At 38.5% G+C, this 72,089-nt stretch overlaps 1 pseudogene; it reads left to right on the top strand.

Annotated features, from left to right (window-relative positions):
- Nucleotides 1–42,457: 42,457 nt before the first annotated feature.
- LOC137771003 (V-type proton ATPase subunit B, brain isoform-like) lies at nucleotides 42,458–59,859 on the top strand (annotated as a pseudogene).
- Nucleotides 59,860–72,089: the final 12,230 nt, after the last annotated feature.

Genomic DNA, 72,089 nt, shown 5'->3' with positions numbered 1-72,089 from the left:
AGCAGCTTTTCATGTGCTTCTTGGCCATCTGTATGTCTTCTTTGGAGAAATGTCTATTTAGGTCTTCTGCCCATTTTTGGATTGGGTTGTTTGTTTTTTTAATATTGAGCTGCATGAGCTGTTTATATATTTTGGAGATTAATCCTTTGTCCGTTGATTCGTTTGCAAATATTTTCTCCCATTCTGAGCATTGTCTTTTCATCTTGTTTATGGTTTCCTTTGCTGTGCAAAAGCTTTGAAGTTTCATTACGTCCCATTTGCTTATTTTGGTTTTTATTTCCATTACTCTAGGAGGTGGATCAAAGAAGATCTTGCTGTGATTTATGTCAAAGAGTGTTCTTCCTATATTTTCCTCTAAGAGTTTTATAGTGTCCGGTCTTACATTTAGGTCTCAAATCCATTTTGAGTTTATTTTTGTGTATGGTGTTAGGGAGTGTTCTAATTTCATTTTTTTACATGTAGCTGTCCAATTTTCCCAGCACCACTTGTCTTTTCTCCATTGTATATCCTTGCCTCCTTTGTCATAGATTAGTTGACCACAGGTGCGTGGGTTTATCACTGGGCTTTCTATTTTGTTCCATTGTTCTATGTTTTTGTTTTTCTGACAGTACCATATTATCTTCATTGCTGTAGCTTTGTAGTGTAGTCTGAAGTCAGGGAGTCTGATTCCTCCAGCTCCGTTTTTTTTCCCTCAAGACTGCTTTGGCTATTCGGGGTCTTTTGTGTCTCCATACAAATTTTAAGATTTTTTGTTCTAGTTCCGTAAAAAATGCTGTTCTAGTTCCGTAAATGGGTGCTGAATTTTGTCAAAAGCTTTTTCTGCATCTATTGAGATGATCATATGGTTTTTATTCTTCAATTTGTTGATATGGTGTATCACATTGATTGATTTGCGTAAATTGAAGAATCCTTGCATCCCCGGGATAAATCCCACTTGATCATGGTGTATGATCCTTTTAATGTGTTGTTGGATTCTGTTTGCTAGTATTTTGTTGACAATTTTTGCATCTATATTCATCAGTGATATTGGCCTGTAGTTTTCTTTTTTTGTAGTATCTTTGTCTGGTTTTGGTATCAGGGTGATGATGGCCTCATAGAATGAGTTTGGGAGTGTTCCTTCCTCTGCAGTTTTTTGGAAGAGTTTGAGAAGGATGGGTGTTAGCTCTTCTCTAAATGTTTCATAGAATTCACCTGTGAAGCCATCTGGTCCTGGACTTTTGTTTGTTGGAAGATTTTTAATCACAGTTTCAATTTCATTACTTGTGATTGGTCTGTTCATATTTTCTATTTCTTCCTGGTTCAGTCTTGGAAGGTTATACCTTTCTAAAAATTTGTCCATTTCTTCCAGGTTGTCCATTTTATTGGCATAGAGTTGCTTGTAGTAGTCTCTTAGGATGCTTTGTATTTCTGTGGTGTCTGTTGTAACGTCTCCTTTTTCATTTCTAATCTTATTGATTTGAGTCCTCTCCCTATTTTTCTTGATGAGTATGGCAAATGGTTTATCAATTTTGTTTATCTTCTCAAAGAACCAGCTTTTAGTTTTATTGATCTTTGCTATTGTTTTCTTTGTTTCTATTTCATTTATTTCTGCTCTTATCTTTATGATTTCTTTCCTTCTGCTAACTTTTGGTTTTGTTTGTTCTTCTCTCTCTAGTTCCTTTAGGTGTAAGGTTAGATTTTTTATTTGAGATTTTTCTTGTTTCTTGAGGTAGGCTTGTATAGCTCTGAACTTCCCTCTTAGAACTGCTTTTGCTGCATCCTATAGGTTTTGGATCATCGTGTTTTCATTGTCATTTGCCTCTAGGTACTTTTTGATTTCCTCTTTGATTTCTTATGTGATCGCTTGGTTATTTAGTAACGTATGGTTTAGCCTCCATGTGTTTGTGTTTTTTATGTTTTTTTCCCTGTAATTCATTTCTAATCTCATAGCGTTGTGGTCAGAAAAGATGCTTGATATGATTTCACTTTTCTTAAATTTACTGAGGCTTGATTTGTGACCCAAGATGTGATCTATCCTGGAGAATATTCCGTGCGCACTTGAGAAGAACGTGTAATCTGCTGTTTTTGGATGGAATGTCCTGTAAATATCAGTTAAATATATCTGGTCAACTGTGTCATTTAAAGCTTCTGTTTCCTTATTTATTTTCATGTTGGATGATCTGTCCATTGGTGTAAGTGAGGTGTTAAAGTCCCCCCTGTTATTGTGTTACTGTTGACTTCCTCTTTTATAGCTGTTAGCCGTTGCCTTATGTATTGAGGTGCTCCTATGTTGGGTGCATATATATTTATAATTGTTATATCATCTTCTTGGATTGATCCCTTGATCATTATGTAGTGTCCTTCCTTGTCTCTTGTAACATTCTTTATTTTAAAGTCTATTTTATCTGATATGAGTATAGCTACTCCCGCTTTCTTTTGATTTCCATTTGCATGGAATATCTTTTTCCATCCCCTCACTTTCAGTCTGTATGTGTCCCTAGGTCTGTAGTGGGTCTCTTGTAGCCAGCATATATATGGGTCTTGTTTTTGTATCCATTCAGTGAGCCTGTGTCTTTTGGTTGGAGCATTTAATCCATTCACGTTTAAGGTAATTATCAATATATATGTTCCTATGACCATTTTCTTAATTGTTTTGGGATTGTTTTTGTAGGTCCTATTCTTCCCTTGTGTTTCCTACTTAGAGAAGTTCCTTTAGCATTTGTTGTAGAGCTGGTTTGGTAGTGCTGAATTCTCTTAGCTTTTGCTTGTCTGTAAAGCTTTTGATTTCTCCATTGAATCTGAATGAGATCCTTTCCGGGTAGAGTAATCTTGGTTGTAGCTTCTTCCCTTTCATCACTTTAAGTATATCATGCCACTCCCTTCTGGCTTGTAGAGTTTCTGCTGAGAAATCAGCCGTTAAACTTATGGGAGTTCCCTTGTATGTTATTTGTCATTTTTCCCTTGCTGCTTTTAATAATTTTTCTGTGTCTTTAATTTTTGCCAATTTGATTACTATGTTTCTCGGCATGTTTCTCCTTGGGTTTATCCTGTGTGGGACTCGCCGTGCTTCCTCGACTTCAGTGGTTATTTCCTTTCCCATGTTAGGGAAGTTTTCGACTATAATATCTTCAAATATTTTCTCTGGTCCTTTCTCTCTCTCTTCTCTTTCTGGGACCCCTATAATGCGAATGTTGTTGCATTTAATGTTGTCCCAGAGGTCTCTTAGGCTGTCTTCATTTCTTTTCATTCTTTTTTCTTTAGTCTGTTCCGCAGCAGTGAATTCCACCATTCTGTCTTCCAGGTCACTTATCCGTTCTTCTGCCTCAGTTATTCTGCTATTGATTCCTTCTAGTGTAGTTTTCATTTCAGTTATTGTATCGGTCATCTCTGTTTGTTTGTTCTTTAATTCTTCTAGGTCTTTGTTAATCATTTCTTGCATCTTCTCAATCTTTGCCTCCATTTTTATGCCGAGGTCCTGGATCATCTTCACTATCATTATTCTGAATTCTCTTTCTGGAAGGTTGCCTATCTCCACTTTATTTAGTTGTTCTTCTGGGGTTTTATCTTTTTCCTTCATCTGGTACATAGCCCTCTGCCTTTTCATCTTGTCTATCTTTCTGTGAATGTGGTTTTTGTTCCACAGGCTGCAGGATTGTAGTTCTTCTTGCTTCTGTTATCTGCCCTCTGGTGGATGAGGCTATCTAAGAGGCTTGTGCAAGTTTCCTGATCAAGTCTTGCATTCTTAGATAACAAATTCTTAAAAGTTTTCTTGTGATGGAGGGCTTAGAAATCGTGCTCCAGGAATACTACTAATTAGGTTCCCCACCTTCCAGGGTTTTTCCTGTGGCAGAAGTCATCTCTCCTTGGAGCTGCACATGATCCCAGGCTTGGCCTCACAGACCCACTCACTCGATTTGAAATCTTACTCGCTCTGAATAGATTTTATTATTATCTATTTGCTTGTATATTTATGTTAAAAATAACCCCCCCAAATCAAACACTTTTTTTGCAATGTTTATTTTTAAGGAAAATGTTATATATGATATGTCTGTGGGAATTCAAAGCAGTTATTAAAGTAGTAAAGCAAAATCAGTTTCTTAGGTGCCATTTCCCTGAATAGGGAATGATTGATAGGTGCAGTCCTTCTCTGGCTTTGGGGACCACTGATTACATTGCTCTGATACCCGTCTGGGGCCAGGACGAAAAGCTCTGATACTTATGTGAGAAGGGATGAGTCTGCTTCGTTTCTCAAACAAGGTTATTCTCACTCTGTCAGTGGGTCAATGGAGGGAGAATGGGGGAAGAATGGTTCTCTGCAACTACCCAGGAAGCACAGGACCCCAGGGGAGAGACTTTCTTCACCAACCCCCATCTGTTATGACGTGCAGATTCAGAAAAGCTTTGGGAATTGGTACTCCAGGGCTAGAGGGACAAAGCCATGGCCAGGGGAGCTTCCTGGGGTGGGGTCTCCTGAGTGGTGCTGCAGAAGTCCATGTCCACCAGGCTTGGAAGAGCTGCCCAGAGTCCTGGAGTGCCTGGAAGCTTGTTCATTCATTCCTTAGTCATTCACCCAGCTTCTCCTCTGACTCACATTTATGTCTTCTGTATACAGAGGAGGGGACCGGGCAAGGGTGTGGATGGAGAGTGAGGCCAGGACTGAGGCCTGTAGGGAACTTAGGCTCTGTGGTCTGCGGGAGTTGGAATTTCTTGTTTTAAGAAGGAGTGAGCTGTCACAGTTGTCCCTGCTGCTGAGAAGTCAAGCACAATGCCTCCTGGAATCTAGCTCCTGGGAATGGCAAAGGCCAGGGGCACCATCGTAAGGTCTGCTTAGTGGAGTGGGGAGCCCAGAAGTCCAATGGGAGTGAGTGGAGTGGTGAGTGGAAGGTGGGGAAATGAGAAATTCTTCAAGAATTTTTGCCTGTGAAGAGTGGGAGAGAGATGGGTGCTGCAGCAGGAAGGTGACTCAGGTTAGAAAAGGAAAGCACCTGCAGGTAACTCATGACACCCATGGAGTCAGAAAGCTTCCACACTCTGAAAAGAGGAAAGCCATCTTCCCTCACTCTGATGGAAAGCCTGCCCAGCCTAAACTCTCCACATAACAACCAGAGCTAGGATTCTGTTGTCCAAATTCACATTCACTTCTAGGGAATTGGGATTTTCCCCTGGGCTCAGGAGACAGATGCTAGCTCCCAATCATGGTTCCCCCCAGGCTCTCATCTACAAAATAACAAGAACTATGAAATACCAATGCAAAGAAAAGAAGAAAAGAGCCATTGCAAAAAAACAAAAAAACAAAAAAAACAGAAGAAAATGAAGCCAAACCAAGGAAGACAGGGATAGAGAAGGTAAGACCTGATCCAAGATAATGTTTGTCCCCTGGATACAGCTGTACCTGAAGCTTGATATTGAGCATATTGGTTACACAAGGTGAGATGCCCCTCCTGCTAGAGCAGGTTTAAATTGCATCTGACATCCACATTCAAAAGAGTCCATGTTCACTAACGTATCTGTTTTTTGAAAATTCAGGAACATTCCTATTGTTGCCTGGAGTTTAATATGTCAATTTCAGGAAAAGAAACATTGTACTCCAATGACTTTGTTTTTCCTGAAAATTATCCATGAAACAAAGAAATAAAGGAACTGAACAAAATGAGGAAATTAAGTTTATGACAATATCAAACATAATCTTCAGAATGGAAAAATATAATTGCTTTATTATCCATTTACCAATAATAAGCTGTTAACATCAGTGATGACCAGCAGGTTTTCATAATTTTCTCCAAATAAATTAGTCCACTATAAATTTACTACTAGGTGTTGCCGCATGTGTTTATTTCATTATCCCATGTTTTACTTTTGCCTTTCCTTAAATCTCACCCATTAATAAAATTTTTTTTGTATTTGTTTGTTGTTCGCATTCGTTTGTTAACACCTTGTGTACAATAGCTGGCTTTTCTCCCACTTCCATTTTTAATACCTCAGATAATGTGGTGGAGATCACAGGTCACATAGTTTTCACGATGAAAGTGTTACAAGAATGACTGTTTTCTTCTGCTCTCATCTCTGTGGACATGAAATGCCAGATCTCTAAAGTATTTTGTATGTGTTTTCGACCTTGTGTTCCTGGCATATTACTGTTGCCATTGTTAGCTCTGAGATTCACAGCTCAACAAGGTTGGGGATGATCAGAGCAGATATCCCCATGGAGAACAAACCTTGCCCCAGGATCCACAGTTATCAGGAATCTTTGCTTTCTCTTCCACAGCACACACATTCTCATTCCTTTTGAAATGATTATACTTTTCCCTTCAAGGGAACTAATGATATTATGGCTCAGTTTCCATGTATAAAATCATCTGGTGGGCGCATGTTGTGAATTTAGTGCTGAATTTCAAAAGATGTGGTCTCTATCTAGGCTCTAAATCTGATTCTTTTTTTTACTAATTTTTGGAAGCCTGAAGTCTTAAACATCTCCATCAAATTGGGCAAGAGACAGGAGGTCCTGAGCCAAAGAAAAGACTGAGGGTGGGAAAGGGAATAGCGGAGTAGTTTTACCTTCGAGAAGTGAGTCTGTTGGGGACTGCTGACTGGATAGGGGTGGGGGAGGGGTGGCTCTAGTGACCCGCATGGCAGTGACCCTGCCCGCTGCTTCCCTCACCTGCTTTGGCAGATGGAACACCAACTGTTTGTACACTATCCCTAGACACATTTACTTATTTATTTTAATTCTAAAGTTCATGAAAGGATAAGCTTTCCAATTGACTACAAAGGAAGGGCTGTGAGGACCACAGACGTGACGTGATGGTTAATTTTCCTTCCCTCACTGTAATAGATAAGAGCTTTCCACATTTTTCTGTCAGTTGATTGTACTACAAACCAGCTCCTCCCTCCCAAAAAAGGACTGGAGTGGAATGAGATAATTGTAGTAAATACTTTGGGTATGTTTGCTCTGTCCCCAATTTCTCTGAGGCTTGCCACAGGTTGGCCATATTTGTATTATTTTATCCTGCGTCAGCTGAGGTGGGGTCTAAAGGGGAACAGCTGTCCCCAACTGGGCCAACCACATTCTCTCTCCAAAACTTGGGAATTGGGATTGGGAGATGCTGGTCTGTCCTTGTAGATTACTTTAGTTTAGAATATTTAAATTTGGAACCTCTGGGCTGCCATATTTGCCATGTACTCAGAAAAGTAGATAGATTCAGTCTGTAAAGCAAAGCAAAGCCAGGTGGGGAGAGGAGCTGGGAGGATAGGTCAGAGGCTTGAGGGGAGATTTACTTAGAGTGGCTGGATCAGATCCTGAGCTCTTCAGGTTCTGGTTCTGGCTCTTCTGGAAGCTTCCATGCCGTTAGAATGACGCCATTAGAAAATCTCTCCCGTTTTGGATTAAGTCACTCTGAGTGGATGTTTATTGCTTTCAAACAAAAGAGCATTAGTTAGGGTAGTAATATGGGTAGAACATTCTATGAAATAGAAAAAGAATTGAGAGCTACGTCTGGGCAGAGATGGCTTTTACACCAGTCTCCTCTGCTCCCCTCTGTGAAAATCACTTAAATAGCCTCTTAAGAATGTCTTACCTAATACTAAGGAGTAATCAGCCATTTCAAAGTTAAACTAGTTATTGTTTATTAAATAATGTGTTTAAAAGGACGAAAAGCTAAATCTTGAGGATTTCAAGGTAAGATTTGGTGAGATCACAGAATCTTAGCACTGAAGGGTCCATGCAACCGTGCACGAATCTGCCTGTGATGTCCCTCTGAGTGCTCCTCCCTCCTTGTGGAGTGAGCCCCATGCAATGTGCCCTTTATTTCATTTGCTCTGTGTCTCAGACCAGGAAGAATCAATCCAATCCCACTGTGATCCACTGCTGTGAAGCTGCTTTTTGCCATCTTTGGACCTGGTCACCTGTAAACACATATTCAGTGGTCCTGATGCTGGAACAGTGCCCAACACGATGCATGAGGCAAACGTGAGCTGGTTCTGCCCTCAGGGAGCCTCGGTGTTGGCACCCAGACATCCAGCCTCTTAGCTCTGGCTCCATAGTCTTGAGCTCGTTCTAGTCCTTGAGGAATTCTTGAGATCAGAAGTGTTCCTGCAGCCACCCACACGGAGGCATGGACACAGGGCAGCTCTAAAATCAGGTAGACCTGGGTCAGATGTGACTTCAAATCAAGTCAGAAGGCAAAATTCTTGTAATTATTTTCAAAGGTTTCTCTAATTTTTACAAATTCCTTCAATCCTACCTCCACAGCAAATCATCAAAGGCCAGAACTTGCTAAAATGTTTTTTTTTTAATTTCATTTTTTTTTAAAGCTCTTTATGCCCTTCTGCAATATGCATTTGCAGGATCTCAAAAAATCTGAACTGGTCTACTTTTGCACATTTACAACAGTGTCAACTTTTTCAAACAAACAAACATGCAAATTTTTAAATTGGGGTTTTAAATTTCAAAAACATGTTCTTATTTTTAACTGAGATAGAAATGAAAACAAAGTGTAGCAGGTGTAATAAAAAGAATTTCGCAATCTAGTGTCATTTTAAGCATAAACGTTCAATTGTGACACCAATAATCATTGGTGCACTATATTGATTATGCATTGATATAGCTGTTTCCTTTACCAGAAAAATCCAAAGATGGTTCAGAAAAAGATAAGTTTGAGCCTTTGGGGGAAGATCTGAAACAAACTGAACCTTTGAGTGACATCAGAGTAGAATTCCCTGTCATAGCTATTGGAGAACTGTATAAACCAACTGGATCGATAAATGACTGGGATTTGGCAATCAGAGGATGTTATCATATAAGTAGTGTGGTAGAATCCTGTTACTCCTCTTGATCTGACAAATTTTACTAATCATCCAGAGGGGATTTCTCCAGAGTCATGTCCTATTATGGGATGGATTGTGCCCCCCCCAACCTTAAGTTAATATTGATATGTTGAAGTCCGAACCCCCAGAAACTCAGAATGTGACCTTATTGGGAAGAAAGTTCTTTACAGAGGTTATCAAGTTAAAGTCAGGTCATTAGGGTGGGCCCTACTCCAATATGACTGGTGTCTTACTAGTAGGTCAGGTTGTTTATTTGAAATTTTTCTTGTTTCTTGAGGTAGACCTGTATTGCTATAATCTTCCCTCTAAAAACTGCTTTTGCTGCATCCCATAGATTTTGGGAAGTTACGCCTTTATTTTCATTTGTCTCAAGTTATTTTCTGATTTCCTGTTTGATTTCTTCATTGACCCATTGGTTTCTTAGTCTCCATATGTTTGTTTTTTTTCCAATTTTTCTTCAGGTAATTAATCTCTAGTTTTATACTGTTGTGGTTAAAAAAAAAACTTGATATAATTTCTATCCTCTTAAATTTGTTGACACTTGTTTTGTGGGCTAGCATGTAATTTGTCCTGGAGAATGTTCCATGTGCAGTTGAAAAGAATGTGCATTCTGCTGTTTTTGGATGGAATGTCCTATAGCTATCTATTAAGTCCAATTGGTATATGTGGTTTAAGACCACAACTTCCCTACTGATTTTCTATCTGGATGATCTGTCCTTTGATGTGAGTAGGATGTTAAAGTGATCTGCTGTTATTCCATTATTGTCCATTTCTCCTTTTATATCTGTTAATATTTGCTTTATATATTTAGGTCCTCTTATATTAGGTACGTATATGTCAACAAATTTTATATCCTCTTTTTTATTGATCCTTTCATCATTATATAATGCAATTCTTTGTATTTTGTTTTAGACTTTATTATAAATTATATTTTGTTTTTCTGTTTGCTGTGAGTATTGTTACCCCAGCTTTCTTGTTGTTTCCGTTTGCATGAAATTTTTTTTCCATCTCTTCAATTTCAGTCTTTGTGTGTCTTTACCTCCAGAGTGAGTCAGATGTAAGCAGCATATAGATGGGTTCTTTTTTTATTTACCCAGTCAGCCACCCTATATCTTTTGATTGGAGCAGTTATTCTATTTATATGTAAAATGATTATTAATAGGTATGTACTTTTAGCCATTTTGTTAGTTGTCTTCTGGTTGTTTTGTAATTCTTCTCTGTTCTTTTCTTTTTCTTTTAGCTTCTTCCCTGAGTTGATCATTTTCTTTAATAGGATAGTTGTGTTCCTTTTTCTCTAGTTTTTGTGTATCTATTGTCAGTTTTTGATTTGTGATTACCATGGAATTACCATGTTGACCTATAACTATATCTTCTTGTTTTAATATGGTAGTCATGTAAGTTAAAATGCATTCTAATAGATCTATATTTTTTCCTTCCCTCCCGTGGTCTGTTTTGTTCCTTTGTAATACAGTTTATGTAAAGAAAAGTGTTAATCCATGTTAATATTTGTGAAAATTATTGCATGCAGCAGTATCTTCTCGAGTTTCTCTTTTTCTTATGTGAATTGAACCTCTTTTCTTTTTTATTTGTAGATGTGTACTTTTTAAAAAGACAAACAAATATTGTTGTAGACCTATATGTACCAATTCCTTAGTCTCATATTATAGGTATGTTATAAGAATGGATATTTCACATGGCTTTAGAATGTTTTACAAGAAAAATAATTACATGATTATGACCTGGCTACTAAAATGCCTATATTTTTCATCATGACATTGTGTGATCCTAAATTAACAATCATTTTCATCAAAGAAAAATTAAGTGAATATATATTAGTCTTGGAAAATAATAATAGTATTATAAATTTATAAGGTTATTAAAAATATAGAAGAAATAGAGAAATACAGAAGAATGTAATTATTTTAATCATAATATTACTGGCAGGATGAGAAACAGGAGCTCCTGCTGTGGTGAACAACTTGTGGCATGTTAGAATTTCTTTTTTGATTATTTTTTCTGTCTCTGAGATAAAACAAATTATTAATTAAAATTTGTAAACTCACATATTGTTTTGTTTCAAGGCAAATTGTGCTCAGACTGAGATGGTCTTTGCCATTCTTTTATTCAACACAGGTTCACTCTGGGAATTATAATCATTTCACAGGCTAATAGCATATAGGATAATGTCTCTTAATAAGCCAATAAAGAAATAACATACTACAAACCAGCGAGGGATTAATTGCAGTATTTTTCCAGGTAAGGGGAGATGAAAGGAATACAGTCCAAATTTAGCCAAAGTGTAATTTTCTACTAGTTGCTTTTCAGGAGAGACAGCTTAGTGACCCAAAAATTGACATCCAGCTGTCGGTGCAAAGGTAAACTCCTTTGTTCGTACAGCACTGTATCTGGGAAATAAAGATGCTGATGTTGATAAACAAGATAAAATTTGCAGTTCTGCTTATGGTTTTCACAACTGCCATGTGGAGATTGGCTTTACCTAGACAGGAGCTAATGCTCCAAGGTCTGCAGAGAGCTATTCACTTCAGCAAACTTTGCCTTGCTCAGACCAAACACTCTGGAATAGTCCTCACAAACTCTCTGAATTCTTTTTCAGGTAGATTGCCTATTTCCCCTTCATTTATTTGGTCTTGTGGGTTTTTACCTTTCTCCTTCATCTAAAACATATTTCTCTGTCATCTCATTTTGCTTAACTTACTGTGTTTGTGGTCTCCTTTCTGCAGGATGCAGGGTCATTGTTCCTCTTGCTTCTGCTGTCTGCCCCCTGGTGAGTGAGGTTGTTCCAGGGGCTTGTGTATACTTCTTCGTGGGAGGGACTGGTGCCTGTGCTCTGGGGCATGGAGCTGGGTCTTGTCACTCTGATGGGCAGGGCAGCATCAGGGGGTGTGTTTTCAAGTGTCTATGAACTTAGTACAACGTTTGGCAGCCTGTCTGCTGATGGGCGGGGCTGTGTTCCTGTGTTGTTGGCTGTTTGGCCTGAGGCATCCAGCACTGGAGCTTTCAAGCAGTTGGGTGCAACCGGATCTTAGTGCCAAGATGGGTCTTAGTGCCAAGACGGGGAACTCTGGGAGAGCTCATGCCAATTAATATTCCATGGGGCCGGGAATTCTCTGGCGGTCCAGCATCCTGGACTTGGTGCTCCCACCCTGGGGTTCCAGGCCCAGCCCCCAGCCACGGGACCAAGACCCCACAATCTGCACAGCTCTGCAAAAAAAAAAAAAAGGAAAAGAAAACAAACAGTCAAACAAAACCCAAGACAAATAACAAAAACAAAAACTAACCAAAAAACAAACAAAACACACAAAGAGAAGAAAGAACAAGAAAACCACCAAACAAACCAAAGAACCCCAAAACCAAAACAAACAATAAAATCAAAGCTAACAAAACAAAAAACAAAACAAAAACAGAAAGCAAACTAAAAATATAAAGTAAAGAAAAAACAAACACACAAAATGACAAAACAAAAATAGAAAAAAAACAAAAAAGGAAAATAAAAATAGAAAAATAAAAAATATACTAAAACATTTTTTTAAATCTAAAAATTGTTTTTAAAATAAAAACAACAACAACAAAACAAAAACAAAAAATTTTTTTCCTGAGGTCTTTGCTATCATTGTCCTTGCCCCCTCAGTGAGTGACAACCAACCCCTGCTTCCCCAGGAGGCCCTAAACTTAAAACCTTTTGCCCAGCAAAAAAACCATCAACAAAACAAAAAGACAGTGTACTAAATGGGAGAAAATATTTGCGAATAATATGACTGATAAGGTCTTAATATAGAACATATATAAACAGCTCATACAACTCAACATCAAAAACAAACTAACAAACAATTTGATTAAAAAATGGGCAGAAGAACTGAATAGACATTTTTCCAAAGAGGAAATGAAGATGGCCAGCAGGCACCATGAAAATATGCTGAACATCGCTAATCATCAGGGAAATGCAAATCAAAACCACAATGAGATATCACCTCACACTTGTCAGAATTGCTATCATCAAAATGTCTGCAAATAACAAGAGTTGGTGAGGATTTTGAGAAAAGGGATCCCTTCTACACTGTTGGTGGGAATGTAAATTGGTGTGGCCACTCTAGAAAACAGTATGGAGGTTTCTCAAAAAACTAAAAATAGAACTGCCATATGACCCAGCAATTCCACTCCTGGGTATATATGTGAAAAAAACAAAGACAGTAATTTGAAAAGATACATGCACCCCAATGTTCATAGCGGATTTATTTACAATTGCCAAGATATGGAAACAACCTAAGTACCCATCAACAGATGAATGGGTAAAGAAGATGTGGTATATTTAAATACAATGGAATACTACTCAGCCATAAAAAAAAATGAGATTTTGTCAATTGCACCAACATGGACGAAATTTGAGGGCATTATGCTATGTGAAACAAGTCAGACAGATAAAGACAAATAGTGTATTATATCACCTATATGTGGAATCTAAAAAAATACAACACACCAGTGAACATAAAAAATAGAAACAGACTCACAGATATAGAGCACAAACTAGTGTTTACCAGTGGGGGTGGGGAGGAGCAATAGAGAATGGGGAAGTTGGAGGTACAAACTATTGGGTGTAAGATAGGCTCAAGGATGTATTGTACAATGTGGGGGAGTATATAGCCAACATTTTATAATAACTGTAAATGGAAAGTAACCTTTAAAAATTGTATAAAAATTAAAAATTAAAAAAAAAAAACTAAATCAGGGAGCTCAGGAGACCCAATGCACCCTGACGCCTTGGACTATCTCATTGCCCCTTCACTGGGGGAGAACATTGATATCAATGTGCCACCATTAATAGTCCCAAAATCAAAGCATAAACTGTCAGACTCTTCTTTCATGCCATGTGCTAAAGAGTGCACCAGCAATTTGGAGAAGGGACTTTTAGGTAGAGTTTTACTTCAGAGTAAAATAAATTTCTTCCTGGATCTTCGAATAAGCTAGAATGAACAACAGAATGTGGGATGCAGGAAATTAAGTTGCGCACCTCTTGGGAAAAGCATTTTCTGGTGAGGAAAGAATTGTGTGGATGTGATGGCTATCTCTCCGGGGTGGCTGCTGGATTTTGTCTAAGTGCTACATCAATGACAGCAGACATCGGCCAAAACATTGTATTGCCCAGTGAATCAAGAGCCATAAGTGGCAGCACATTCCAAATCAGTGGACAATTAACAACACAGTTTATTCTGAAATTCCAAATTAGGCCTAAAAGGTTTAGTGTAAAGAGGAAGGAAATGGAAATTCAAAAACCTGTGTTGCATTTTTAAATTTTTCATCCAAGGCCTACTTATCCATGAGGTAAGGTAGGTCAATGAAGTGGTTTAATTTTATTTATGTATTTGTTTGTTTGTTTGTTTGTTTTTTGGCTGCATTGGGTCTTTGCGGCTGTGCGTGGGCCACTCTTTGTTATGGTGCTCAGGCTTCTCATTGTGGTGGCTTCTCCTGTTGTAGAGCACAGGCTCTAGGCACGCAGGCTTCAGTAGTGTGGCTCATGGGCTCTAGAGCGCAGTCTCAGTAGCTGTGGTGTATGGGCCTTCTTGTTCCGCGGCATGTAGGGTCTTCCCAGACCAGGGCTCGAACCCGTGTCCCCTGAATTGGCAGGCAGATTCTTAACCACAGTGCCACCAGGGAAGCCTGGTTTAATTTTAATTTCTTTTAAAATTTCTTTCTCTTTCAGGAGAAAACATGAATATAATAATAATGAGTATATAATAAAAAATTAACTTGAATTATATTAGTCTTTATACTAAGGTAGTCTTACAATTTAATTTTTAATATTTTTAATTAAGGAAGTGGTCCAAAAGGCAAAAGTGCTCATTATGTTAGAGAGAATAATGGCCCCAAAGATGCCCACATCCTAATCCCCAGAACCAGTGACTCTTTTACCTTCCACAGCAAAAGGGACTTTGTACATTAAGGATCTAAGGATGGAAAGAGGATCCTGGACTATCTGGGGGGCCCAGTGTGATCACCATGGTACTTATGACACAGAGCAGATGTCAACGAGAGAGGGAGGAGATATGATGACAGGAGCAGAGGTGCGAGCAATGTGCTTCAAAGGTTGAGGATGCGGTCATGAGCCAAGGAATGTGGGCATTCAGCAAAATCTGGAAAAAGCAAGAAAATAGATTCCCCAGAGCCTCCTGCTGACACCTTGATTTTAGTTCAGAAGACTCACTTCAGACATCTGACCCCCCAAACTGTAAGATAATACATTTCTGTTGTTTTAAGGTACTAAGTTTATGAGAATAGTTACAGTAGCCAAAGGAAACTAATAAACCTATGAAAGTCATAAAACAGTCCTATTTTCAGGACTTAGGCAAAACCCTTAAACAATCTGGTTTTAATTTTCTCCTCTGTCAAATACAAGGATTGAAGGCAATCTCATTTCAAACTCAGACTATTTCAGGGGCCAGACATGCAGCATAAATTGGTGACTCTAAACCCGTGTCAGGGGAAGGAAACTGTGGGCCTGTGGCGGCGTGGTACTTGTGTGTCCAAAACACACTCAGAAGAATGTGTGTAAAGAAGGGCCCAGAGTTCCTCTTAAAATCCTCACAGACTTTTAAAGGAGACAGGTCAAATCCTCAAAACTGTACATAAACTCGGAACATTTTCACATCATATGAAATAGTAATATATACCAATGCAAGATTTTACAGTTGAATTGTTACCTGTGTGTACAAAGTGCGTTCTGAGATGTGGCAGAATATTTGGCATAATGTGTAGCCTACTGAGGAGATTACTTTGAAAAGAGAAGAAAGTCTTTAGATTAAAGGTCCGGATTTATCACAAAATCAGACCCTTTCCTATGTGCATCTGAGGTCCATCTAGTTTCACTTTGTAAAATGAGAAGTGTTTGCTTATTTGCTTTTACAAATGATTGGAAATCAACACGTTTTTGTTCCTTTAGGGAGGAAAAAGGATTCACTGAGCTCAGTTTTCTCTGTGTTCTCCCTTTCTTCTCAGAATCAAGATTGCAGTCAAGTTTATGTCTTGATACAACCAAAAATGACCCAGTCAGTATTGGCAAGCTGTGCCTTCTGCAAAATGAGAGGTCTGCATTGCAGATGAATATCACGGCTGCATTTTTCATCTGAGTGCAGTAAAGTGCAGTACGCATTTTGCAGTACAGTGCAGTACTCATTTTGATGAGTAATTTAAATATCACTTCATAACATTAAAATCAAATAAAATGTATAATTGTTGCCTAAAATCAAGCAGTCCTCAATGTCAAAATAATTCTTAAATGGCGTACTTCACCATTGTGAAAAAAAAAAAAAAGCTTTTCATTTTAAGGATTTTCTCTCTTTCTTCAGAAAAGCCAGCAAAAAATATCATTTGGATATCAGAGCTAAAAAAAGAGTTAATACAGGTGACTAGTTAAGTATTTGCCGAATATTTCCCCACTAATTAAATTGTATTATATATATGATATTGAATACAAGTTCTCCTAACCTACTTGCACTTAAATTATAATAATAGTAATGATAGATATTTTAAGCCAACTTGACTTTTCAGAACCATGTGAAAGTCAATTTCTACTATATATTAACACCTAAAATAATAAATTTAATAATGATAGGAAGATATTATGTTAAGAACAATGACAATTAAACCAGAAAATTACTTCTTAAAGTTTAAAACTTCAGTTACAAGTTTTTTCATTGATTTGGAGATTTCTTTACTAAGCCTTTCAACAATAGGACTTTTCATCAGAATCAGAAAAAAGGGAAGATGTATTATTAGTGTTTAATATCAAAGTATCTTTGGGAAAAATGTAGTTCTGCAATTACCAAAGTTATTTCAACATATGATATTTAAAATTCAGTAACAAATGAGTGGAAAATCAACAGAACCTAACATATAAAATTAGACTTTTAGTTAATTATCATTACTGAATACAAATCCTGGAAGATGAGTTTGTAGAAAATTAATATTATAATAAACCTATAAAAATATTATTATAAACCATAAATATGTTGATAGTACAAACCAAACAATAGAGAGCATACATTGGTACAATAGTTGATAGAGGCAGACTTCTAATCAGTGATCATGTCAAAGATCAATATTTGAACAGATATTTCTAAGTGCTCTCTTAACCAAAACATGAGGAATCAGTGGGGACAGAATTCAGTTGATAGCCTCATTCTTCTAACAGTATAAAATATGACGAATAAAGAAAGCTCATCATTAAATTATCTCTTTTCTAGCCATACATAGATATTTACTTGCTTGTTATAAACCATTTACATATTTTAAGGTAAATGAATTAAAGATTTAAAAAAGTCAGGTAGAACAAGATAAGAAATTGTAGGTACAAACATGTTGGAGCAAGAACACGTAAACCCCGCCGTTGCATGGTCTCAAAAATTCAGTTAGAGTTCTAAGGTCTGATTTAGGTTTCCACCTCTGGTTCATGCCATTTGCTCTACCACAACAATAGGGATGGGGTAGTATGCTAAAGTTAGGACATTAAAAAAACCATTAGAAAACAGATACCTCGCTAAACTGAATGTTTATTTGGTGTGAATTGAGGCTGTTTCTTCTTAACGATATGATTCATATTAAAACTTGTCAGGACACAGTAAATTAACTAAACGTAACTTGGGGAGAAGTTTTACTTTTTACGGAGATAAAATTAACCGTTTTAACTCGCACGATTCAATAGCATTTAGTACAGTCACCATGTTGTGCAACCCTTACTTCTATGTGGTTCAAAAATATTTTTATCGCTTTAAAGGGAAGACCTACCCATGCTTTCTTCTACCTAACCCCTGGGCAGTCACCAATCTGCTTTCTGTCTCCATAGAGACATCTATTTGGATATTTCATATAAGTGTAAATTATACAGTATGTGACCATTTATGTCTGGCTTCTTTCACATAGCATAATTTTCAAGGTTCACCCATATTGTAGTATGTATCATTACCTCATTTCTTTCTTCTTCCCATCTTTAATGAGGTATAATAGAGAAATAAAAATATATATTTAAGACATACAACTTGATGTTTTGATATACATATACATTTTTGAAATAATTGCCACAATCAAGCCAATTCACATATCCATCACCTCATATAATTACCATTTTCTTTTTTCTTTCTTTATGGTGAGAACACTTCAGATCTACCCTCTTAGCAAATTACAAGTACACAATACAGCATTGTTAACTGTATGCACATTGTTGTACACTAGATTTCCAGAACTTATTCACCTTGCCTAACTGAAACTTTGTACCTCGTGATCAATACCTGCCAATTTTCCCATCCCCTCATCTACTGTCAACCACTGTTCAGCACCCCACATCTATGACTATTTCAGATTCCACATAAAAGTAGCATTCTGAAGTGTTTGTAGCTGTCTTTCTGTATCTGGCTTATTTCACTTAGCATAATCTCTTTCAGGTTCATCCATGTTGTCACAAATAGCAGCATTTCCTTCATTTTAAAGGCTGAATAATATTCCATCGTATACAGGCATACCTTGGAGATACTGCAGGTTTGGTTCCAGACCACCAAAATAAAGCAAATATTGCAACAAAACAAGCCACATGAATTTTTTGGTTTACCCGTGCATATAAAACTTATGTGTATACTATATTATAGTGTGTTAATGTGCAATAGCATTGTGTCTAAAAAACCAATGTACTTACCTTAATTTTAAAGTAATGCTAATTGGGAAAATGGCACCAATGGACTTACTCAATGCAGGATTGCCACAAACCTTCAATCTGTAGACAACGTAGTATCTGCAAAGCACAATAAAACGAGATATGCCTGTTTATATACCACACTCTATTTATCCATTCATGAATCTACAGACACTTCGGTTGATCCAATATCTTGGCTACTGTGAAAAGTAAACATGGAAGTGCATATGTCTCTTCACGATACCGATTTCATTTCCTTTTGCTGTATACCCAGAAGTGGGATTGCTGAGTCATAAGGTAGTTGTATTTTTAATGTTTTGAGGAACTTCAATACTGTTTTCCTTAGTGGCTGTATCAATTTACATACCCAACAAAAATGCACGAGGGTTCCCTTTTCTCCACATCCTCATCAACACTTGTTATCTTTTGTCTTTTTGATAATCGCCATTGTAATAGGTGTGAGGTGATATCTCATTGTGGTTTGACTTGCATTTCTCTGACAGTTAGTGATGTTGAGCACCTTTTCATACATCTGTTGGCCATTTATATGCCTCCTTTGGAGAAATGTCTATTCAAGTCCTTTGCCCATTTTTAAAAATAAATTTATTTAATTAATTTATTTATTTTTGGCTGCGTTGGGTCTTTGTTGCTGAGCGTGGGCTTCCTCTGGTTGAGGCGAGTGGGGGCTACTGTGTTGTGGTGCACGGGCTTCTCATTGCAGTTGCTTCTCTCATTGCAGAGCACGATCTCTAGGTGTGCGGGCTTCAGGAGTTGTGGCGTGTGGACTTAGTTGCTCCATGGCACGTGGGATCTTCCCAGACCAGGGCTCAAACCCGTGTGCCCTGCATTGGCAGGCGGATTCTTAACCACTGCACCACCAGGGAAGTCCCCCATTGGGATTTTAATAGGGATTGCATTGAATCTGTGGATCACTTTGGGTAGTATGGATATTTTAATGATAGTAAATCCTCCAGTTCATGAACATGGGATGTCTTTCCATATTATCAGTGTCATCTTTAATTTTCCTCATCCATTTTTTATACTTTTCAATGTAGAGATCTTTCACCCCTTTGGCTAAATTTATTCCAAAGTATTTTATTCTTTGTAATGAAATTAAGAATGGGGTTGTTTTCTTAATTTCCTTTTTTGGGTAGGTCATTCCTTTCGTATAATGACTTCTATACGCTGATTTTATATCCTGCAACTTTACTAAACTCACTTATGAGTTCTAACAGTTTTTCGGTTTTTATTTATTTATTTATTTATTTACTTACTTACTTTTGGGTGCGTTGGGTCTTCGTTTCTGTGCGAGGGCTTTCTCTAGTTGCGGCGAGCAGGGGCCACTCTTCATCACGGTGCGTGGGCCTCTCACTATCGCGGCCTCTTGCTGCGGAGCACAGGCTCCAGACGTCCAGGCTCAGTAGCTGTGGCTCACGGTCCCATTTGCTCCATGGCATGTGTGATCTTCCCAGACCAGGGCTCGAACCCGTGTCCCCTGCATTGGCCACTGCGCCACCAGGGAAGCCCCTCTAACAGTTTTTATTGCTGTTGTTGTTGAATCGTTAGGATTTTCTACATGTATGATCATGTCATCTGCAAACAGGTAATTTTACTTCTCCCTTTCTGATTTGGATGCATTTTCTTTTTCTTGCCTAATTCCTCCGTCTTCCAGTGCTATGTTGAATAGAAGTGGTAAGTGTGGACGTTCTTGCATTCTTCCTGATATTGGAGGGACAGCTTTTAGTTTTTCACTGTTGAGTAAGATGTTTGCTGTGGTCTTTTCTTTTTCATATGCCTTTATTGTGTTGTACATTCCTTCTACACCTAATTTGTTTAGAGTTTTTATCATGAGAGGATGTTGAATTTTGTCAAATCCTTTTCTGCCTCTATTGAGATGATCATATGATTTTTCCTTCATTTTGTTAGTGTGGTGTATCACATTGGTTGATTTGTGTATGTTGAACCATCCTTGCATCCCAGGAATAAATCTGACTTGAGCATGGGGTGTGATAATTTAAATTTATTGTTAAAAGTGGTTTGCTAATACTTTGTCGAGGATTTTTGCATCTATGTCTATCAAAGATATGGGCTGTAATTTTCTTTTCTTGTAGTGTCTGTGTCTGGCTTTGGTATCGGGGTAACGCTAGCCTTGTAAAATTAGTTTGGAAGTGTTCCCTCCTATCCAATTTTTTGGATGAGTTTGAAAAGGATTGGTAGTAATTCTTCAAATATTTGGCAAAATTCACCGGGAAGCCATCTGGTCCTGGATTTTCTATTTTGCTTTTTTTTAAATGATTGATTCAATCTCCTTATTTGTTATTGGACTGTTCAGACTTTCTGTGTTATCTTGATTCAGTGTTGGTAGGTTGTATGTTTGTAGGAATTTATCCATTTCTTCTAGATTATCACATTTGTTGGCATAATTGATAATGGACCCTTATGATTCCTTTATTTCTGAGGCATCACTTATATTGTCTCCTCTTTCATTTCTGATTTTATTGAGTTGTCTTTTGGATTTTTTTCTTAATTCGTGTAGTCAAGAGTCTTTCAAATTTATCTTTCCAAAAAACACCACTTAGTTTTGTTTCTATTTTCTATTGTTTTTCTCTTCTCTGTTTGATTTATTTCTGCTCTAATCTTTACTATTTCCTTCCTTCTGCCAAATTTGAGATTACTTTTTTCTTCTTTTTCTAGTTCCTTGAGGCATAAAGTGAGATTGTTTACTTGAGGTTTTACTTCTCCTTTAATGTATGCATTCATCACTACAAACTTCTCCTGTAGTACTGCTTTTGCTGCATCCCATAAATCTTGGTGTGTTGTGTTTCACTTTAGTTTGTGTCAAGATTCTTTTAAAATTCCCTTTTGATTTTCTCTTTGACCCAATGGTTGCTCAAGACTGTATTATTCAACATGATAAATATAATTATCATTGCTGTGTGTTATGTATGAAGGTTAAGAGAGTAAATCCTAAGAGTTCTCATCACAAGGAAAACATTTTTTTCTTTTTCTTTTATTTTGTGGCCATATGAGATGATGTTCACTAAACTTACTGCGGTAATCATTTCTTTTTTTTTTTTTTTCCTCTACACTTTTAATTTTATTTATTTATTTATTTATTTATTTATGGCTGTGTTGGGTCTTCGTTTCTGTGCGAGGGCTTTCTCTAGTTGTGGCAAGTGGGTGCCACTCTTCATCGCGGTGCGTGGGCCTCTCATTATCACAGCCTCTCTTGTTGCGGAGCACAGGCTCCAGACGCGCAGGCTCAGTAATTGTGGCTCACGGGCCTAGTTGCTCTGCGGCATATGGAATCTTCCCAGACCAGGGCTCGAACCCGTGTCCCCTGCATTGGCAGGCAGATTCTCAACCACTGCGCCACCAGGGAAGCCCGGTAATCATTTCTTGATGTACATAAGTCATATCTTTATGCTGTACACCTAAAATTATGCAGGGCTCTATGGCAGTTATATCTCAGTAAAAGTGGAACAGGGGAAAAGAGTATATTGTTTAGTTTCCACATATTGGTAAATTTTCTTGTTTTCTTTTCTTTATTAAAATTTTGTTTTTAATTTAATTCTTTGCTGTGTTGGGTCTTCGTCACTGCATGCAGGCTTTCTCTAGTTGCAGTGAGCAGGGGCTACTCTTTGTTGTGGTGCACGGGCTTCTGATTGCGGTGGCTTTTCTTGTTGCGGAGAACAGGCTTTAAGGTGCGCAGGCTTCAGTAATTGCAGCACTCGAGTTCAGTAGTTGCGGCACGTGGGCCCTAGAGCGCAGGCTCAGTAGTTGTGGTGCATGGGCTTCGTTGCTCTGCATCATGTGAGATCTTTGCTTACCAGGGATTGAACCCATGTCCCCTGCATTGGCAGGCAGATTCTTAAGCACTGTGCCACCAGGGACGTCCAGATATTCCTGTTTTGTTACTCTTATGGGATTTCTAGTTTCATACCATTGTGATCAGAAAAGATACTTGAAACTATTTCAGACTTTTTAAATTTGTTAAGACTTGATTGTGGCCTAACATATTATCTATTCTGGAGAATGGTGTGTGTGTACTTGAAATGAATGTGTATGTGCTGCTGTTGGATGAAATGTTTTGTATATGTCTGTAAGGACCATATGGTCCATAGTGCTGTTCAAGTCATGTTTGTTGATTGATTTTCCGGCTGGGTGTTCTATCCATTATTGTAACTGGGTTATTGAAGTCCCTTACTATTCGTGTACTGCAATCAATTTCTCCATTTAATTTCGATATTTCCTTTAGAGCTTTCTGTGTTCTGATGCTGGATGCATATATAATTGTTATATCCTCCTGTTGAGTTCACTCTTTTATTATCATATAGAAACCTTCTTTGTCTATACAATTTTTGACTTAATGCCTATTTTGTCTGTTATGCGTATAGGAACTCTCACTTTGTTTTGGTTGCCATTTGCATGGAGTATCTTTTTCCATCCCTTCACTTTGAGCCTATATGTGTCTTTTAATCTAAAATGAGTCTCTTGTAGACAGCATAAGGTTGGATATTGTTTTTGTATCCATTCAGCCACTCTATGCCTTTTGATTGGGAAGATTAATCCATTTATATTAAACTAATTATCGATCAGTAAGGACTTACTATTGCTGTTTTGTTAATTGCCTTATGTGTGTTTTGCAGCTGTTTTGTCCTCTTTCTCTGTAGCTTTATTTCATTGTTGTTTGATTATTTTTTTGTAGTGATTTACTTTGATCCTTTTCTCTTTATCTTTTGTTTATTTATAATAGGCCTTTTCTTTGTGGTTAGCTGAAGGCTACATAGAAACCTTGTAGTTCTAAACATCTATTCTTTTACTCCCACCCAAACTTTGTGTCCTTATAGTCAATTTCCTTCTTTTTATATTGTTAACAAATTTTAACTTTTATCTCAGGGTGAAAGTACTTTATACAGCACCATTACAGTGTTATTATGCTATATTTGTGTGTGTGTGTATGAATTTACCATTGAAATTTATGCTTTTGTTTGCTTTTGCATTTCTGTTCACATGTTTTCATTTCAAAGTGATCTCCCTTAAGCATTTCTTATAAGGCAGGTCTAGTAGTGATGAACTCACTTTGATTTTGTTGACTTTATCTCTCCTTTATTTTTAAAGCATAATTTTGCTAGGTATGGTCATTTTTGCTCACAGGTTTTTTTTTTTTTTTTTTCAGTACTTTGACGATATCATCCAACTCTCTCCTGGCCTGTAAGGTTTCTGCTGAGAAATTCACAAATTGTTTTCTGGGAGTTCCTTCATATGTGCCCAGTCACTTTTCTCTTGTTCCTTTCAATATTCTCTATTTGTACTTCACATTTAACAAGTTGATGATAACGTGGTTGTGTGTAGTCTTCTTTGTGTTGATCCTATATTGAGCCCTTTGATCTTACTTCTACTGCTACACTATTTATTTTCTAGATATCTTATATCCTTTTTGTTCTTCAGTTCCTTCATTATTACATTCTTTTGTGGTTGATGTGTTTCCCAGTTTACCATTTTGATTCTCTTCTTATTTCTTTTCTGTGTATTTGTGAGGTAGTTTTCTTAGTGCTTATCCTAGGGGTTAAAGTAAACATCTTAGTTTTATGAAAAAACAGATTTGAAGTAATAACATTTTCATTTAATAATAACACAAATTCTGCTTATTTACATCCCGCATCCTCGTTTACACTGCACTTGTCACAAATGGCATCCTTATGTATTGTGTGCCCGTTAATAGCCTTATAATAACTATTTTATATATTTGTCTTTTAAATCACGTTTTGAAAAGAGGCGTTACAAACCCTAACTGCAAATGTGTTGGCCTTTTAAACTTAGTGTAGTTACCTTTACCATTGTTCTGTAATTCTTCATATGGTTTCAAGTTGCGTTTCATTTCAGCCTGAAGGATTCCTTTAACAGTTCTTATTGAGCAGATCTACTAGTAATGAACTTCATCAGTGTTTCTTTATATGAATGTCTTAATTTTCCTTTCTTTAAAAAAAATCTGGTAAAATATACATAACGTAAAATTTATCATCTTAACAATTTAAGAGTGCAGGCCAGAGGCATGAAATATATTTACACTGCTGTGCTATTATTACCATCATCCATCCACAGAACTTTTCATCTTGCAAAACTATAATAGTCTGTACTCATGAAACAACAACTCTCCAGTTCCCTTGCCCCCTCACCCCTGGAAACCACCATTGTACTTTCTGTCTCTGTGAATTTGATTACTCTATGTATTTCATATAAGTGGGATCATACAGTATTTGTCCTCTTGTGACTGGTTTATTTTACTTAGCGTAATGCCTGAAGGTTGATCCATGTTGTAGCATGTGTCAGAATTCCCTTCCTTTTTAAGACTGAATATTGATTTGTTGTTTGTATAGGCCACATTTTGTATATCCCTTCATCCTTCAATGGACCCTTGAGTTTTTTCACCTTTTGCCTATAGTGAATAATTCTGCTATGAACATGGGTGAACACATAACTCTTTGAGTTCATAATTTCAATTCTTTTTGAGTATTTAATAGGAACTCGAATTATGGGATCATATGGTAATTCTATTTTTAATGTTTTGAGGAACGACCATACTGTTTTCCTTTCTGTGTGCACCATTTTCCATACCCACCAACAGTGTACAAGTGTATACATACTACTGGATATTAACCTTATCAGCTATAGGATTTGCAAATATTTTCTCCCATTCAGCAGGTTCGTTTTATTTTTGGATGAAAGAAGTATTTTTAAATTTTGAATACCTAGTTTATCTATTTCTTTTATTACCTCCACTTTTGGTGTCATATTCAAGAACTCTTTGACAAATTTCATGTCATGGTTTTCTTCCCAGAACTTTCTTCTAAGAGTTTTATAGTTTTAGGTCTCACATTTAGGTCTTTGATTCACTGAGTTACTTTCTGTATGTGGTGTAAGGTAAGGGTCTACCATCATTCTTTTGAATGTGGATATTGTTTTTCCAGTACCATTTGTTGAAATCGCTATCCTTTCCCCATTGGGTGGTCTTGGCACTCCTGTTGAAAATCATTTGGTGATGTATATACGGGTTTACTTCTGGGTTTCTATTTTGTTCCACTGGCCTATTCTCCGTCCTGTATGTGTGTTTATGCCAGTACTATTTTGATTACTGTGGTTGTGTAGTAGGTTTCGAAATCAAGAAATTTGAAACTTCCAATTTTGTTCTTTTTACACATTATTTTGACTATTCAGGCCCTTTAAATTCCATATGAACTTTAGGATGAATTTTACCACCTCTGAAAAAACCTCACTGTGATGTTTAAAGAGATTGCTTTTAATCCGTACATCCCTTTAAGTCGTGTTGACATATTAACAACATTAAGTCCTCCAATCTGTGAACACAAGATGCCTTTACATTTATTGGTGTCTTCATTAATTTCCTTCAGCAACGTTTTCTAGTTTTCAATGTACATGTCTTTTGTCCCGCTGGTTAAGTTTTTCCTCGTCTTTTACTATATTTCATGATATTTTAAATGGTATTTTTTTTTAACTTTCCTTTTCAAACTTTTCATTCTTAGTGTATAGAGAAACAACTGATTTTTGAGTGTTGATTTTGTATCTGGCAAATTTTCTAAATTCATTTATTAATTCTAACAGGTTTTTTTTGGTGCATGTGTGTTGTCTCTGAACAAATATAATTTTATTTCTTCCTTTCCGATTTAGATGCCTTTTATTTTTTTTCTTGCCTTATTTATTTGGCTAGGAATTCCAGTAATTTGCTGAATGGAAGTGGTGACAACAGGCATCCTTCCTTTGTTCCTGATCTTAGGGAGAAAGATTTCACCACTGAATATAATAGCTGTTGGTTTTCTATCTGTGACCTTTGTTATGTTGAAGTCATCAACTTGTATTCCTGGTTTGTTGAGTTTTTTTTTTTTTTTAATCATAAAATGGCATTGAATTTTGTCAAATGTTTTTTCTGCATCAATTAAGATGATCACATGGAGTTTAGTCCCTTCAATCTGTTTATGTGCTATACTACATTGACTGATTTTCATATGTTGAACCAACCTTGCCTTGCAAGACTAAATCCCATTTGGTCATGATGTATAATCCTTATAATGGGCTGTTCTGTCTCTTATTATCGCCACCTGCGATCAGGATGGTGCTGTTTTACCAAACATTCTTTTCACATTAACAGGTTTAAAAATTGCTCACTATCAAAGTATTTCTTCAAGTCATCCTTTTAGAAATTAGATTTCCCCACAAATGCAGAGCTTTGGGTTCCAGCATATAATTTATCAAATTCTTTTTTCATACTTGAAATAATCACAAGAGTTGGTGGATGCCACATTTCTGAAGCCCTGACATTAAGGAACTAAGCTGAAAGGATATTTCCCAGGCTTAGGGTTTCAGGAAATTGCAGGTGGAGTAATGTCAACAATTCACAGGACTCTGATATAGATCACTAGTTTTCATTCTCCCAAATAGAAAAACTCGCCATGTGACCCTTCGTTGGCTGCTCTAGTAGAGCAATTTGAATTTTGCTGACCTAAAGTAAGTGAACAGTTTATACAAGCTTTAAGTATTGGTCATTTGAAAGAATTCTCTTGTTTCTGAGTATCGTGCCTTTTGTGTTTCTAATGATACTTGCTTGGAATTCCTAAAAAGTATAATTATTTTTACTTTGGAAAGTGCTGAAGTATAGAGTACAGTATAGGATAGATATGTGGTATGACGTTTGTTATTTAATTTCCTTAATTTAGGGTTGTTAATAATTTTCCTGAATCAAACCATTTCATTTGTATACTGCCTTTGTCATGATTTTGGAAATGTACTCTCTGTCTTATTGTCATTATTATTCATGAAATTCTTTAGGAATTTACATTCTTTCTTCGGTTGGGCTGTGCAAATGGGAAGCCACTTTTCTTCTTGCCATATACAAATTTATCCAGCCCACCATAGATATGTAAAACTGCATGAGATTTTTTCAAAGAGAAAGTTAATACACATCTTTCTTTTTTTATTTCCACAGTTACCTGAACCATAACCATTTTATTTTGAGGGATGATTAGTGTACTGAAGGAGAGTGATGATGACAACTGCTTTTCTTGCTGAACTTGAGAAAATAATAAAAATAAAGAGGTGAAGAACAGGTTAGTGAGGTAAGATTATATTTTTATTTGTTATTTCCGTGCTACTGAACCTCAGTATTAAAAATACTTCAGGTTAAACATTATCTTCCTTATGATAGCAATTATACTGCCCTTGTGAATGTTTTACTATACCTTTAGAGCTATGAATCTGAGATTGTAAGTCTCCATGTCATGATAGGAGTTACTCATCTGTACTTTTGTCCAACTCTCCCATTTTTCTGCCATGTTGCCTATTTTTCATTAATTTGCAAGAGTTGTTTATATATTCTTTCAATGAGCTGTTTGATACTTACAGCGTAAACTGCTGATCACTTTTTTTGTGGTGGTTTATGATAAACAAAGTATTCCATTTTAAGTTCCTAAACATCAACATTCTCTTTAAAGCTTAGGGCTATTCATTCATTGTTTTGGTGACACATTACAATTTTATTTCATTTTCTTACTTTTAAAGTTGAGGTAAAATTCATACAACATTACATAAAATTCAAACAAAACAAACCATTTTAAAGCAAACAATTCAGGGGCATTTAGTATTTTCACAATGTTGTGCAAACACTGTCTCTATCAAAACATTCAACACATATTCATCGCCCCAAAAGAAAACCCCATACTCACTGAGGAGTTACTCCCCACCCCCCTTATTGTTAGGGCTGAATAATATTCCGTTGTATGTTTACAATGGATAAACACCACAATTTGTTTATCCATTCATGTGTTGATGGACATTTGGGTTAACTTTTTGATTATTGTGAATAGTGCTGCTGTGAACATTCAATAAGTTTTTGTGTAGACAGATGTTTTAAGTAATCTTGGGTATACACATAAGAGTGGAATTGCAGGGTCATGTGGTAACTTCATGCTTTCCAAGTTGGCTGCACTATTCTACATTTCCACTACCAATGAATGAGGATTCCAATTTGTCCACATTTTTGCCAACACTCGATACTGTCTGCCTTTTTAATATGTCTGTCCATATAGGTGTAAAGTGCTATCACATTGGGTTTTTTTTTAACATCTTTATTGGAGTATAATTGCTTCACAATGGTGTGTTAGTTTCTGCTTTGTAACAAAGTGAATCAGCTATACATAAACATATATCCCCATATCTCCTCCCTCTTGCGTCTCCCTCCCACACTCCCTCTCCCACCCCTCTAGGTGGTCACAAAGCACTGAGCTGATCTCCCTGTGTTGTGCGGCTGCTTCCCACTAGCTATCTATTTTACATTTGGTAGTATATGTAAGTCCATGCCACTCTCTGACTTCGTCCCAGCTTACCCTTCCCCCTCCCCTTGTCCTGAAGTCCATTCTCTACGTCTGTGTCTTTATTCCTGTCCTGCCTCTAGGTTCTTCAGAACTTTTTTTTTAGATTCCATATATATGTGCTAGCATACAGTATTTGTTTTTCTCTTTCTGACTTACTTCACTCTGTATGACAGACTCTAGGTACATCCACCTCACTGCAGGTAACTCAGTTTTGTTTCTTTTTATGGCTGAGTAATATTCCATTGTATATATGTGCCACATCTTTATCCATTCATCTGTCGATGGACACTTAGGTTGCTTCCATGTCCTGGCTATTGTAAATAGAGCGGCAGTGAACATTGTGGTACATGACTCTTTTTGAATTATAGTTTTCTCAGGGTATATGCCCAGTAGTGGGATTGCTGAGTCATATGGTAGTTTTATTGTTAGTTTTTTAAGGAACCTCCATATTGTTCTCCATAGTGGCTGTATCAATTTACATTCCCACCAACAGTGCAAGAGGGTTCCCTTTTCTCCACACCCTCTCCAGCATTCATTGTTTGTACATATTTTGATGATGGCCATTCTGACCGGTGTGAGGTGATACCTCATTGTAGTTTGATTTGCATTTCTCTAATGATTAGTGATGTTGAGCATCCTTTCATGTGTTTGTTGGCAATCTGTATATCTTCTTTGGAGAAATGTCTATTTAGGTCTTCTGCCCATTTTTGGATTGGGTTGTTTGTTTTTTTGTTATTGAGCTGCATGAGCTGCTTGTGTATTTTGGAGATGAATCTTTTGTCAGTTGCTTCATTTGCAAATATTTTCTCCCATTCTGAGGGTTGTCTTTTCGTCTTGTTTATGGTCTCCTTTTCTGTGCAAAAGTTTTTAAGTTTCATTAGGTCCCATTTGTTTATTTTGGTTTTTATTTCCATTTCTCTAGGAGGTGGGTCAAAAAGGATCCTGCTGTGATTTATGTCATAGAGTGTTCTGCCTACGTTTTCCTCTAAGAGTTTGATAGTGTCTGGCCTTACATTTAGCTCTTTAATCCATTTTGAGTTTATTTTTGTGTATGGTGTTAGGGAGTGTTCTAATTTCATTCTTTTACATGTAGCTGTCCATTTTTCCCAGCACCACTTATTGAAGAGGCTGTCTTTTCTCCATTGTATATTCTTGCCTCCTATATCAAAAATAAGGTGACCATAGGTGTGTGGGTTTATCTCTGGGCTTTTTATCCTGTTCCAATGATCTATATTTCTGCTTTTGTTCCAGTACCATACTGTCTTGATTACTGTAGCTTTGTAGTATAGCCTGAAGTCCAGGAGCCTGATTCCTCCAGCTCCGTTTTTCTTTCTCAAGATTGCTTTGGCTATTTGGGGTCTTTTGTGTTTTTATACAAATTGTGCAATTTTTTGTTCTAGTTCTGTGAAAAATGCCATTGGTAGTTTGATAAGGATTGCTTTGCATCTGTAGATTGCTTTGGTCATTATAGTCATTTTCACAATGTTGATTCTTCCATTTCAAGAACATGCTATATCTCTCCATATGTTGGTATCATCTTTAATCAGTGTCTTATAGTTTTCTGCATACAGGTCTTTTGTCTCCTTAGGTAGGTTTATTACTAGGTATTTTATTCTTTTTGTTGCAGTGGTAAATGGGAGTGTTTCCTTAATTTGTCTTTCAGATTTTTCATCATTAGTGTATAGGAATGCAAGAGATTTCTGTGCATTCATTTTGTATCCTGCTACTTTACCAAATTAATTGATTAGCTCTAGTAGTTTTCTGGTAGCATCTTTAGGATTCTCTATGTATAGTATCATGTCATCTGCAAACAGTGACAGCTTTACTTCTTTTCCGATTTGGATTCTTTTGATTTCTTTTTCGTATCTGATTGCTGTGGCTAAATCTTCCAAAACTATGTTGAATAATAGTCGTGAGAGTGGACAACCTTGTCTTGTTCCTGATCTTAGAGGAAATGCTTTCAGGTTTTCACCATTGAGAATGATGTTGGCTGTGCGTTTCTCATATATGGCCTTTATTATGTTGAGGTCAGTTCCCTGTATGCCTACTTTCTGGAGGGTTTTTATCATAAATGGGTGTTGAATTTTGTCGAAAGCTTTTTCTGCATCTATTGAGGTGATCATATGGTTTTTCTCTTTCAATTTGTTAATATGGTTTATCACATTGATTGACTTGCATATATTGAAGAATCCTTGCATTCCTGGGATAAACCCCACTTGATCATGGTGTATGATCCTTTTAATGTGCTGTTGGATTCTGTTTGCTAGTATTTTTTTAAAAAATAAATTTATTTATTTATTGTTGGATGCATTGGGTCTTTGTTGCTGTGCTCAGGCTTTTCTCTAGTTGTGGCGAGGGGGTCTACTTTTCGCTGCGATGCGCGGGCTTCTCAGTGTGGTGGCTTCTCTTGTTGTGGAGCACAGGCTCTAGGTGTGCGGGCTTCAGTAGTTGTGGCTCGCGGGCTCTAGAGTGCAGGCTCACTAGTTGTGGCACATGGGCTTAGCTGCTCTCCATCATGTGGGATCTTCCCGGACCAGGGCTCGAACCCGCGTCTCCTGCACTGGCAGGCAGATTCTCAACCACTGTGCCACCATGGAAGCCCTGTTTGCTAGTATTCTGTTGAGGATTTTTGCGTCTATGTTCATCAGTGTCATATTGGTTTTTAAATTTTTTATTTCCTTGGGACTTCCCTGGTGACACAGTGGTTAAGAATCTGCCTGCCAATGCAGGGGACGCAGGTTCGAGCCCTGGTCTGGGAAGATCCCACATGCCGCAGAGCAACTAAGCCTGTGCACCACAAGTACTGAACCTGCACTCTGGAGCCTGTAAGCCACAACTACTGAGCCTGCGTGCCACAACTACTGAAGCCTGCGTGCCTAGAGCCTGTGCTCTGCAACGAGAAGCCACCACAATGAGAAGCCCGTGCACCTCAGCGAAGTGTAGCCCCCGCTCACCGCAACTAGAGAAAGCCTGCACACAGCAACGAAGACCCAATGCAGCCAAAATTAAATAATATGTGAATAAAATTTGTATTTCTGTAATGTCTGCTGTGGTTGAGAATCTTTTCATGTGCTTATTGGCCATTTGTATACCTTCTTTGGAGAAATGTCTACTCAGATCCTTAGCCCATTTTAAATTGGATTATTTATTTGTTATTGATTTGTAAGAGAGTTCTTTATATATTCCAGATACACATCCCTAAGATACAGGATTTGAAAAAAATTCCTATTGTGTGCATTTTCTTTTATCTTTCTTGATAGTGTCTTTTGAAACCCAAAGCTTTTACTTTTGTTTGATGAAGTACAATTTATCAATTTTTTTCTTTGGTTGCTTGTGCTTTAGTTGTCCTATTTAAGACAACATTGCCCAATCTGAAGATTTACATCTGTTTTCTCAAAGCTTTATAGTTTTACTTCTTACATTTATGCCTATGATCTATTAATTTGTGTGTATGCTGTGAGATAAGGGTCCAACTTCATTCTTTTGCATGTGGCTATTCAATTGTTCTTAGCACTATTGCCCATTGAATTTTCTTGGCACCCTTGTTGAAAACCAATTGACCATAAATGTATGAATTTTTTCTGGACACTTAATTCTATTTCATTTATCTCTATGTCTATTCTTATGCCAGTACCACAGAATCTTCATTACTGTAGCTTTATGGTATATTTTGAAATGTGGTAATGTGGAGTCCTCCAACTTTTTGGGTCCTTGAGACTGGCCCTTCCTCACTGAATGGTCTCAGCACTCTTGTCAAAAATCAATTGATCCTATATGTGAGGGCTTATTTCTGGGTTGTCTATTCTGTTCCATCTATCTATCTATCAATCTATCTATCTATCTATCTATCTATCTATCTATCTATCTATCTATCTATCTATCTATATATCTATCTTTATGCCAGTACCACACTGTTTTGATTATTGTAACTTTTTAGTATATTTTGAAATCAGGGATGGTGATTTCTCTAGTTTTGGTCTTCTTTTTCAAGATTTTTTTGGCTATTTGGGGTCCCTTGAGATTTCATATGAATTTTATTTCTGCAAAAACCTCTGTTGGGTTTTTGACAGGGATTGCATAAAATCTACAGATCTCTTTGGCAAGCATTTACCTATTAACAACATTAAATTTTTCAATTCATGAACATAGCATGTCTTTCCTTTTATTTGTGTCTTCTTTAATTTCTTTCATCAATATTTTATAGTTTTCAGTGTACTAGTCCTTCACCTCCTTAATTAGGTGTATTTCTAAATATTTTACTATTTTTGGTGCTATTTATTGTAAGTGGAATTGTTTCTCAATTATCTTTCAAATTGTTCATTGTTAGTGTAGAGAAATCTGATTTTTGTGTTGATTTTTTATCCTGCAACTTCACTGAACTTATTTAATGGTTTCCTTTGCTGTGCAAAACTTTGAAGTTTAATTAGGTCCCATTTATTTCTTTTTGCTTTTATTTCCATTCCTCTAGGAGAGGGATCTAAAAAAATATAGCTGTGATTTATGTCAAAGAGTGTTCTGCCTCTGTTTTCCTCTAGGACTTTTATAGTATCCAGTCTTATGTTTAGGTTTTTGATCTGTTTTGAGCTTATTTTTGTATATGGTGTTAGAGAATGTTCTAATTTCATTCTTTTACATGTAGCTGTCCAGTTTTCCCAGCACCTCTTGCTGAACAGACTGCCTTTTCTCCACTGTATATTCTTGCCTCCCATGTCATAGATTAATTGATCATAAGTGCATGGGTTTATTTCCGGGCTTTCTATCCTGTTCCATTGATCTATATGTCTGTTTTTTATGCCAGTACCATACTGTTTTGATTGCTGTAGCTTTTCTGAAGTCAGGTAGTGTCATTCCTCCAGCTCTGTTCTTCTTTCTCAAGATTGCTTTGGCTATTCAGGATCTTTTGTGTTTCCATAGAAGTTAAAATTTTTTTGGTTCTAGTTGTGTGAAAAATGCCATTGGTAATGTGATAGGGATTGCATTGAATCTGTAGCTTTCCTTGGGTAGTATGGTCATTTTAACAATCTTGATTCTTCCAATCCAAGAAGAGTAGATCTTTCCATTTGTTTGTGTCATCTTCAATTTCTTTCATCAGCATCTTATAGTTTTGGGAGTACAGGTCTTTTGCCTCCTTAGGTGGGTTTATTACTAGGTATTTTATTCTTTTTGATGCAATAGTAAATGGGATTGTTTCCTTAATTTCTCTTTCTGGTATTTTATTGTTAGTGTATAGGAATGCAACAGATTTTTGTATATTAATTTTGTATCCAGCACTTTACCGCTGAGGTCTAGAAGTTTTCTGGCGGTGTCTTTAGGATTTTTTATGTATAGCATCATGTCATTTGCAGACAGTGACAGTTTGACTTCTTCTTTTCCAAGTTGGATTCCTTTTATTTCTTTTTCTTCTCTGATTGCTGTGACTAGGACTTACAATACTATATTGAATAAAATTGGCGAGAGTGGGCATCCTTGTCTTGTTCCTGAAGTTAGAGGGAATGCTTTCAGTTTTTCACTGTTGAGTATGATGTTAGCTGTGGGTTTGTCATATATGACCTTTATTATGTTGAGGTATATTCCCTCTATGCCCACTTTCTGAAGAGTTTTTTATCATAAGTGGTTGTTGAATTTTGTCAATTTTTTTCTGCATCTTTTGAGATGATCATATGGGTTTTATTCTTGAATTTGTTAATGTGGTGTATCACATTGATTGATTTGTGGATATTGAAAAATCTTTGAATCTCTGGGATAAATCCCACTTGATCATGATGTATGATCATTTTAATGTGTTGCTGGAGTTGGTTTGCTAGTATTCCATTGAGGATTTTTGCATCTATGTTCATCAGTGATATGGGCTTGTAATTTTCTTTTTTTGTGACATCGTTGTCTGGTTTTTGCTATCAGGGCGATGGTAGCCTCATAGAATGAGTTGGGAAGGGTTTCTTCCTCTGCAATTTTTTGGAATAGTTTCAGAAGGATATCTGTGAAGTCTTTTCTAAATGTTTGGTAAAATTCACCTGTGAAGCCATCTAGTCCTGAACTTTTGCTTGGTGGGAGTTTTTAAATTACTGATTTAATTTTATTACTGGTGATTGCTCTGTTCATATTTTCTATTTCTTCCTGGTTCAGTCTTGGGAGATTGTACCTTTCTAAGAATGTGTCCATTTCTTCTAGGTTGTCCATTTTATTGGCATATATTGAATAGTTGCCTGTAGTAGTGTCTTATGGTCCTTTGTACTTCTGTGTATTTTTCATTTCTAATTTTATTGATTTGGGCCCTCTCCCTTTTTTTTCCTGATAGGTCTGGCTAAAGATTTGTCAGTGTGTTTAACTTTTCAAAGAACCAGCTTTTAGTTTTATTAATCTTTTCTATTGTTTTTTTAGTCTCATTTATATCTGCTCTGACCTTTATGATTTCTTCCTTTGTACTAACTTTGGATTTTGTTTGTTCTTTCTCTAGTTGCTTTAGTTGTAACATAAGGTTGTTTATTTGACATTTTTCTTGTTTGCTGAGGTAAGTTTGTATCAGTATAAGCTTCCCTCTTAGAACTGCTTTTGCTGTGTCCCATAGGTTTTGGATCATCATGTTTTCATTTTCATTTGTCTCTAGGTATTTTTTGACTTCCTCTTTGATTTCTTCAGTGATCCATTGGTTGTTTATTAGCATGTCATTTAGCCTTCACATGTTTGTGTTTTTTGCAGTTTTTTTGCTTATAGTTGATTTCTAGCCTCACAGTGTTGTGGTCAGTAAAGATGCTTGATATGATTTCAGTTTTCTTAAATTTACCAAGGCTTGCTTGGTGGCCCAGCATGTGAGCTATCCTGGAGAATGTTTCATGTGCACTTGAAAAGAATGTGTATCCTGCTGCTTTTGGATGGAATGCTCTATAAATATCAATTAAGTCTGTGTGGTCTAATGTGTCAGTTTCCTTTAGTACATTCACAATATTGTGCAACCAGTACCTATAAGTTCCAAAACATTTTCATCACCTCAAAAAACACCACATACCCACTGCACAGTCACTTCCATTCTCCCCTATTCTAACTCCTCATAACCATCTGTCTTCTGTGTCTATATGTTTACCTATGGATATTTCATATAAATGGAATTGTAAACTACATCATCTTTTGTGTATGACTTCTTTCATTTAGCATAGCTTTTATTTTTATTTATTTATTTATTTTGTTTATTTTTATTTTTGGCTGTGTTGGGTCTTTGTTGTTGTGCATGGGCTTTTCTCTAGTGGCGAGTGGGGGCTACTCTTCATTGCAATGCACAGACTTCTCATTGTGGTGGCTTCTCTTGTTGTGGAGCATGGGCTCTAGGCATGCGGGCTTCAGTAGTTGTGGTGCACAGGCTTAGTTGCATCCATGGCATGTGGGATCTTCCTGCACCAGGGCTTGAACCCGTGTCCCTGCATCGGCAGGTGGATTCTTAACCGCTGCACCACCAGGGAAGACCCTAGCTAGCTTTTAACTATTCACCCACATTGTAGCATTTATGAGTACTTCATTCCTTTTTATGGCTGAATAACATTTCGTTGTATGTATATATTACAATTTGTTTATCCACTTATCTGTCGATGGACATTTGGGTTGTTTCCATCTTTTGGCTATTATAAATAATACTGCTGTAAAGATCTGTGCTCAGGTTTTTGTTTGAACCCCTGTCTACAATTAGTTGGAGTCTATAGTTAGGAATGGAATTGCTGGGTTGTATGGAGTTCTGTTTTTAACTTTTCAAGGAACTGTCAAACTGTTTTTACACAATGACTGAACCATTTTATACTCCCTACAGCAATGTACAAAGGTTCCAATTTCTGCACATCCTTACCAACACTTGTTATTTTTTTCTTTCTTTTTTAAAAAATTTTAGCCATCCTAGCGGGTGTGAAGTGGTATCTCACTGTGGTTTTCATTTCCATTTTCCTAATGACTAATGATGTTGAACAGTTTTCATGTTGGAGAAATGTCTATTCAAGTCTTTTGCCCATTTTTTAATAGAGTTGCTTTTTGTTGTTGAGTTATGAAAGTTATTTATATATTCTGGATACCAAATACTTATCAGGTATGTGATTTGCAAATATTTTCTTCTTTTCTATAAGGTTATCTTTTCACCTTTTGATAATCTCATTTGGTGCACACAAGTTTTTAATTTTGATGGAGTTCAATTTTTTCATCCTCAATAATATTAACAGCTGATTTCTCATCGGAAACCATGGAGGCCAGATGCAGTAGTATTGCAGGAAAATGGGGCATAAGAGGATGGTCAGGTCTCAGGTGAGTTCCTGGGATGGGCTGCCAAGAAAGGGTCCCTGGCTTCACGCAGGAAACAATTCAAGAGCAAGCCATAGTAAAGTGAAAGTGAGTTTATCTAAAGTGATACACCTTCAACAGACAGAACGCAGGCCATCTAAGAAAGTGAGAGTGGCCCCGAGGTATGGGGTTGTTAGTTTTATGGGCTGGGTAATTTCATAGACTAACAAGTGGGAGGATTATTCCAACTGTTTTGGGGAAGAGGCAGGGATTTCCATGACATGGGCCACTGCCCACTTTTTGGCCTTTTATGGTCAGCCTTGGAACTGTCATGGCACCTGTGGGTGTGTCACTTAGCATGCTAATGTATTACAATGAGCATATAATGAGGCTCAAGGTCTACTGGAAGTTGAACCTTCTGCCATCTTGGACCTAATCAGTTCTAACCATGTTTTGTCGTATCCCATTCTTCTCAATGGCTATGTCATTCTTTTAATGGTTGTGCCCTGCCTCTTTCCATCTTGTCTCAGTATGAGGATATATTCAAGTACTGAGAGGAAAAAAAGCTTGTCAAATGAAGTATTCTATATCCAACAAAACTATCCTTCAAAGATGAAGAAAAATTAACATATTTTGAGCTATACAAAAACAAAGAATTCATTGGTAACAGACCTACCTCACTAAAGGGGTGACATTAGCAAAAATGTCAGAGTAGATAGTTCCAGGGGCCTACCCCTCAATAGAAATGCTGAAAAACCAAGTAAAAGTGATAAGAATCAACTTAGTCAGAATTGTTGAAAACAGGTTTATAGCAACCAAGAGAAGGCTGAATCAAGAGAAAGTCAACTTTAAAATGGTAGGAAAGCATTGCAACATTTTTACTTGGACTTGACCTACACCCTTCATCAGCTTGGCAGCGGTCTTGAGAAAAGAAGCTTTCATTCCCAGCATGGGACCCTGGTCCCTGGTTCTAGAGGGAGCAGAGAAGACCTTATTTGCAAAGAATTGTGTTTGTCTGCTTTGACCTGTCTTGGATACTACCTGAAATACTGGTAGAAGGTGCCTGTCTGTTTCATCTAATTTGGAATTCTCTCAGGCCAAAAAATTGACTACACAGATGGCATTCCTCAGAAACATTGTAAGGCAAATGAACAAACTTCTTCAGCCCAGGGCAAAGGATTACAGTTGAGGAAAATAATAAATACGCAAAAGCCTGGGAAGAAAAGCTAGGGAAAGCCTTCCTTTGGGACATTAGGGCTTTCAAAAGTGCCTGTGTATAGTGGGTAATTTGGAAAGACATGCATATAACCTAGGCGTGGCACATGCTCAGAAAAGACCTGAGAAGATTCTGAGCTTTCATCTCTGGCTGATCTCTAGGCTCAGCACAAACAGGAAGTGAAGGTGAAGGCAGAGTTGTAATTGGCCTGGCTATGCAATAAAGGAGTGCATAAACACGGAATCAATCTGAGAAAACTGGGAGAAGTTTTTATTTTCCTTTTTTTATTCTTAGGCATTAGGGGACTTTTAGCTTCCTAGCAACTTTTCAAACCCTTATGAACATCTCATTACCCAGTTTTTCCTTTTACACTATTTGGCTGGTCTATTGTTTGCCCCCACTATTATTCACTGCCTCAGGTCACTGCAAATGTAAACAATTGCCTGTAATTGTTCTTGACAAACACCCCCAAAGAAGGCTTTTCACACTGAGCTCTAAGGTCAAATAAAGTTAGTCCTCAAAGCAGGGTTCCCAGGGAACCACTGGTCAGATCAAGTCATGATAATTCTCTGGTAATGGAGCTTTGAAAAATCTCCAAACTTGTTCTGATCCTTCCAGTGGCTGGCAGGCTGCTGGTTTTCACTGTGATTGGGGGCTGTTAGTTTTCAAAGCTACCATGGATCTGGAGAGTGGAGGATGGAACTCGTGCAAGTTAAAACACAACAAAACAAACTTAAAAGTTTTTGCACAGCAAAGGAAAACATAAACAGAACAAAAAAGACAAGCTATGGACTGGGAGAAAATATTTGCAGATGATGAGACTGACAAGGGCTTAATTTCCAAAATACACAAACGGCTCCTACAACTCAATAACAAAAAAACAAGCAACCCAATCAAAAACTGGGCAGAAGATCTAACTAGATATTTCTCCAAAGAAGACATACAGATGGCCAACAGGCACATGAAAAGATGCTCAACTTCATTAATTATTAGAGAAATGCAAATCAAAACTACAATCACCTCACACCAGTCAGAATAGCCATCATTAAAAAGTCTACCAATATAAATGCTGGAAAGGTTTTGAAGAAAAGGGAAACCTCCTACACTGCTGGTGGGAATGTAAATTGGTACAGCCACTATGTAAAACAATATGGAGGTTCCTTAAAATACTAAAAATAGAGTTACCATATGATCCAGCAATCCCATTCTTGGGCATATATACAGAGAAAACTCTAATTCGAAAAGATGCATGCACCTCAATGTTCATACCAGTACTATTTACAATAGCCGAGACATGGGAGCGACCTAAATGCCCATCGACAGATGAATGGATAAAGATGTGGTATGTATGTATATGTCTGTGTATATATATTGATTAACCAAGATGGCGGAGTAGAAGGACGTGCTCTCACTCCCTCTTGCGAGAACACCAGAATCACAACTGGCTGCTGGAGAATCATCGACAGGAAGACACTGGACTTCACCAAGGAGGATACCCCACGTCCAAGGACAGAGGAGAAGCCACAGTGAGACGGTAGGAGGGGCGCAATCAGAGTACAATCAAATCCCATAACTGCTGGGTGGGTGACTCACAGACTGGTGAACACTTATACCACAGAAGTCCACCCACTGGAGTGAAGGTTCTGAGCCCCACGTCGGGCTTCCCAACCAGGGGGTCCGGCAACGGGAGGAGGAATTCATAGAGAATCAGACTTTGAAGCCTAGTGGGAATTGATTGCAGGACTTTGACAGGACTGGGGGAAACAGAGACCCCACTCTTGGAGGGCGCACACAGAATAGTGTGCGCATTGGGACCCAGGGGAAGGAGCAGTGACCCTGGGGGAGACTGAACCAGACCTACCTGCTAGTGTTGGAGGGTCTCCTGCAGGGGCAGGGGCTGGCTCTGTTTCACCGTGGGGACAAGGACACTGGCAGCGGAGGTTCTGGGAAGTACTCCTTGGCGTGAGCCCTCCCAGAGTCTGCCATTAGCCCCACCAAAGAGCCCAGGTAGGCTCCAGTGTTGGGTTGCCTCAGGCAAAACAACCAACATGGAGGGAACCCAGCCCCACTCATCAACAGTCAAGTGGATTAAAGTTTTACGGAGCTCTGTCCGCCACAGCAACAGTCAGCTCTACCCACCACCAGAGCCTCCCATCAAGCCTCTTAGATAGCCTCAACCACCAGAGGGCAGACAGCAGAAGCAAGAAAAACTACAGTCCTACAGCCGGTGGAACAGAAACCACATTTACAGAAAGACAGACAAGATGAAAAGGCAGAGGGCTATATACCAGATGAAGGAACAAGAAAAGACCCCAGAAAAACAACTAAATGAAGTGGAGATAGGCAACCTTCCAGAAAAAGAATTCAGAATAATGATAGTGAAGATGATCCAGGACCTCGGCATAAGAATGGAGGCAAAGATTGAGAAGATGCAAGAAATGATTAACAAAGACCTAGAAGAATTAAAGAACAAACAAACAGAGATGACCGATACAATAACTGAAATGAAAACTACACTAGAAGGAATCAATAGCAGAATAACTGAGGCAGAAGAACGGATAAGTGACCTGGAAGACAGAATGGTGGAATTCACTGCTGCGGAACAGAATAAAGACAAAAGAATGAAAAGAAATGAAGACAGCCTAAGAGACTTCTGGGGCAACATTAAATGCAACAACATTCGCATTATAGGGGTCCCAGAAGGAGAAGAGAGAGAGGAAGGACCAGAGAAGATATTTGAAGAGATTATAGTTGAAAACTTCCCTAACATGGGAAAGGAAATAGCTACCCAAGTCCAGGAAGCGCAGAGAGTCCCATACAGGATAAACCCAAGGAGAAACACGCCGAGACACATAGTAATCAAAGTGGCAAAAATTAAAGAAAACATGTTTCTAATGTAGTTCACTTTGCATATCCACATAACAATTTTAGAAAGTAATTGAAAAAATATTTGGATTATTTTAAAATGAGAACAATGAGGGAATTCCCTGGAGGTCCAGTGGTTAGGACTCGTCTGGCCCTTTCACTGCCATGGCGTGGGTTTAATCCCCAGTCGGGAAGCTGAGATCCTGCAAACCGTGTGGTGAGGCCAAAAATAAAAATAAAATAAAAGAGAACAATGAAGAAATTGTTTTAGGGGTAGGACTTATTTTTAAGAGTATTAGATTATTTTAAAACAATGGGGAGGATTAACATTAAAGTAGCAGAATATATGACAACTGGGATATTTATTTGTAATTAATTATTTATTTATTTTTTGGGCTGTGTTGGGTCTTCGTTTCTGTGCGAGGGCTTACTCTAGTTGCGGCGAGCCGGGGCCCCTCTTCATTGCGGTGCGCGGGCCTCTCACTACCGTGGCCTCTCTTGTTGCGGAGCACAGGCTCCAGACGTGCAGGCTCAGTAGTTGTGGCTCACGGGCCTAGTTGCTCCGCGGCATGTGGGATCTTCCCAGACCAGGGCTCGAACCCGTGTCCCCTGCATTAGCAGGCAGATTCTCAACCACTGCACCACCAGGGAAGCCCCAACAACTGGGATATTTCTAATAATCTTGGAGGCATGATTAATTTGTTTACATTGCCATCCATTCAAGTAACTTAACATTTAAAATTTGTGACTTGCTTTTTATCTAAGGTTGAAAAAAAAAGAAGTAATTAGGAGCCTCTGTTGATCATTACAATTACAAATGTCTTCAAGCAAATATTTAGTGTGAGGATTTAAAGGTCCTCAGTATGAAAGACTAGGGTTCGTGACAGTGCTCGCCTGCCCTGTCTCAGTGTTTCTACCAGGGCACTTGCTTCCTGGCTAAAGAAATTATGTTTTTAAATTCTGAAGCCCGGTTTATTCTGAAGACTGGTTATTAAATGGTTTCCTCATTCTTGGGAGTCTACATTCATGCCAGAAATTTCTGTCTAAGACATCATAAGAAATCAAGCAAGTGAAAAATTCCCAGTTGGTTGACAGCTTCTTATACATTATTTTAGGTCTTGTATACACTTACTTCATTTGTTTTTTCAGCTTTTCTGATCATGAAATTTAGTTAATTCTGACATTGTTAGAATTGCTTTCCTGACTGTTCTGATTTATACCTGATTACCATTCATTATACTCGGCATGTATGTAGGTGTGATACAATTCAATGACAGCTACCTCCTTTCTAAAATGAGAGATTTGGGTAGTTTGTTGCTAGGGCATAATTTGCAGTAGAAAATAAAAGCTGCTACAATGACAGTAACGTTTGACTTTTTTTTTTTTTAAAGGATACTTATATGATCTCTGACCTTTCCTTCCATCCCCCTTCATAAACTCCTTTTTTTTTTCATAGTTTTTATGATACTATTTAATCATGGCATTTTATCTTAACAGACTACATTTTGTCAGATTTCTTTTGTGAGTTTTGTCACTTCTGCTTAAAGTTAAGGATTCCCTTCTCCTTCTCTATCTACTTTGCTAAGTGCTACCTTTTCTGTAAAGCTTTTTCTTTTCTCTTCTAAGTGAGAACCATTGCAGGGTCTTTCCTGTGCTCCCACAGACCCTCAGCACACCTCTGGTAGAGCCCTTACCTCCCCCTTCTCCATATAAAATTATGAACTCTTGTGGGAACTCTCCCTCTTTACCTTTGTTTTTGTATTCTGGGTCCTTGAAACAATGTGACTTATAGTAAGAATTAAACATGTTTTTGGTTTGATGAAGGGGATTATGAGAAGTTGTACAGATGCAGGCATATTTTATAAATTCAATGAAAAATTTCATACTTTTTGAGTGTTCCATATAATAATAGATACGATAAAGTAGAGAGAGGTTCTTTTTGGTAGTACCAGAGAGGTCATTTAGACTGTTGTCCTGTTTGACAAGAACTGACTTTTTTGTGTTTCTTTCCAGCATACAAGACAGTATCAGGAGTTAATGGTCCACTAGTGATCTTAGATCATGTTAAGGTAATACCACTATCATTATCGTCTAACCATTTAAGAAGTTAAAAGCATAGTATTAAGTACTGTTTAGTACACTTTAAGTTTTTTGTTATGATTCTTTTAAGCCATTCCTTGGTCAGAATGTCAGTGCTATACGGAGACAAGAAGTTTAGGTCAGAAGTCAGAAGATGGGATTCTAGTACTGGATCTGTTGTGGATTCTGTTTGTGGCTTTGAGTCCCTTGTCTGTAAAATTTAAAATTTTATTTGTTTGTTAATCATACCTCACAGGTTTATTAGGAAAACAACAGTAATATTTGTGTGTTTTATGACTTGTAGGATATTATTTAGATATACGGTATCTTGTGGCTCGTGTCATAGACTACTGTGTGTTCTAACTACTTGTTACATTTTTGTCTTCTCTACTAAATTTTAAGGTCTTTGAGTGAGTAAACAATGTTACTTTTGTCTTTGAGGGCCTGACACTGGTATTCAAGTAATGAATAAACAACAGATTATCTCAACAGTGACTAAAACCATAAAGCAGAGAAAAGTTTTTACTTATTCAGTTTGTTGAAAGACTCTTTAGTTACGTGGGTTTTTTTTAGCCACACCTATACATAAGAATTATCTTAGAAAAAGAAGCATAGAATATAGTCTATAATTGAATAGACTTCACCCTGGGTGAAGCCTCCTGCCTGAGTTCAGTGATTAAAATATCTTCAGAGGAGATAATTTGTATAATATGCTCTGTAGGACAGTAATTCTGCATTGGTTGTTGTTGGGAGTGGATGAAGGGGAAAGGTACACAGTTACTAGTTTGTGGAGAGAAGTAATGGCAGAAGTATGTTTGGCATGTGGCCCCCCTGGAAGCAGAAAATAAATTGAAAACCATTTCTTAAAGGAAAGGACAAAGTGCACTGTCTCTTCAGCTTTATCACTAAGATATTTTTGTGCATGACAAGGTACCTATGCAAATTAATTGCAAGATTAAGCATATGGCTTACTCCTGGCCACAGTTTCATACTAGTCTGCAGTTTGATTCAAAGCCTCAGTATACAGGTTGTACAGGGTTTAGGCAGGAGCCCGTTAATATTTTGTGAAAGGATGAAGCATACACTTTTATTTTTGGGGAAGTATTGAAAGCATTATTTGCTTCTTTGTCCTTTATTTCTTCTTTTTTATATACTTTTTATTGGATAAAATTTTTGACTCATATTTTAAAAATATGGAGCTTTTATATTAGTAAATATATTTTCAAAAACAGTTAAAAATATTCATGCTTCAACTATGTTAAGCGCTGAACTCAGCACCAAAAATACACAATACAAATACATAAGTGTCTAATTGGTAAGTGCTATGAAGGGTGAGTGCAGGATGCTATGAGAGTCAATAATGGGAAGGACTTAGAAAACATCTTGGGGGAAGTAATTTTAAGAAAGCTGAAAAAGTTTTATTGAATGTTTGTTTGGGGTATAACTCCAGCTGAGGAAAAACTGGTAAATAAAGTTTATGTAGTTGTAAGAATGGCTTTATACCACCAGATTTAGAGTGTTTTTTGTTTGTTTTTAGTTTTTGGCTCCTGTTTTTAACTTAAAACATACACATAGGATCAAGGAATAGATAATTTTATACAAATTGTATCAGAATAGATGATGATGGAGACTGCTGTCCAACTCATTTTCTGAAGGTAGCACATCTTTGATTCCCAAACCAGACAAAGGCTAGTATCAGAAAAGAAACAATGTAGCTATTCTCATTTACAAGCACAGATTCCAAAATTCTTAATAAAAATGTTCTCATGTATTGGATATTAGCAAAAATACACTTTAAAAACTCAACAGAATTATGACAAAGTAGAATTTATCCCAGTAATACAAAGATGATTTGATATTAGCAAATGTCAGTATAATTCAGGTCATTCATAGATTAAGCTAGAAAAAGCTTACGCTCTTCTCAGTAAATACGGAGTATGTACCTGATAAAATTACTTGTTTCTAAAAGACAAAACAAAACAAAAGAAGAAGGTGGTCTTAGAAATAAGGGCTAGAACAAACTTTTAAAACCTCTTTAAGGATATCCACCATAACCTACAGCAAACAGCGTACTTAAGGAGAGACTCTAGCAACATTGCCATTTAAATCAGGAACAAGATGAGGACCCCTGTTGTCAGCACCACTATCCATCTTTGTTCTGTCTTTGTGCTTGGACCCTAATCAATGCTGTGGGGAAAAGGGATTAAAAGGAAGAGGCACAGCTGTCATCATTTCTTGGTAGTATGATTAACTAAACAGAAAACACAAGTCATTCAGTGGACAAACTATTAGAAACAATGGTGTAAAACAGTGTTGCCGGATACAGAGGATGTCTATAGAAATCAGTAGTGTTTTGTATGCCAGAAGTAACTACTAGAATAATTAGGAACTTTTTACAAAAAACTGTGAAACTTTGTTGAAAGACATAAAAGAAGACTTCAAATAACTGGAGATTCCACATTCATGAATGGAAAGACTCAGAATAGAAAAGATGTTGATTCTCTCCAGGTAACAAAATCAGTTAGAAATACAGTAAGAATAAAGATTTGGTGAGGGAGTAAGCAGATAGTTCAGTGGAGCAAAGTTAAAATTCTTAAAACCAACTCTCCTCACACCTGAGAATTTGACTTGGTAAATGATAAAGGCTACATTACAAGTCGTGCTACTTGTAGCACAAATTACATTTGTGCTACTCAGTAAATATTGTTGGGGTATTTGGCTTCCTGTATGAAAAATAAAGATAAAAATGAGAAAAATAAAATTACATACCAAAAATAAATCCAGATGGATTAAAGACCAAAACATGAAAAACCTATTAGAAGACAGTATAGAAGGCCATTTTTATGACTTCAGATTGGAAGGTTTTCCTACACAAAAGACACAAATCATAAAGGAAAACAAGTCATTTTATTGCAAAAACTTCTGTATGATAGGATACCATAAACAAAATTAAAAGACAAGGAAGACTGGGAGCAGATATTCGCAAAAGGATTGATATCCAGAATCTATGAAACTTACCTAAAAGTAAATAAGAAGAAGCAGATGTAGTTGAAAAGCGAGGAAAAGATATTATTAATAAGGCCATTATAGGAAATGAAGTCTGAATTGTCAGTAAACATGAAAAGGTGCTCAATATTAGTAGAATCAGGAAAATGCAAATTGAAAGATACTATTTTTTATTTTATCAAAATGGTAAAAATTAAAGTTTAATAATGTAAGATTGGCAAAGATGTAGGGAAAAGATACTTTTCTATCCTACTAGGGAGTTTGTAAAGTAAAAGGTTCCTTTGCAGAGTAATTTCACATAACAATGGACACAGCCTATAGCCCACCACTACGGAACCAGCTACCTTAGGGAAACTTGGGCCCACATGTGAGAATGTTCATTGCAGCATGTTTGTAGTAGTTTAAATTTGGAACAGCTTTGAACACCAGTGGTAGAAGAACAGCTGAATAAAATGTAGTGTCACTTGATTTTATTTTAGCTATATCTGTTCTAACATTGGTTCTAGATGCCCATTTATTCATATTAGCATCTCCAGAATCAAGTGTCCTACAGTCAGTGTTGATTCACAGATGCATTGGCAGATGTTTTCCTTCACATCACACAACGTAGTGATGCATTTTTCAAAAGATTCTGTTAATCAAATAAGGTAAATATGACTATGACAGATCCAAAACATACGGTCAAGTGGGAAAAAAACGAGTTGCAGGATGATACATTTAGTATGTTGCCATTTAGGTAAGTGAAAACACTACAGTATATTTTTGGAAACATGCAATTTAAAATATTAAGAATGGATTAGAGGAATACATTTCTGGTTAGGAGAATTAGAGTGAGGAGGGAATATTAGCATTATTTATTATAATAGTAATTATTTTATTGTTCAGTTGCATTTTATTCCTGTCCTCCCAAGGCACAAGGTGATTACACAGCCCAGAAGCAAACATCATTTCTGAGTAGTGGGAACATAGTTTTTTAACTTTCTGTAGTCTCAAAGCTTAAAAACATGCACACAGAAGGAAAGAATTTAATTGCCGTGGTTTCATAGATTTAAGATCCTTCTCTCTGTACCTTATGCTGTGTTTGCCAGTATATGTGCCAGGGATCAGTGTTCTAAGGACTTAAACTACCTGAGGATATTCTAAACTCTGGATGTATACCTGTGTGTTTTGGGGAGGTGTGGGGTCTGCATGTGCATACATGCTGTGAAAGACATAGAGCATATAGAGTATTTTGAGGAGCTTTTAAAATGTTGGTTATTGAGCCTTTATTTTTTTCCTATTTAGTTTCCCAGATATGCTGAGATTGTGCACTTAACACTACCTGATGGCACGAAGAGGAGTGGGCAAGTTCTAGAAGTTAGTGGTTCCAAAGCAGTGGTTCAGGTAAGCATCGCTTTCAAAACCTGGCCAGTTGAACGTTTTTCTGATCACAACAAACATAAGAAACACCAATAGTTCTTTTTAGTAATTATCACATAAGTATACAGATCTTCATCAACTTATAGGTGGGGTGACATCTTGATAAACCCATCATAAGCTGAAAATATCATAAGTTGAAAATGCATTTAGTACACAGAACCTACCGAACATCATAGCTTAGCTTAGCTTACATTAAAGGTGCCCAGAACACTTATATTAGCATACGATTGCACAAAACCATATAACACAAAGCCTATTTTATAATAAAATGTTAAATATCTCATGTGATTTTTTTTTTTTTCTCATGTGATTTTTCTGAAGTACGGTTTCTACCAGATGTGTATTGCTTTTGCACCATCATGAAGGTGAAAAATCTTAAGCCAGGGACCCGACTGTTTACTGGCTGTGAGGGAAGAAAAGTATTTTTTCATGTTTTCTTGCTAAATGCCAGCCACCAATATCCATTCTAGCGCAATAGCTCCACTGGTAAAATGGCTTTTTAAAAAAATTTTTTTAATGGATAAAATGAAACAGTCACATAGAAGGGGAGAGATGAAAAGTAGAATTCAGAGCTTATGGGCTGAAACCAAAACGAGATCTGAGTCTACTCCTTTAAATTGTCTCTGATAATTCCTAGTTTTTAATGTTACTGATTATAGGAAGTGCCAGTTTTCTCAAATAACATATTGCCCTAAAAAGTAATCTAGAGCAGAGGTCAGCAGAATTTCTGTAAGGGGCCAGATAGTAAATTTTTTAGACTTTGTGAGGGTTGTGCCTAAGGTCTCTGATGCATGTTCTTATGCTTTCTTTTCCTTTTTTTTTAAAAAACAACCCTTTAAAAATGTAAAAACCATTCTTAGCTTGCTTGATGGATTTGGCCTGCAGGCATGACTCTGGGTAAGAGGTTGACAGTTTGGTTCGTCGTCCACCATGAACACTTCTTCAGTCATGAGGCTACAAGCAGTATATACGTTGATGTATTTTACTTTATAAGGGCTGACAAATAAATCTTAAGCGCTCATGATCTAAATTTCTTTTACCCTTCTGTTTACTTTTCTTTCTTGATAGGTATTTGAAGGGACTTCAGGTATAGATGCCAAGAAGACATCCTGTGAGTTTACTGGGGATATTCTCCGAACGCCAGTGTCTGAGGATATGCTTGGTAAACGGATATTATTAGTCATGCTGAGCAGAGATCTGCTTCCTTTTTAACGTATTTGCATGAAGTCTTTTTAAAGATTGTGAACATTTGAGTCATTGTCCACTCTGTACTGTCTCGTTACTGTTTACCAGGTCAGGTATTCAATGGCTCAGGAAAACCCATCGACAGAGGTCCTGTTGTACTGGCTGAAGACTTCCTTGATATCATGGATAGGGACAGAAAATGGATTTCTGTGTTTTGGGGAAAATAGCATCTACCTATCTTATACCTTTGTCAGAGAAAGGGTGATTTTTATGATACTTTAAGTAGATAACCAACATACTCCATGTTTGATTAATTATGTTTTGTTTATTATTTAATAAATTTATTTTTCCTAGAGGTTATCTTAAATTTTTATATTTTATTTATTGTAAAATATCACCAGGATATATCTGAGATGTAAAAGCCATACTGGCTTTGAAATTAGGATTTCTCTCTTATTTGCTATACATTACGTTTCACTTTACTACCATATAATTTGTGAATCTACAAAAGATTAATGGAAAAGAATATTTAAACAGTTTCAGATTTCAAAAATAACTGATTTTTTAAGAGTAGAAAGAAATGCTTTATATGCTTTATATGGTTGTAGTCTTAATGTAGAGACATATTAAAATTTTCCCTTTTGGAAATGCATTAGGCCAGCCAATCAATCCTCAGTGTCGGATCTATCCAGAGGAGATGATTCAGGCCGGCATTTCGGCCATAGATGGCATGAACAGTATTGCTAGGGGGCAGAAAATTCCTATCTTCTCTGCTGCTGGCTTACCGCACAATGCGGTGAGACCTAGAATCTGTTTGGTATGAAATTTAAGGAGAAAGAATTTCCGAGTGCTTCACTCTTAGTGAGAAACCAAATATAGGATTTTCAAGGTAAATGCCCAATGTTACTGTTTATATAATCCAATTACATTGACTCTTTATCTACACATATCTGACTTCTTGCTTACTGTTAGGAATCTGCAAAAATTACAAAATAGTTTCATTGGGTAAAGCCCTTTAAGACAACCCAGTTTCATTTATGATTACAGTTCCCCAAAGTTTAGGGTAAAAGTTATTTTGTTGTAGAAATATTATTTTAGATTTTAACTTGGTTCTTTTGTACTCCTCATCAGATTGCAGCTCAAATCTGTCGCCAGGCTGGTTTGGTAAAAAAATCCAAAGATGTAGTGGACTACAGTGAGGAAAATTTTGCGATTGTATTTGCTGCTATGGGTGTAAGTATTATCTTTTTCTGTTTTAGTATGAAATGTAAAAGTGCTTGTGTTCTTAGAACAATGTAGAAAACTACACATATATTATTCGATTTATCTCTAGGCAGAGAAGTTGCAAGTTGGCATTTTGGGCAAACCATGGATTAGTATTTAGCATTTGACTGTGGAATGTAAAAATAATTCCCTTTGTGCCCAAAGCAAGCTGTTTACTCTGTTGGCTTTTGTGAACGTTTTGGGGGTACTTGAACCTTTAAAAGAAGGAGCAGTGCAGATCTATAGCTTGGCCTTCATCAGAAATAAATATTGGGGGGGGGGGGGAAGAAAGAAAGAAATATTGAGAATTTTTCTTCTCCCAGCACTGATGAAGTCATTGCCATTTAGGTAAACATGGAAACTGCCCGGTTCTTCAAACCTGACTTTGAAGAAAATGGCTCAATGGACAACGTCTGCCTCTTTTTGAACTTGGCTAACGACCCAACGTAAGTAAACAAATAGAGCTGTTTTCCCCCTACTCATGCAGCCTTCTGGTCAAAAATGTCACCTTACACTAAGGAGGTAGAACATTAGAGTGAAAGCTGCACAGGCCTAGGTATGAGATAAACGTATTTAAATTCCAGCTCTGCTTCTTGCAAGTTATTTGGTTTTGGGTAAGTCACTTAGGCTGTGAAGCTCAGTGTCTTCTTTCATAAAATGTGATAAATAATACTTGTCTCACAGAGTTGTTGTGCATATGAAATGAGATAATAGTGTAAGTTACCTAGCACACAGTCCATACTCAATAAATGACCTTTTCCTCTTACCTGCAAAATCTGGCCCCTACTTCTTTCATCCCTTTCTCCTTCTCTCTCTCTTCCTTTCTTGCTCAGTTTTGAGAACTATATAGTTCTGAGAAATTATGGGGCATTTATAAAATAAATCAATTTAGCTGTGTAGCACTAAGTAATTCTTATTATGTAAATGCATAAAAGAACTCTGCCTTACTTAAGAACTTTTAAAGTAATAATTGCTTAACCTTCCTCAATTTATGTGAAACTTTAAAAGGGAGACTGTACTATTATTTCTGGAATCATTTTGTGTTTTTTTTGGCCTTTTTGTTTGAGTGACATAGGACTTAATGTTTCATTTCAGTATTGAGTGAATTATCACTCCTCGCTTGGCTCTAACCACGGCCGAGTTCCTGGCCTATCAGTGTGAGAAACATGTATTGGTTATCCTAACAGACATGAGTTCTTATGCTGAAGCACTTCGAGAGGTAATTTTTTTCTTAATTAAAATGGATTATCTTGTCAGGGTTATCTTGTCCCTCTGCAAGTTTTCATTTTTTTTTAAATCATGTTTTTTAAAATGCATTGCTCATATATTAGTAGAATACCTTAATTAATCAGAAAAGAAAATATTACTTTTGTCAACCTAGTTGAAATGATTAGAGGACGAGATTTAAATTATTAGCCTATTTATCATACTCTCACTGTCTCCATTGGTTAAGACTGGATTCTTAGAGAGAGGAAATGATGCAAGCTATTTAATCATTTACTCTCCCAGGTAGTTCTGTCTCTGTCCAGACTGTCAGTTTTTAGCCCTTTTCAAGAATTCCATTTTTAATGATGTAAGTTTTTATTTATTTACATAAGTAAAGACTATACTGTGGCAGAACCCTCTTCAGAACTTTTTTTTCCTTCAGAAAACTCAGTGATTATTTAGGAACAATATAAGATTCTAGCAGTTACCATCCAGAAGTGTGGGGTATTTGTTCTAATGCAAGTTACTGAAATTTTGAGTGACTTGCTCTTTTAAGTGTGCAAAAAAGGGAAGAAGACTTTTGAAGAGACAGGCTTTATAACTATCTAGCTTAAGATTCCCTAAGATCCATCATCATATCTCACTTGGCTACAGTGCTTTTTCATCGAAGGACTTCTTTTCTCCCATCCATCACAGATACTTTTCTAAAAGGCAGTAAAAATAAGTATTAGAAAAGTGAAAATTAAAAAAAAAAAACAATTTACAAACCCTTTTATTAGTATTATTAGATTCGACAATTATTCTATCAAATTGCCACTAAAGTTTTCTATATGTTTATCTTGCTTTCTGCATTATCTCCTTTCACATTGATAAAAGCTGGTCTGCAGGCAGGCCACGCTTTGAGTAGCACTGCTGGAGCATACTCTTGGAGGAACCAAAGTAGCAGTTAGAAGTTGGGCTTAATGACTCACAGTTCTTGTTGGCTGTAGATTAAAATGTATGCATATATTCTAGTGTGCATGTCTCTAAGAGAAAGACCATGTATTACTATTCTTGTCTTGTGCAGTGATCCAGGGAAATCATCTGGCCCTTGATTGCGGTTGTAAGTTGGGGTTAATAACATTAACTTCCTCATAGGGTTGTTGTGAGGATTAAATTAAATAATGTATGTAAAGTGCATCAGATGATTTCTGATATATGTATTTCCTTCCCTTTTGATCTTTTCAGGATTAGCTTATGTAAATCTGGCAAGATCCATAACATGAAGGAAACCTTGTGAACTGAGAATGTTCTCTTAGTTTTAAAATGTACTACCTTTGATTTATAAAATTGCAAGCAGATTTTCTTCTAGCCAGCTATTTGAAGATTTGTGTTATGGCAGTATGATTTTAGCAAAAAAACTTCTGGTCCCCAATTGTCAACATTTTTGTTGCAGAATAATCTGAATTTATGTCGCTAGATTTTTCTAAATCGTTTCTAGAGGTGATATTTAAAACGAATAAGATGATATTTCCAACTTTGTAATTTGGCATGTTCAAACAAATGTTTTCTAACCAAGCTTTAATTTTCATTTTCTGGTATGTGATACTGTTCTCCTTGACTCACTGTCAGGTTTCAGCAGCCAGGGAAGAGGTTCCTGGTCGACGAGTTTTCCCAGGTTACATGTATACAGATTTAGCCACAATATATGAACGCGCTGGTAGAGTGGAAGGTAGAAATGGCTCTATTACTCAAATTCCTATTCTCACCATGCCTAACGATGGTAAGTGTTGGGTCTTTGGATTATAGCATCCCTAATCGTTGTAAGGACTTTGATTTTAAGAGAGAAGACCATCTATCTTTTTGAGTTGAAATTCTTTTGAGAGTTTATCCTCCAGAAGTTTACCTTACCTAGTGATTTGTTTCTAATAAAATTTTTCATTTCAAAACTACCCATAATTATTATTCTTTTGTAGAAAAATTTTCTTGTAATTTTAATTTTTAATTTTTATTTATTAGCTAGTATTTAGTGTCTACTATTTGCAGGACACTGGTCTAGATGAAAGAAACGAATTTTTAAAAAATGTATGGGCTCTACTTAATGTAAGCCTCTCATTCTAGTTGGATATTTTTTAAATGTCTGTGCATCAGTAATTTAAGGTAGCCAAAGTGCCAGATACGGAGCACAAATGGTAAATGCCACGAGACTCTAGAGATAGAACGATCATCAAAGACTTGCTAAAAATTACTTGGTTTTATCATGTGTGTGTAAGTGCACAGTGCAGTGCCTGCCTGGAGGTATGCCCAGCAGCTCCCGGGTGAGACTTGCAGCATTCCCCTTATGTTAGTGTCTTTTTGTCTTTATCTCAGTCTTTTAAAAACACTTTTTCAAGCTATTTTCAGAAACAGTAATAACTCATTATAACTGAGCACTGTTCTAAGTGTTTTGTAAGTTTTGACTCATTTGATCTTCATAGCGACTTTTTAGATGCTCTCGTGTGAGGCACAGGGAGGTACAGTGTCACAGTTAGGAAGTGGCGGCTTTAGAACCCAGGCAGGGGCTTCCCTGGTGGCACAGTGGTTAAGAATCCGCCTGCCAATGCAGGGGACACGGGTTCCAGCCCTGGTCCGGGAAGATCCCACATGCCGCAGAGCAACTAAGCCTGTGCGCCACAACTACTGAGCCCGTGCGCCACAACTACTGAAGCCCGCATGCCTAGAGCCTGTGCTCCACAACAAGAGAAGCCACCACGAGAAGCCCGCGCACCGCAATGAAGAGTAGCCCCCCCACCCCCGCTCACCGCAACAAGTGAAAGCCCTTGCGCAGCAACGAAGACCCAACACAGCCAAAAGTAAATAAATTAATAAATTAAAAACAAAACAAAACAAAAAAACCCAGGCAGTCTGAATACTACCTCTGATGTGAAAATGATTTGTTCCAAGGAAGTAGCTACAAAATTACTCTCTGTAATTTAACAGACTTAGAGATGTCTTGCTCTGTAGGACCTGCTTGGTGCTACCTGTGTAGTGTTGCTTAACTTGTTGAGCCTCTCCGTATTTTCCATGTTGAAATGTTGTGTATCCCTCTGGGATAGCTTATGGACTGAGAATGTTCTCTCAGTGTACATCAGATTGGCAAATCTCTGCAAATGAACTTTGTGTTTAAAATGGAACTTTATATTTGGGGGAGAGAGAGCATAACTAGGAGAAATAGTACTTTTTATGAAGATAGCTAATTTAACTTGTGCCAACACATGTCTAACTGTGCTGCAACCAAATAAGTGAGACTGGCCAATACGGTAACCTCTAGCCACATTTGGCTGTTTAAGTTCTAAAGTTTATTAAAATCAGATAAAGCTTGAAATAAAGTTTTTCAGTCACATTAGCCGCATTTCACATGTTCAGTAGCCACATTTGACCAGTGGCTGCCATATTGGACAGCACAGATAAAGCACTTTTCCATCATCACAGGAAACTATTTTCTATAGCACTGTTTTAAGTAGTGCAGATTGACTTCCTGTGGTTTTGTTTATATGAGATGGACACTTTAACTAACATCAGGTGTCTTTCTCTGGTAGATATCACTCACCCCATCCCTGACTTGACTGGATATATTACAGAGGGGCAGATCTATGTGGACAGACAGCTACACAACAGACAGGTATTTGAGAGTTGAATGATGCTCTAAGCCTACAGATCTAGTCTTCAGTTATTGTTTAGTGACTTGGACTTTGCTCTTAGGAATTATTTATTTAGAAAATATCAAATTGAATTGTTTTTAATATGGCTATAAAATTGTCATTTCTGTAATACTAAAATCCTGGTGTGGAAAAGAGTGCCAGAATTAAGAATTAAATTTCCACTTTCTTTATTATGCCTTAAAATGGAGTGAGTTGTTCAAAGAACTTTTTTGGGTCTTCTGTTCCATAACGGTATAATCTACCACTTTTGTTATTAATACAAGAACAGATTTTTCAGAGTTTTTTCTTTGTCTTTTATTGTTAAAATTTTTTTAATTGAGGTATAATTGAGGTAACATTACCTTGGTCGCAGGTGTACAATGTCATGATTTGATGTTTGTATATGTTGCAGAGTGATCACCACAATAAGTCCACTTAACATCCACCACCTCACATAGTTACAACACTTTTTTTCTTGTGATGAGAATTTTGAAGAGCCACTCTTCTAGCTACCTTTAAATATGCAATACAGTATTATTAACGTACATAGTCACCATGCTGTGAAAGTTCCATCCCCATGACTTACTCATTTTATAACTGGAAGTGTGTACCTTTTAACCTCCCTCACCCATTTGGCTCACTGATCCCCTGCCTCAGGCAGCCACCAGTCTGTTCTCTATCTGTGAGCTTGACATTTTTTTGTTTGTTTTTTAAGGTCCCATATATGTGAGATTATATGGTATTTATCTTTTTCTGTCTGGCTTATTTCACTTAGCATAGTGCCCTAAAGGTCCATCCATGATGTTGCAAACAGCAAGATTTCATTCTTTTTTATGACTGAATAATCAAAAACAGATTTTTTATTGGTTCTTTAGTAGATGCCAGCTTCTGATATCAGCTTTTAGGTGAAATTATTGTTAATCTTTTTATGTGTGATTTTATGAGTCAGAGTTCAGAAGACCATTTGGATTTGCTATTGTAGGCAGATGTTGAAAATTCCGTTTTTTAATAGAATCTTGTACTGTTTTGTAGATTTTACTTTTTGGATTTGATTCTCAAAAAGAAATCTTCACCTGTAAAATGTTTCTTACTTCCTTTTCTTACCAGGAAGAGATATTAGGAATCATCTAGGAAACAAATGTAGCAGTTTTATGCAATTTAAGCAATAAAAATGAGTTTCAAAATCCTCCTTTACTACCAGTAAAGCTTGAATTTTGTACTTAAATATAATATTTTCCCCCTTCCCCTTTTACCCAAGATTTACCCGCCTATTAATGTGCTGCCCTCGTTGTCTCGGTGAATGAAGTCTGCTATTGGAGAAGGTATGACCAGAAAGGATCACACCGATGTATCTAACCAGCTGGTACGTATGTTTTCTCCAGGATTGTGTTTAAAGAAATGAATACTTTCTCAGTTCATGCTGCTGTCTTATACCTCTTGTCCTTCTTCCATATCACTTTTCTTCTCCCCCCATCAAAGTAGAATTTTAATATAGAATATAGAATATAGAATACTGGAATACAGAAACATTCATTAGAGCCAAACAGTCTTTTTCATAAGGATAACTGCTCACGACAAAGATTAAAGATCACATGCTTGAAACCCACCTCTAATACTGTATGAGGTAGTTTTTAAATAAAAAAGGCATAAGACGATTAAGTTTTTATTAGTAACCTTTATTATAGAGTATTTCTGAAAGACTATTCTAACTAATTTTTTGTTTAACATATTAGGCAATCACCAGAACGCTAAGGGATACAGCTGTGTATATTCTATGAAATCCTTGGTTTCTATAGTCCTGAGATTGTATACCAAGCATAATTAAAGAAAAATACATTTGACCTGAAAGTAGAAATGATAAATAAACCTACTGATAACCCAGATATTTTTCTTTGAATAGAATTTAGAGATGGATTTCTCCTATTGCGTAAGTTGTGATTTTTAAATGCTCTACAAAATGGAAGCTCATTGATATATTGAGGGAGTGTATTTTTTGTAGAGTGTTAGTAATGTCTATGTATTGCATGCCTGAAGACTCCTTCCTTAGTGAGACTGCTGTATAATAAAGTCTTTCCAATACTTGCATATGTGAATTATGTTTGGAAATAATGTGAAATACTGTGAAGATAGCTACAGCAATACACTTATAATGCCCAGAGTACCGTTACCATTTATAAAGGTTCATGTAAACCTTTTTTTCTCTTTAGTATGCATGCTATGCTATTGGTAAGGATGTGCAGGCCATGAAAGCCGTAGTTGGAGAAGAAGCCCTTACCTCAGATGATGTGCTTTACTTGGAATTTCTGCAGAAGTTTGGGAGGAACTTCATTGCTCAGGGTAAGATTACTATTTTCCTATGAATAGAAACAGCATCATATGTAGTTTTGAGGACTTCTTTCCTAGTCTGAGAGAATTTACATTGGTCTCCATACAATTTTCCTTCTGATTAGAGAAGAGGTTCTTCCAGCCGCCTGCCATATCTTCGTTCTTAGCCCTCTGGTTCCTTCCCCTCTACCTTCAATTTCTTTATCCATTTATTTAGTTCCTGTCTTATTTTTTATCTTCCTTACAACCGGCCTTCTGCTCTCCTACCTCCATTGCCACTTCTCCTCGCTCTTAACCTCTCTGCAATGCTCTCCTCTGGCTTTGGGGGTTTTGGACTTTCCCAGTGCATCTGTTTTCATCCTCCTGATTTCTTATCTTCCTGCTTCTTAATTGTTAATGTTCCCAAAGGCTTAATTACCTGTTCTTTCTGTGCTTTTTTTCCCCTATGCTGATGACTAACTTGCTATGTATGAGCCTTTACCCTCTTTCTGAAGCTCTAATCCCACATCTCCAGCTAGGAAGACTGTGTTTATGCCACCATCCTCTCTGGCTCAGCGTGGTGAGAACCAAAGTATTTTCTCAACTGACCACCTGCCTAGCAATTCCCTTTTCAATTTCTGTCTACCTCTGGCATGACCATTACCCTAGTTAGCCCAAGCTCAGGAATTGGACATTCTTAACCCTCTTCATTTATTCTCCAGTCATCAAATATTTGCTAATTTGCATTGTTCTCCTTTGAAACATCTTATCCTGTTCTCTTTTCATTCGTATTAAAAAAACTTAGGCCAGTGTTTCTCAAAGTTGAATATGCTTTTGAATCTACCAGGGATCTTGTTGAAGTGCAGATTGTGATTCGGTAGGTGTGGGTGGGGCCAGAGAGCCTGTATTTTGACAAGTTCCTGGGCGATGTTGAAGCTGCTGATCTCTGACCACTCTTTGTGTCCCAAGACCTAGTCCAGACCTTTGTCCCATCATCCTTGGCCGTTAGTGCCAGCATCTTCACCAGTCTCCCTGACTCTCTATGTGCCATTGCCGGGGTAAATTTAGTATTAATTTTATTGATTGTCCTTCTGTTAAAAAGTCTATAATGGTTTTTATTACATAGCATGTGTAGGGCTTTCAAGCTGTTTTTTTTGGTCTCTTCCCTACCACCCCTGCTAATGTTGGTAAACTCTATTTTTGACCTCAGTGATACTTACAAACGATGTGTTTATTTTGGAATAATGCATCAGCTGCACACTTAGGATTTGTGCACTTTTCTATTTGTGTGATACATTTTTTAAGTACCATTAAAATCCCCAGAACATATGATTGTCGGGTTTTCTAAAAAAAAAAAAAAAAAAAAAAAAAAAATTTATGTAGAACCTTAATATCTTAAAAAGATAAAAATTATTCTGGTAGAGAAAAGAATGCAGAACTCTAGCCACTCTAACTCCTTAGTTAAAAAATGAGATTTATTTCCAGGATAAGAATGATGCTGCTATTAAAAATAATAATAGCAATAGCAAGTTTGAAAACTTTCACGTGGACCTATTCAGGTGCTTAACTGGCATTTAAGGCCTTCTAAGTATCTGTACTAGCCTCCTTCAGGTCAGCCTGTGTTGCTGGGAAACTGCTTTTCTCACTACTCTCTGGACAAAACTCTGGGTCTAGTTTCCATTATTCCGAGGAGTGTTTTTAGATCCCACCCGTTGTTAAACACACACACACGCACGCACGCGCCCAACGTCTCGCCTGCGGGCTTTCTCCCTTTTCTCTGATTCCCAGGGGTACTTACTGTCTAGACCCTCATTTCCACATTTGGTCACATCCAGTCCTGGGAGACCTGACTGCTTTGTGTCTCTTTTTTATACTTCATGCTCACAGTGCTAGACCCATAACAATAAATTTTGAATAACACTGATAAGTTGGAAGTACTTGGCCTTTATTCATCTAATCTCAATTTTTTGTAAGGTCCTTACGAAAACCGCACTGTCTATGAGACTTTGGACATTGGCTGGCAACTGCTCCGAATCTTCCCCAAAGAAATGCTGAAGAGAATCCCTCAGAGCACCTTGAGCGAATTCTACCCTCGAGACTCTGCAAAGCATTAGCTGCTACTTCATCGCTGGCTCGATGCTCTTGTGAAATACTGGTTCTGTTTTCTTTATTCCTTTTGCACTCCCCCATCCCCACCTTTGTGTTGGAGTTTACTGTGTTACCCTGTAATTAAAAACAAAGAATAGGTAACACATTGTGCCAGTGTTGCAATGTTTTAAACTGCTAACAGACTTTAAAATATCCCCTGTTCCGAAAACCTGGAACTGCAGTGCTTTGTTTAAAGTAGCTGAGGGTTGGAGGTGAAGTTTTCTTACTGATGTGTGTATTTGTACGTAGTGGTGTAGTTAGCTGCCTAGTGTCCTCATTATTTGGGTCTCTCAGACCTTCCCTGTCCACCCCCTCCAGAGTATCACTATCTGAAGTTACAATGCTTTGATCTCCAAACTAGGGACAAGATAGGGTCTGAAAGACGCTTCCTCTCCGAGCCGAGATGCTTTCCTGAGCGCTTGTTTTTAGATTTTGGTGTGCCTCTGGGTCTGCTCTAAGCAGATGGCTTTTCCTGTCCACCTGCTCTTTCCTATTTAATGAATAGGTTAGAAAAGGAGTTTCCTTTTCCTCTTTGGTGCGGATAAGTTTCAACTCCTGTGTCTTACTGTTCTCCCTCCCTCTGAGTAACACAGAATCATGCAGCTTTTGCCCAACTGGCATTGATCTGATAGTAGTGAGATGCCCTGTCTTGATGATCCCTTACTGGGTTTCCATGCAGAGGAATCATAATGAAAATAATTAATAGAATTCTTGGTTGGAAAGAGTTGGGATACAATTTTTTAAGAAAGAAAAAAACCTATATCGGTTCTACATTCGGACATGCTAACAGTGGTTTTAAGTTTCTAAAGTGTTGACCGGATGCTAAAGGCAAGGTGGGGAAGAGAAAGCTCTTCTGTGTATGGACTCTTTTATATATATATATAATCTATGGATATTTTAAACTCTGTTAGATAGCAGCCTTTGGAAAATCCCCTATTTGGTCCTGCTTTCTGACCTATCTGCCTTTTCAGGGTAATCTTGTGGCACAAGTGATAGCATTTAAAAGCTTTAGTCTTTTAATTCCTCCTCCTTCCTGCTGCGAGCCCTGAGCTGTCTTCTATGCACTTCTGACACGTCTGTTTGGTCTCTCTGTGTTCTTTGTTACTTGGGTGCAGTAGCAACTTCTCTGTGCATTCCATCTTTTCTTTCAAGTTGTGTAAAGTTCTTCACTTTTTTTCTCTGAGGGTATAGGGGGTGGGGGGAGTCAGCATGATTATATTTTGATGTAGAAAATGTGACCTGGATATAAAATGAAAATAAATATTAAATTAAATGGAAGTTACCTAAAGTGACTCTGTATCTTCTAATCAGAAAAGCAATAGCAACAAGCAAATATATAATAATGCACCTCTCTTTGATTGACAGTTTTGAACATCATAACCAGTATTGTGAACCAGCCCCTTGATTCACAATATTATGAACCATGTCCCCTTTCCAGGGACATGGCCCATGTTCTGTACCCTCTGCCTTTTAGGCTGCCCTTTCAAGCTCTTTTCAGTAATACCTCTTCCAACATATTGTAGTTTGATCCAAGGTTGAGAGTTGCTAGGGTGTGGGGTTGTTTGTTTGTTTATTTGTTTGTTTTGCAGATCGTTAGTGGCTGTAAGTTCTCTGAAACTTGAAGTTTTGATTCAGGGTCCACTTAGCATTTTCGAGAGTTACTAAGGTGTTTTATAGCATTCTCTGTTTCAGACATTCTCAGGACCTCTAGAGCCTGTCTGCCATGAATGAAAGAGGGTAATAAATAGAATATGAAATACATACTGAAGCAAGCCAAAACTTGCTTCAAATAAAATCTGAAATAGATGGTCCAGTATATAAAGGAAACATACTTGTTAAAGCACAGGGATGTGGCATCACGGTGGTCTCCCATTTCTTTCCCCTCTTCAACTCAGAGTGACATTTAGGAGATGTAGAGGAAGAGGCTCAGTCATAGCAAGAGTAGGTAGACCTGTGTTCTGATTCTGGTGCTGCCACTAACTGTATGGTCTTGCTTAGTCATTTAACAGATTTGTGTTCCTTTCAGGGTTATAAGGACGAGAGATTTTGCTTTTTATATCGCTTTTTAACTTACGTAAAAAAAAAGCAGTTTGTTGTATTGGCATGTGTCTATTTCTGTATTCTCTATCCTATTCATTGAACTATGTATCTATCCTTCCACCAATACCACACTGTCTTACTTATAGCTTTACAGTAGGTCTTAATATCCTCTAACTATATTCTGCTTTCTCAAAATTGTTTTACTTATTCTGGTTCCTTTGCCTTTACCTTTTGTTCATACATTTTAGAATAAGCTTGTCCATGTTGACAAAATATTCTGTTGGAAGTTGACCTTTTATTATGTTGAGTCTTCCAATCCATGAATGCGATATGTCTCTCCATTGATTTAGGTCTTGTTTGGTTGTATCATACAGATCCTCTATTAAAATATTTATAATCAAATATTTCATGTTTTGGAAGCATTGTGTATGGCATTGTGTTGTTTTTTTTTTTTTAATTTTTCTTTTTTTCTTTTTGTCTGTGTTGGGTCTTCGTCTCTGTGCGAGGGCTTTCTCTAGTTGTGGCGAGTGGGGGCCACTCTTCATCGCGGTGCGCGGGCCTCTCACTGTCGCGGCCTCTCTTGTTGCAGAGCACAGGCTCCAGACGCACAGGCTCAGTAGTTGTGGCTCACGGGCCTAGTCGCTCCACGGCATGTGGGATCTTCCCAGACCAGGGCTCAAACCCGTGTCCCCTGCATTGGCAGGCAGATTCTCAACCACTGCGCCACCAGGGAAGCCCCGGCATTGTGTTTTTAGTTTTGGTTTCCAGTTGTTCATTGTTAATATTTGGAAATATGACTAATGTTTTTGTGTTGATCTTGTATCCTGAGACTTTGGTAAAGTAATTGCCACTTATTAATTGCTTCTTAGAGATTTCTTGGGATTTTCTATGCAGACAGTCATGCTATCCATGAGTATGGACAGTAATATTTCTTCCTTTCTAATCTGTGTGTCTTTCTTTCTTTTTCTTGCCATGCTGCACTGGCTAGTACCTACAGTACTAAGTTGAAAAGGAGAGATGAAAGAGGACATTCTGGTCTTCTTTTGAATTTAGGAGGAAAACATTCATTCTCTCACCATTAAGTATGATGTTCACTGTCGGTTTTTTGTAGATACTCTTTACTGGGTTGAAGTAAAGCCCTTCTATTCCTAGATTTCTGAGAGTTTCTGACATGAATGTGTGTTGAAGTTCATCAAATGCTTTTTCTTCATTAATTGATGTGGCCATGTAGATTTTCTTCTTCAATCTATTAATATGGCAAATTACGCTGATGATTTTTGAATAGTAAACCAAGCTTGTGTTCCGAGAATAGACTCCAGTTGATCAGAGTGTATTGTTATTTGCTGCCTTCTTCATGTGTTGATTTTATTGTGCAATTTTTTTCCCGTTTCCGTGTGTGAAAGCTTAGATTATTGATCTGAGACCTTCCCTCCTTTCTATTATAAGCATTTAGTGCCATTCGTTTCCCTCTTAATAATGTTTTCTCTGGATCCTTCCACATTTTATGTGTTGTATTTTCATTTTCACTCAGTTCTATTTATCTTAAAAATTTTCCTTGAAATTCCTCTTTAACCATGGATTATTTAGAAGTGTGCATCTTAATTTCCAAATGTTTGGAGGCATTCTACTTCTCGTTCTCATTTTTATACAATTTAAAGCTTAGACTGTGGACACAGTGGAATAAAATGGGATTATGTTTGTTTAGTTATTTTATAGAGGTTCTTCAAATATCACTGGAGTGAAGTTTTCAAATATTAGTTTTACATAGTAGTTCTCAGTCTTTTGCACTTGTAACCATAAGAGAGTTCCCTAAAAATATGTAACCCTGGCTGCTGGAGCCATGTTTATCAGGGGCAGTTCACAGTCACAGGAATAGTGGGGAGTTTCTGGGTCCCCACTGCACACTTTGTTCTGGGCCAGCACACAGGGATCCAGTAGGGATCCAGGGTCCAGGAGAGGGACCCAAACTTTGGGCTCTGGTGTTTATATTGCAGAATCAGGGAAGCCCAGGTCCCGTGTGGGCAGGAACTAGGACCAGCACTGGGACACACAGGACCCAGGTCCAGTCCCTCTCCATGGAACGAGCAGTCAGGCTGAGGGAGGCCCAGCCTCTCTCCTGCTGGTCAGGGCTGAGCCAAGCTGCGGTTGCAGCTGTATTGCCCAGTAGGCCCATGGCTGAGTCACCAGCTATGACAGCCGTAAGCCCTGGCTATGGGTAGTGTCCATGAAGTCTTGAGGAAGGTCGGCCTTCCTCCTGCAGGGAGGCAGTCTTGAACAAGTTAGCCCTGCCCTGTCACTACTTCAACAACCAAAATTTTCATTACTCCCTCTTGCTCCCCAACCCCACTCAGATAAAAGCATAGTTTCTCATGGGGTGGCCAACCTTTTATTTTTCAAACATTATCAACATCATTTCATACAAGAAAGGACATTCGAACCCCAATTAACTAAGAAGCACATATTGCAGAATAAGCTCGTTTGCCCTAAAACAAGACCCTTAGCTATTTCCATGGACCATCCTTGATTTCTCCATTATGCTGCTGAGTAGTGCAAAGTTGGTGCTCAAGAACTCCTTGGATGATGGTGTGCTATCAACAGCTGCTGTGAAAGCAAGCAGCTGGCACCCTCGGTGGCTATATGGGCAGAGGAGTTGAGGAGACAGTAGGTGATGGCTCTGTGCTGTCAGTGAGGGCTGTCCTCTGCCCGCACCCCTTTTAATCCCTTTGTATCCCTACCACCTGAGGAATGAAGGCAGTGATGAGTTATTGGCAGAATTGCCCTGTCTGATAAGAGGGTCACCTGCAAGCCAGAGGGCCCAGATCCTCCCTGGAACACATCACTCCCTACCCACCACTTAACAATTCCCTTCAAACAAAGGTGCAAATTTGTAATAGCTGTACCGTTAAGATATGCCGTCTGTGATTTGGACAACTGTGACTCCTTGCCCTGTTCTTGGAGGAACATGACATTTTGTAGGGAGAACCCAGGCCAGGTGGCCAAAGTCTCTGTCAAGTCTGTTTCTTCAGCCAATACTTTGATTCAAGTTGAGGGTGGTGGAGATGAGTGGGCCTTCACCATGATAGCCTTTCCGTGGTATCACTGGCCAAGGTTCCCTTTGGTGAACATTACATACAAAAGCTTGCCCAGCACATGCCTCGCTCTCAGACGAGCCGTGGCCATGCTGCTCCTGGGATTAGGCACCTCCTTTGCACACCCTGTGGATGGTGCTCATTTCCTTGATTCTGTGAATGGGCCATTTGTTAAACTATTATTTCTTGAGGCCTGTAAACTATTATTTCTTGATGTCTGTGCAAGTTTCAATTCTGCAATTTCTATTTCATTCTTCTTACGGATTGAAAAACACTAGTGAAATTCCTCATCTTACAATCTCTGCTCCTTAACATTAACCGTAGTCTTCTTAAAGTCCTTGGTCTTGCTCTCTCAAAGGCTCACTGGGGCTTGATTCCAGTGGGCTGGTGAGGTGGACACCACTGAGCTTGACAACATGCCATACTCCACCCAAGCCTGGAGATCTCGGTGTCTGGGGGAAAAGGCAGGGGCCGTGAGACAGGAGACAAGAATGGAGGTAAATTCAGGGGTAAAGCCCAGGGAAGAGTCCATATGTCAGTTGCAGGTCAGCTATGTGCCCTGTGTCCGAGAAGACACCCCTCAGTGTGGGATGACCAGCTGCTCTCAGGGAGATCGAGGCTCCTGGCCCCGGCTTCTCATGTGATACTGGGGCAGATCCTGTGCACAGAGGCTGTGGCCTGCAGGGGGTGTGTATCAGCACCTCTGCAGGGTCGAGGGGCCAAAGGGGGCCATGGGCAACCTCTCCCAGGAGAAGTCACCTGCCCTGGGGCTGGGGCATCAGTCCCTCAGACCCACACCATCTACCTTTCTACCTGGGTTCCAAGCCCAGCAAGGCACAATCCTGACTTCCCCAGTGTAGGATTTCCCCAGTGTGTGACAAGCCAGGCTGTGGCCACCTACCCCGAGGGTATAGTTCAGCGGGGCAAAGCCCGCCACTGCCCCCTGGTGAGGCAACTACAACAGAAAGGTGAGCTTTTGAGAGCAAGGGTCAGGAGTCAGGGAGGAGAGGCAGAAACCCAAGAAAGGACCCATCGCCTGAGCCCACATCCTTGTCCACCTCTGTGGGGTCAGTCAGCCTCCAGTGTCTGCTCTGAGATCACAAGACCCCACAGTACTGGCCCTCACAACCACCTGCCTCAGAACAAAACAAGAGGGCACAAGAGCAGGAGGCCCATATGATAAGTGTGGTCCGTTGAGGAGGTGCTCCCTGGGCCAAGTGACAAGACATGGTTTCTCAGGGCACAACTGCCCCCAGACTCAGCATAAATGTCTGGGCTGTGAGCCCATTGATTCTGGGAAGGGCACCAGCACAAGGTGAACAGATACTCCATACTTTGCGTCAGGCAAGCCAGGAGCCAAGCACTGACAAACAGCCTGCGTTACACCCTCATGTTTCACAGGGCAGGAGCCTCGGGGTGGGGGGGATGGGGCCTGCCCTGAGGTCACAGCAGAGAAGGTTTGCTGCTGGAGGGCCACACACAGGACAGCTGTATAGAATGTGATCAAAGGCTCTCTGGTGCTTCATGCCATTCCAAACCAGGCGCTCTTAAACAGCCCGAGGGTAAGATACCGCCAAGTCCTTGCTGAAATTTCTGAGCCCATCCTCAGATCCCAAATTTTGCCCAGATTGCCAAAAGTTTCATGGACTTCTGGTCAAGGACCCGATTCATCTGGACTGCTCAGTGCACAGCAAGATTGCCAGGACGGGGCCTAGGGATCTTGCCCACACAACCGTCCCTGACATTTGCTCCTGGAGAACCACCTGCCCAGCTACCGACATCTCCTCCTTCCCTCTCATCAGGCTAAATGCAACTGGGAGAAAGGCAACACAAAAGGAGGCAAATGTGGAAACATAAACCCGACAGTGCTGTCTCCCCCAGCCAAGACTAAGAGTCCATGAGTCTACCCACTGCACTCACTTGAAAGCCCCCACATATCACCAGGAGCACAGAGAGCACACAGGCCATCAGATACACCTGACCTCAATTTCCTCCTGAGAGAGCACTCAGGGGCCTCCCTGGGATTTGGAGGTGTCAACAATTCACTGCATTGTGGCTTATGCCACAGAGCAATTTTGAACAAGGATTATAGTACCGGTAAACTTTAAGCACTGCTTTAAGTCCAATCACTTTATGTTTAAAGAGAGAGGAATTGGGACTTCCCTGGTGGCGCAGTGGTTGGGAATCCGCCTGCCAATGCAGGGGACATGGGTTTGATCCCTGGTCTGGGAAGATCCCACATGCCGCCGAGCAACTAAGCCCGTGCTCCACAATTACTGAGCCTGCGCTCTAGAGCCCACGAACTACGACTACTGAGCCCGTGTGCCACGACTACTGACGCCCGCGCGCCTAGAGCCCGTGCTCCGCAACAAGAGAAGCCACCGCAATGAGAAGCCTGCTCACCGCGACTAGAGAAAGCCTGCGCACAGCAACAAAGACCCAACGCAGCTAAAAACAAATAAATCAATTAATGAATTTGAAAAAAGAGAGAGAGGAATGGAATATTTTAAACAGAGACATATGAGCCCTTTAAAGGGCAAAAACATGTTGCTTACAGCTTTTCACATGGAAAAGGAAACAAAAAGTGACTGGCTTTGCCGTTTTCCTTGAATTTGTCTAGTACTAGCACTAGATAATATTGACGATCTTCACGCTTGATCACAAACAACGTGATGCTGTAATATTCAAACTGTTGGTGAAACTTTTTTAATCTCATGATTTACTCTGGAACAATTGTGTTGACATAGGTACTGATGGTGCAAAAGCAAAGGTGGCAGAAGTGCTGGCACCTTAACCCAAATCAAGGAGTAGCACCAAACTGTACTAGTTGGGCTTGTATTCACTATCATACACTTGTATTAACAGTGCCAGTTCCAGTTAAGAATGTTCTGTCTTCAACAGTAAAAATGATTGATGTTAGTAAATCTTGACCATTGAAATTGAATATTTTATAGTGGATGATGAAATTCAACATACAAACATCACACATCTGTATATCAAAGGGAGTGGGAAAAAGTTAGATCAGATACTGATAAAGAGGAAGTGGATGACATGGATGATAGATGTGAAAAATTAGCTAAAATGTAGCACAGAAAAGAAACGGTCAGAAATTATGAATGAGAAATTTAGGGACCTAGAGTCTGCTGGTGGCTTGATTTTGGACTTTGCAGCCTCCAGAACTGTGAGAAATATACGTCTTTTGTTTAAGCCACCCAGTCTGTGGTAGTTTGTTATAGCCCTTTGAGCTAAGACATATTTTAGTACCAAGAAGTAGCAAATACCTAAATATGTGGAAGTGGCCTTGGAATTGGATAGTAGGTAAAGGCTGAAAGAGATTTGAAGTGCATGCTCAAAAAGAGCTGAAATCGCCATAAAGTCCTTTCAGCCTATACCTATTAAAAGTGATTCTGGTGATGGCTCAGAAAGCAAAGAGGCACACTGGAGAGAAAGTCTCCATCTTTGTAGAGAATACAGAAATAATCATGAACAGATAGAAATATGGACGTTAGATGCTATTCTGGTGAGGTCTCCAACAGGAATGAGGAACACATTATTAGAAATTGGAGGAGAGGCAATTCTTATTATAAAGTGGCAAAGAACTTGACTGAACTGTGTTCTAGCATTTTGGGGAAGGTAGACCTTGTAAGTGATGAAATTGAATATTCATCTGAGGAGATCTCTGAACAAAGTTTGGAAGAAGTAGCTTGGTTCCTCATCACCGCTCCTAGTAAAACACATCAGGAGAAAGATAAATTGAAGACCAAATTGTTAAGCAAAAAGAAATCAGAACTTAGAGATTTGGAAACTTCTCAGCCTATCCATATTTGAAAGTGAGAAAGCTTGTTCTGAAGAAACTCTAAGGGTGCAGCTGAGCAACCCTTTGAAGAAGAGATCATAGGTGTGATATTAATTTAATTAGTCATCTCAGCAGAGGCCAGGAGTAGAGAAGGGACACTGCCAGTTTGAACTAAAGGGGACAGAGAAAGCCAGGCAGAATGAGGAAGGCTGTCAGAATTCTTGGATTCTACAGAATGGGAGACTAGAGCAATTTGGCTGTGAATGTGTACTCCTCTTGACGAAAAGGGAAGAAGGACCCCAAAGGTGATTCCGAGGTCATCGGGTCTGTCAATCCCACCACAGGCCCAGGGGGCCTCAGTTTCAAAGTGTGAGATTGTCGCCCCCATAGAGAGTCATGGTGTAGGTGGAGGCCCTACAGAGAGCTGCAGTGTGGGTGGCACCCCACCAAGCTGAAGGAGTGGGGCTGCCCCACCGAGCTGTGGGGATGATGTTGCCACCCCAGCGGGCCTGGAGGGCAAAGCATCAAACTAAAGAGGGTTATTCTCGTACCTTAAGATCTAATGGGATTGGCCTTGCTAGGCTTTGGACTAGCTTGGAAACTGTCACCCCTTCCTTCTTTCCTATTTCTTCCTTTTGGAGTAGGGATGTCTATTCTATGCCAGTCCCAACATCGTATTTGGAAACACTTAACTTGTTTGGGTCACAGATTTACAGCTACAGAGGAATTTTGCCTCAGGATGAATAGTACCTCCAGTCTCACCCATATGTGATCTAGATGGTGTTTAGATCAGACTTTGGACTTTAAATTTTACAGTTGATGTTGGAATAAGTTAAGGCTTTTGAGGCTGTTGGGATAGAATGAATGTATTTTGCATAGAATAAGGACACGAATTTTGGGTACCAGGGGCAGAATGCTATGGACGTATATCCCCCCCACCAATTCTTATGTTGAAGCCCTACCCTTCAATGTATTTGGGGATAGGGCCTTTGGGAGGTAATTAGGGCATGGGAATGGAGCTTTCATAATGGGTTTAGTGCCCTTAAAAGAAAAGACACAAGAGAGATCCCTCTTTCTCTCTGCCACGTGAGGACGCGGTAAGAAGACAACCATCTGAAAAGTAGGAAGAGAGCTCTCACCAGGAACTGAATATGGCACCTTGATCTTGGACTTCCAACCTTCAGAACTGTTAAGAAATTACCGTCTGTTTTTCAAGCCACCAGGTCTATGGCATTTTGTTATAGCCGTCCAAGCTGATGAAGACACAGAGAATATATAAGATGGTCTAATATACATATATCCAGGGTTCTAGAAGTAGAGACAGGAGAGAATGAGTAGAAGTAACATATGAAAAAGATAATATTATGTTCTAGATGAGATGAAGAATGTGTATTATCAGTTAATGGAGCAAAATAGATCACATGGAGGATACATTTTTTTAACCAGAAATTAATCACACGTCAAGAAACTGGAGAACACAAAAGACAACAGACAGTCTTACAAAAAACAACTAGCAAGGAAACTGATCACCCACCATGAAAGGGTGTATTGATGGCATAATTTGAAAAAAACAGTAACAAAAGCCATATTGGATGGAATAAATACTCAAAGTTCTGAAAGGAAAAACTTTTCCTCTGGAACTGATTACCCTGTCACATTATAATTTATAAAAGTTCACCAACAAGGGAACTGATAAATTATTTTTAATGTATGCATACAATGCAAAATTATAAATGATTAAAAAATTAAAGAACATCTAATATATCCATTTTTCTTAAAGTAAGAATGTTGAAAGAAGAAGCCAAAGGCAATATGATTTACATGACACCATATATAACCAAAAATATTGTTATTATACATAATTTTGATTATCTACAGCTCTGCTAAAAGCATAAACATTTTTATAAGATGGATATATACCAAGTTCTTGATGGTGGCTATCTTTCTCATTGTTGGTGAGAGGTGTAAAATGGGACAACCCTTACGGAAAACAATATGAAGTTTCCTCAAAAAATTAAAAATATAACGACCATGTGATCCAGCAGTCCCACTTCTGGGTATGTGTCCAAAAGAATTCAAAGCAGGATCTCAAAGAGATATTTGCACACCCGATTCGTCGTAGCATTATCCAAAATACCCAAGACGTGAAGAAACCCAAATGTCCATCAACAGATGAAGGGATAATGGGGTCTATAAACACAAGGAAATATTTCCTTCCTTGAAATAAAAGGAAACCATGTCTCATGCTACAACATGGATAAACCTCTAAGACATTATGCTAAGTGAAATAAGCCACTCATCAAAGGACATATCATAGCCACTCACATGAAGTATCTACAGTAGTTAAAATCATAGAAACATACAAAGGTGATTGTCAAGATCTCAGAGAGGAGGAGGGAGAATTAGGGAGTCTCTGCTGTCCCATCCCCTGCCTGGGTCCTGGGGAAGGAATCAGAACTCAGAACCGGGAGAAGAGGCTTTGGCCAGCAGGGAAGGGGGGGTGAGGCCCAGGGCGGGTCCACAAAGGATCAGAGCATCTGAGTGCATTAGGAGGAAGGGGCTTCAGAGGTGGGCCAGCACAGGCCATGACGGGGGCTAAGCAGGCTGCGAGGGGGGGCAGTTCAGGGAGACAGCAGGGGTCTGCTCCCTGCCCCTCGTTGTTTGCTCGTCTCACCCTTATGAGCGGGCCATTTCCCCTGCTCTGATGATTCAGAGTCTCTGCCGGCAACCGCAGGACGGTGACTGAGGCCTCCACACTCCTCAGCATGGATGCCAGCTCCCACCCAGATCTGGGGCCACAGACACCTCTCCCCCACCCCTGCTGCCCCTGTGAGCAAGCTGTTCTTGCGAAACACGGTCATAGTTTGTCAGGAGGAACTGTTTTCTATGGGAATACAAATCAGTGTTGATACCAATACACACACATGTCCAGCCATGGGTGGAAAGGGAAGGGACAGTAGTTCTGGGGTGTCCTTGCACACCCCTAGGCCCCTAAGGCCAGTCCCCACAGCCACAGCCAGATGGGTCCTCCTCCCTCAGTTGAACGAGATGCAGCTGCACAGAAATCCCACAAGTTCCGCAAAGGGGCCCAACTGTCGTTTCCCTTAGACACACCTGCAACAGGTGCCCCATGAATTTCCCCGCGCCCATTCCCCTCGTTGCATCCTCACTGGGATTAAGAGGTAGCTGCCTCAACCACTCTCCACATTGCCATAATCCCAGTGGGACTAGAGAACACTCCCGCTATGACGAGGCAGACAGTCCTGTCCCCATGGCCAAGACTTTTCCTCTCTGGTCAGGCCACCCACACAGGAAACCCTGGATGAGCGGAGGGTCACCCCAGCGCCATCGCCTGGCCACTTCAGGGAAGCAGAGAGCAGCTCCATAAAGACAAGGGCCGTCTCCGGGCTCCGTCCTAGAAACTGGTTAGTGTCCAGAGGGCTGAGAGGCACAAAGGCAGCTCTCCCTCCCCAGACGGTTCAGGGATGCAGAAGATGCTACAGATGCCCCAGAAGGCCCCTCGCCAAGCAGGCTTTAGAGAAGGGGATGATGAGGGGGTCCCTGGGGAAAGTGAGAGCTGTGCGTTCCCAGGGGCAGCCTGAGGAGTCCTTGTCTATGTGGAGGAAAGGTTTGGCCACCTGGAGATCCATAGCTCCTGTGACCTCCCTCACCCTTCCTTCCTC

The sequence above is a fragment of the Eschrichtius robustus genome, chromosome 10 (assembly GCF_028021215.1).
Source record: "Eschrichtius robustus isolate mEscRob2 chromosome 10, mEscRob2.pri, whole genome shotgun sequence".
NCBI lineage: Eukaryota > Metazoa > Chordata > Mammalia > Artiodactyla > Eschrichtiidae > Eschrichtius > Eschrichtius robustus.
Note: the sequence above shows the minus strand (reverse complement) of the source record. Positions and strands in the feature narration are given on the sequence as shown.